The sequence below is a fragment of the Camellia sinensis genome, chromosome 8 (assembly GCF_055761805.1).
Source record: "Camellia sinensis isolate YWXY chromosome 8, ASM5576180v1, whole genome shotgun sequence".
Taxonomy (NCBI): domain Eukaryota; kingdom Viridiplantae; phylum Streptophyta; class Magnoliopsida; order Ericales; family Theaceae; genus Camellia; species Camellia sinensis.
Window position 1 is genome coordinate 7922220 of NC_138968.1, and position 70916 is coordinate 7993135.

General features: G+C 36.2%; 5 protein-coding genes and 2 pseudogenes across 10 annotated transcripts; 4 read left to right on the top strand and 3 right to left on the bottom strand.

Moving 5' to 3' along the window:
- Positions 1–14070: 14070 nt before the first annotated feature.
- Positions 14071–23259, top strand: LOC145797482 (uncharacterized). Its single transcript, XM_082884624.1, has 8 exons — positions 14071–14691; positions 14901–14996; positions 15944–16054; positions 16134–16443; positions 20971–21061; positions 21376–21709; positions 21799–21947; positions 22510–23259. The coding sequence occupies exons 1-8, from the start codon at positions 14359–14361 to the stop codon at positions 23015–23017; spliced, it is 1932 nt and encodes a 643-aa protein (XP_082740750.1). The 5' UTR covers positions 14071–14358; the 3' UTR covers positions 23018–23259.
- A 1486-nt stretch (positions 23260–24745) lies between these two features.
- Positions 24746–27203, bottom strand: LOC114300476 (NADH dehydrogenase [ubiquinone] iron-sulfur protein 6, mitochondrial). Its single transcript, XM_082884627.1, has 3 exons — positions 26843–27203; positions 25201–25285; positions 24746–25042 (listed from the first exon to the last, which is right to left on the bottom strand). The coding sequence occupies exons 1-3, from the start codon at positions 27023–27025 to the stop codon at positions 24924–24926; spliced, it is 387 nt and encodes a 128-aa protein (XP_082740753.1). The 5' UTR covers positions 27026–27203; the 3' UTR covers positions 24746–24923.
- Positions 27204–29085: 1882 nt separating this feature from the next.
- Positions 29086–38003, top strand: LOC145788598 (pentatricopeptide repeat-containing protein At5g27270-like). Of its 3 annotated transcripts, none has more exons than XM_082884623.1 (8): positions 29086–29717; positions 30738–32161; positions 32267–32578; positions 34416–34520; positions 34603–34690; positions 34859–34980; positions 35475–35539; positions 36756–38003. In XM_082884623.1, exons 2-8 carry the CDS (start codon positions 30742–30744, stop codon positions 37332–37334), a joined length of 2691 nt encoding a protein of 896 aa, XP_082740749.1. In that variant the 5' UTR covers positions 29086–29717; positions 30738–30741; the 3' UTR covers positions 37335–38003. The 3 variants fall into 3 exon arrangements, 2 of the variants coding, with proteins under 2 accessions (XP_082740749.1, XP_082740748.1); XR_014339016.1 differs by having other exon boundaries at positions 29092–29717; positions 30754–32161; positions 34859–35002; XM_082884622.1 differs by having other exon boundaries at positions 29092–29717; positions 30754–32161.
- Positions 38004–38632: 629 nt separating this feature from the next.
- On the bottom strand, positions 38633–40509 carry LOC114300557 (uncharacterized). 2 transcript variants are annotated; one of them, XM_028245449.2, is made up of 4 exons: positions 40272–40509; positions 40113–40179; positions 39098–39184; positions 38633–38929 (listed from the first exon to the last, which is right to left on the bottom strand). In XM_028245449.2, exons 1-4 carry the CDS (start codon positions 40431–40433, stop codon positions 38865–38867), a joined length of 381 nt encoding a protein of 126 aa, XP_028101250.1. In that variant the 5' UTR covers positions 40434–40509; the 3' UTR covers positions 38633–38864. The 2 variants fall into 2 exon arrangements, with proteins under 2 accessions (XP_028101250.1, XP_082740751.1); XM_082884625.1 differs by having other exon boundaries at positions 40113–40173; positions 40272–40489.
- A 2751-nt stretch (positions 40510–43260) lies between these two features.
- On the top strand, positions 43261–49153 carry LOC145797468 (ERAD-associated E3 ubiquitin-protein ligase HRD1B-like; annotated as a pseudogene). Its single transcript, XR_014339011.1, has 8 exons — positions 43261–43273; positions 43379–43433; positions 43521–43697; positions 44887–45036; positions 45132–45330; positions 46226–46382; positions 48047–48323; positions 49088–49153. The product of XR_014339011.1 is annotated as an ERAD-associated E3 ubiquitin-protein ligase HRD1B-like (transcript).
- A 409-nt stretch (positions 49154–49562) lies between these two features.
- On the top strand, positions 49563–55692 carry LOC114270495 (uncharacterized; annotated as a pseudogene). Its single transcript, XR_014339012.1, has 8 exons — positions 49563–49859; positions 50069–50164; positions 51112–51222; positions 51302–51611; positions 53330–53420; positions 53735–54068; positions 54142–54290; positions 54852–55692. The product of XR_014339012.1 is annotated as an uncharacterized LOC114270495 (transcript).
- A 519-nt stretch (positions 55693–56211) lies between these two features.
- Positions 56212–58804, bottom strand: LOC114300645 (NADH dehydrogenase [ubiquinone] iron-sulfur protein 6, mitochondrial). Its single transcript, XM_082884626.1, has 3 exons — positions 58382–58804; positions 56727–56811; positions 56212–56569 (listed from the first exon to the last, which is right to left on the bottom strand). The coding sequence occupies exons 1-3, from the start codon at positions 58568–58570 to the stop codon at positions 56451–56453; spliced, it is 393 nt and encodes a 130-aa protein (XP_082740752.1). The 5' UTR covers positions 58571–58804; the 3' UTR covers positions 56212–56450.
- Between the last annotated feature and the right edge of the window lie 12112 nt (positions 58805–70916).

The following is a 70916-nucleotide window of genomic DNA, read 5'->3' on the forward strand; positions in this document are numbered from 1 at the left end:
CCCCTCATTCTCTCTCGTAAGACGCGTTAGGATTGCAAATCAGTTAAAAACAGCAGGTGAGCCTATCTGTTTACACCACCCCTCCTCCTCTCGCATGAGATGCGTTAGGATTGCAAATCGGTTAAAAACAGCAGGTGAGCCTATATGTTTACACCACCCATCATCCTCTCGTGTGAGACACATTAGGATTGGAAACCAGTTAAAAACAGCAGGTGTGCCTGTCTATTTACAGCACCCCCTCTTTCATTTGTGTAGTATGCACATCTGTATGCGATGCAACCCTCTCTTTTATTTGTACGGTATGCGCATTTGTATATGATGCACCCTCTTCTTTCATTTGTGTTGTGGCACATTTGTATGCGATGCAACCCTCTTTTATTTGTGCGGTATGCACATTTGTATGCGATACACCCCTTCTTTCATTTGTGCGGTATGCACATTTGTATACTATGCACCCCCCTCTTTCATTTGTGCCGTATGAACATTTGTATGCGATACATCCCTCATCCTCTCATGTGCGACGCGTTAGGATTGTAAATTGGTTAAAAACAGCATGTGAGCCTGTTTGTTTACACCACCCCTCCTTCTCTCACGTGAGACGCGTTAGATTATTGATCTACTTGGTTGAAAACAACGGGTGCACCTGTTGTTTACACTATCTTTCCTCTTTTCACGTGAGATGCGTTAGGTTGTTGATTCACTCGGTTAAAAGCATCAGGTGCGCCTGCTGTTCACACCATCTTTCCTCCTTTTGTATGCGTTAGATTATTGATCTACTCGGTTAAAAACATCAAGTGCGCCTGTTGTTTACATCATCTCTCATCTTTTCACGTAAAACGTGTTAGGTTGTTGATTCACTCGGTTAAAAACATCAGGTGCGTCAGGTGTTCACACTATCTTTCCTCCTTTCGCGTGAGATACGTTAGATTATTGATCTACTCGGTTAAAAACATCAGGTGCGCTTGGTGTTCACACCATCTTTCCTCCTTTCGTGTGAGACACATCGTCGATTCACCCGGTTAAAAACATCGAGTGCACTTGTTGTTCACACCATCTTTCCTTCCTTCACGTGAGACGTGTTAGGTTGTTGATTTCTCTTGGTTGAGGTCTTCCCTTTCTTGCATGATCATAAGTTTTTCAAAAATAATCGGCTTAGCGTAGCGTATAAGTCCAGTTCTCAAAATTTTCCTGCATATCATTAGCATCTTGCCCCTGAACTACACTGGTTTGATTCCTTGCACTGGGATACGTAGGCAACCTTCTGGTTCAACCACTTGTATTTGCATGTTGTTTGTTTGCCCAAGTCTTACTGCCTTGTCAAAAGGGTCGTCTTCGGGCTTTGACATTCATTCACGTCATGAAATGATTTCAAGCTCTATCAAAGAAGGGCAACTGTAGACACCCCATTTTGACCAGCCTAAGACTTGGGCACTTTCTTTTGAACACTTCGTGATGAAAATTGGAATATGCTATTTTATGAATTTCTTAGCAGAAAAATCAGATTGAAGCTTTAATCCCAAACCTCACATATTTTGGCCAAATTATCAATTTGTAGTATTTTATAATTTTATGTGTGTGTACATATTTTTAGGTGGTGTTATATAAATTGGTACATTTTAGCTATTTTGATAAATAGAACATAATAAAAATAATAATAATAATAGAGTATGATCAAGGTATTTTTGGAGCGAAAATATCATTATAAGGATGGTTTTTGTGGGATATATTATGAAGATAGCATGTGATGATGTTTTGATGGTGTAGGATATACAATTGGAGCAAATGTTCAAAGTTAATGACTCTCTCCCTCTCTCGTGGGACATGAGAGAAGAGTTTTTATTTGGGCAAAAGAAAACACACACACATGGAGTGGGCTCTTTCTTTCTTTTCACAATGGGGGGTTAGTGGCAAAGTTGTATAGATTGATTATTGATGGTGGGGGGGGATAAAAAATGACACTAAAAGCACATGCATGGGGACATTATATCTATCTCTCTCTCTCTCTCTGAGTATTGAATTCGGTGGGAGTGGGGTTCAAAGGTGGGTGGAGAATTTGATTATCTGAGAAAGAGAGAGAGAGAGAGAGAGAGAGAGTGGTTGAGTAGAAGAAAAGAGTTTCAAAAAATATGTATCTCTCTCTCTTTGGTCTAGGGGAAAAGGGAGATACGGACTCTCTCTCTCTCGGGGTCTCTCTCTGAGATGGCTCACAAGTCTTTATCTCTCCCTCATTAATGAAAAAACCATTCAAAGCTTTTAATCTAACATGGAGTTGGGTTTGAGTTTAGGAGAGACACATACACACAGAACAGAGAGGACGCACATCTCCCTCTGGTTTTTGGAGCATTAGGCATTTTTCTTGTTAGTTTTGTTGGAGAAAAATGGTTGAATAAGAAATTACCTCATAAATGTGTATATAACTCACACATTTAAGGCTCATCAGTTTTACAAAATTGATTGGGCAGTTTTGCTAGCATTAGTTGCCAGCCTTGATGGCTAGAGGCTCCTCCCCTCTCCCCCATGGTATATAAAAGGAGGCCCTATTCCTTGAAAAGAGATATAGAATTTTTCCTTGACATCCATACACTGTCAGTCTACTTCTAATATAATTTTCTTCCTGAGAGAGAGTGTTGTCGTTGTCCGTTCGCTAAGCTAATCAGAAGTGCTTCTATTGTAGCTGGTAAAAACCGTCGTATCCTGGGAAGTAGACGCCGACGTACCTCCAGCACCCAACGGTGAGGCAGCGAATCTATTTTAAGGAGACTGTGGTATCACACAGGCTTCGGTTTGCTTCCTTTAACCATTTTATATTTTATCTGTATTTTATTCAGCATGTTATTTTTCCTGGGATTGAAGGTTTGTTTTGTTCATCTCATAATTTTGCGATATGCAATGTGAAATTATGTAATGTGAGTAGTTTTTCCCAACAAGCTTAAAATAGATTCGACGCCTATCATAGAATTAGATTAATAGATTCATAGGTGTGTGTAATAATTTTGCATGTAATTGGCCACTGGTAGTACTAGCGAGTTAATTGGTTTATTAGATGCATGTACACAGGGTTAAGCTTTTGATTTTGCCATTTTGTGTATGCTACTGTTTGGTCTTCCCATGGCATGGAATAGGCCACTGTTATCAATAGGGAAGAAGAGTTCCATTGGTGTAACGTTAATTCACTGTATTTTCTAATTAATTTATTAATTTATGGTGTACCGGTTCATGCCTTGTATTTCTAGATTTACATGCTTCTAGTTCACATGCTTCTAGTTTACAATATAAATTACATGTTCATTCCGGTTTAATTTTTAGTGTAATTTACATTTCTAGCATGTTTATTAGGTAGTAAATTTTCATGTAACTTGTACCTATTAATCTTTAATTTAGGTGTGGAGTTGTAAAGTTTATAACTTGCCTATATTTAAATTCATGTTAATTTCTCTAGAATTATTTGCATGTTAATCATGTCATTTGCAATTCTTGCCTGGTAATGTGATTTAAGTATTTAGGAGTTATAAAATGTTTGTAACTTGCCTCAGTTAATTACATGTTTATTATGTAATTAATTTTTTACAATTTTTTTTAGTTTAAATTCTAGATGTGTAACTTAAGGGTTGGTTTTAATCTTTACTTACAGTTATTTATTAGTTTGTTTGCTAGTACCCTCCCCTTCAATCACTACTTTGCCAAAAGCAAAGAAAAGCTGAGGGAGGTTTTGTTGTATTTTGCTGCTAACTCGTTATTGCAGGAATACCTTTGGAAATGGGAAAAAAGATTAATTTGGACTAAATATTTGAAGCAATTGTTTGCTTGAGTGTTCATTTGTGGTTATTTACCAATATGTAAAGCACGTTTTATTTGCTTGTAATTATTGTAGCAATTTTGTTATAATTGCTTGTACAGTTTGGAACTTGGTGTATTTAACCTAGTTCACCCCTTGGAAAATTTAATTCTTAAAGTTGTTTCCCATGGACTGGGAGTCAACATGCTCTTGAAAGTTTTGTCTAAGGTTAACTGGGTTTTAAGTGGAACCGGTGTTACCCCTCCAGTCTTCCAGGAAACTTTCCTGACCATGTTCGATTCTAGGTTGCGTGGTGAGACTAGTTTTGAATTAAATTTCCAATTGTGGGATTTTCTAGTGTTAAGTTTGATTTCTGGAAATACAGAATAGTAAAAATTTTGCTGTAATTTTTCAGAAATGGCAACTGTCTCTAATACTGCTACTGCTGCTGCTAATGTGGATGGGGATCCGAACCCCGGGGTGACTGGCTTGCCAACCCCTACTGTGACCTCTGTGGTCAATCCTCCTGTTGTTACTCCGGCTGTTCCGGGAGGACCGCTCAATCATCACGAGCGCCCGGAGAAGTTCACGGGAGTGAATTTCAAGAGATAGCAGCAGAAGATGCTGTTTTATTTTACTACTCTAAGCCTTGCGAGGTTTCTGAGTGAAGATGTACCAGCCGTAGAGGAGAATGAGCAAGATAAACAAAAGCTCATGGCTCTGGACGCTTGGAAACAAGCAGACTTCTTATGCCGGAATTACATTCTGAACGGCGCGGATCCGCTTTTCAACATGTTCTATGCCAAGAAATCGGCTAAGGAGTTGTGGAATGCCTTGGATAAAAAGTACAAGACCAAAGATGCTGGGGTAAAGAAATTTATCGTCGGCCGGTTCCTGGACTTCAAGATGGTGGACTCTAAAACTGTCCTGAGTCAAGTCCAAGAGTTCCAAGTGATTCTACACGAGATATATGCAGAAGGGATGGTCCTAAGTGAGTCATTCCAGGCAGCTACTTTGATTGAGAAGCTGCCTAACGGTTGGAAAGACTTCAAGAACTACTTGAAGCACAAACAAAAGGAGATGACAGTCGAAGAGCTCGTTGTCAGGCTCCGGATTGAAGAGGACAACAGGAAGAAATGAGGGAGTACCTCCACTATCAAAGCCAACATGGTTGAGCATGGCGAGTCCTCGGGGGTGAGGAAAAAACCACTGACAGGCAAAAGCTCAAAGTTGGGGGCTAGAGGAGGAATCTCCAAAAGGCCAGCCTACAAGCATCGGGCAGTTGATTGTCTGAAGAAGAAGCCCTACAGGAAAAACCCTCCCCAACACAAAAACCGGGCACATATAGCTGAAATGGAGGAATTGTCACACGATGTGGATGACATGCATCTGTCAGCCGTCGTGTCAGAAGTGAACATGGTGGGGTCAAACCCGAGGGAGTGGTGGGTGGACACTGGGGCCACTCGCCATATTTGTGCAGTGAAGAGAATGTTCACAACTTTCGAACCAGTTTCAAACGGGGAGAAGTTGTTTATAGGAAACTCTGCAACCTCAATTGTTGAGGGTAAAGGCAAGGTGATCCTGATGATGACTTCAGGAAAAGAACTAACTTTGAACGATGTCTTTTTTGTGCCGGACATTCGTAAGAACCTTGTCTCGGGGTCTCTCCTAAGCAAGCATGGCTTCCGCATGGTGTTTGAATCAGACAAGGTCGTGTTGACCAAGGGCGGGGTCTATGTGGGGAAGGGATATATGTCAGGTGGTATGTTTAAATTGAATGTAATGACACTTATCCCTAAGATTAATGAGAAAGCTTCTTCTTCTACTTATATGCTTGAGTCCCCTAATTTATGGCATGGTAGATTGGGTCATGTAAATTTTGACTCTTTACGTAGATTAATCAAGTTAGATCACATACCATCTTTCAAGATTAATCCACAACACAAGTGTGAAACTTGTGCAGAAGCAAAATTGACAAGGTCTTCTTTTCATTCTATTGAAAGAAGTGCCCAGCCTTTGGGTTTAGTGCATAGTGATGGGTGTAACTTGAAAATTGTACAATCACGTGGTGGCAACAAGTACTTCATCACTTTTGTCGATGGTTGCACTAAATACTGTTATGTGTATTTGCTTAAAAGCAAAGACGAGGCTATTGATAAATTTATTCTTTTTAAGAATGAAGTTGAGAATCAATTAAGCCGAAAAATCAAGGCATTGAGAAGTGATCGTGGTGGTGAGTATGAATCCCCGTTTGCCGAGACTTGTGCTCAATTTGGGATTATTCACCAAACCACGGCGCCTTATTCGCCTCAGTCAAATGGTGTTGCTGAGCGGAAGAACAGGACGCTGAAACAGATGATGAATGCAATGTTGATAAGTTCTAGGTTGCCACAGAACTTATGGGGGGAAGCAATTCTCTCCGCGAATTATATTCTTAATAGAATACCACGAAAGAAAGTGGACAAGACTCCATATGAGTTGTGGAAAGGTCACAAGCCTTCATATAAATACCTACGAATGTGGGGGTGTCTTGCAAAAGTTGCGGTACTTACACCCAAGCGGGTTAGGATAGGTCCAAAAACTGTGGACTGTATTTTTATTGGTTATGCACAAAATAGTAGTGCATATAGATTTCTTGTGCGCAAGTCTAATATTTCAGATATACACAAGAATACTATCATGGAATCTAGAAGTACATCTTTCTTTGAAGATGTATTTCCGTGTCGTCCCCAAGACAGGGTTCCAAGTTCCATGAAAGAAATAGATGATCACGAAGACGATCACATAGATGATCACATGGATGATCAAACAGTTGATCAAATAACTGATCAAGTAGATGATCAAGCTGATGAAGTAGATGAGCCAAGAAGGAGTAAAAGGGCTAGAACCACAAAGTCTTTTGGTCCAGACTTCTTGACTTATATGTTAGAGGGAGAACCTCGAACGTTCCATGAAGCTGTGACTTCACCTGAAAGTCCTTTATGGAAAGAAGCAATTAAGAGTGAGATTGACTCCATCTTACAGAACCATACTTGGGAGTTGGTTGATCTACCCCCAGGCAGTAAGGCCTTAGGGAGTAAGTGGATCTTTCAAAGAAAGATGAAAGCGGATGGGTCAATTGACAAATATAAAGCTCGGCTAGTTATCAAAGGATACAGACAGCAAGAAGGCCTAGATTACTTTGATACGTATTCACCTGTGACAAGGATTGCATCCATTCGCATGGTGATTGCAATAGCAGCTTTACGTGGTTTAGAAATACATCAGATGGATGTAAAGACAGCTTTCTTAAATGGAGATTTAGATGAAGAAATCTATATGCAGCAACTCGAGGGGTTTTCAGCTCCAGGAAAAAGTAAGAAAGTCTGTAAGCTTGTCAAGTCATTATATGGTTTGAAGCAAGCTCCCAAACAATGGCATGAGAAGTTTGACAATGCTATGTTGTCAAATGGGTTTCAAATCAATGAGTGTGATAAGTGCGTATATGTTAAAGACACTGACAAAAGTTATGTCATTTTGTGTCTATATGTTGATGACATACTCATTGTTGGTAGCAATGATGAAATGATTAAAGCTACCAAAAGATTGTTAAACTCTAAGTTTGACATGAAGGATATGGGCGTTGCAGATGTCATTCTGGGTGTTAAGATCACCAGAACATCTGGTGGTATTGTACTTTCTCAAGCTTATTATGTTAATAAGATACTTGAGAAATTTGAAAAGTTCGATACAAGTATGTTTAGGACACCGGTAGACTTAAGTCTATATTTGACCAAGAATAATGGTGAGAGTGTCTCTTAACTAGAATATTCTCGGGTCATTGGGAGTTTGATGTATCTGATGAGTTGTACAAGGTCGGATATCGTCTACGCTGTTAGTAGGCTGAGTAGATACACGAGTAATCCTAATGCTACTCATTGGAAGGGCATTATGCGGGTGTTGGGGTATATCCGTTACACCCTGGATTATGGGCTGCATTATACCAGATACCCAGCGGTACAAGAAGGGTATAGTGACGTAAATTGGATATCTGATATAAAAGATTCCAAATCCACTAGTGGTTATGCGTTTACCCTCGGAGGGGCAGCCGTGTCTTGGAAATCTGCCAAGCAAACGTGTATTTCGAGATCAACGATGGAATCTGAGTTTATTGCTTTAGATAAAGCAACTGAAGAAGCTGAATGGCTTCGCCAGTTTGTTGAGGATATTCCATGTTGGCTGAAACCTGTGCCAGTTATCAGTATTCATTACGATAGCCAATCAGCGATTGGTCGGGCACAGAGTAATATGTATACTGGAAAGTCTAGACATATCCATCGTAGACATAATTCCATATGACAACTATTCTCAAATGGAGTTGTCTCTCTAGACTATGTCAAGTCTAAGGACAACATTGCAGATCCGCTAACCAAAGGGTTAACTCGAGAGTTAGTAGAAAAGTCGTCAAGAGGAATGGGGTTAAAGCCTTTAGTAAAGGTTACCGGAACGGAAAACCCAACCTAGTTGACTGGAGATCCCAAGATCTAGGTTCAAAGGGACAACCTAACTTCGTGTAATGGGTGAGTCACTGAAGAGGTAAATCCTCTTGTCCATTCCTTTATACAGTGATGCCCTGTGGGGATGGAAGGTTAAGCTAATGCTTTTAATGACCTTAGTGATGTGGTATAATGAAATACCGTATCTAGGTCACCTATGTGAGTGCGAAGTGGGGCCGCTTCTTTAAGAATTGCGAAGGCCAAATCTTTAAAAACACTCACAGAACCAGGCTAGTGTTCTAGGGCCATACCGGACACACTAGTGAGAACAAGAACAATGGTTGGACTAACTCCTGTGTGAGGTCTATTGTCTCGGTTTACATAAACAGCAGAACAGTTCAAGACATCACATTCACTGGTCAGCCAATAAATCCGATAGGCTTTCACTACGAAAGGTTCAAGGCCAACAGCTACCATTTCTGATGCAGGGTTAGTCTATGTGCTCTCTCTCTTTCCGAGTCTTTGTTGATAAACGTTGAGCGTTTGCTGTATTCGGTCAATTTTTATTCATGTGGGAGATTGTTGGAGAAAAATGGTTGAATAAGAAATTGCCTCATAAATGTGTATATAACCCACACATTTAAGGCTCATCAGTTTTACAAAATTGATTAGGCAGTTTTGCTAGCATTAGTTGCCAACCTTGACGGCTAGAGGCTCCTCCCCTCTCCCCCATGGTGTATAAAAGGAGGCCCTATTCCTTGAAAAGAGATATAGAATTTTTCCTTGACATCCATACACTGTCAGTCTACTTCTCCTATAATTTTCTTCCTGAGAGAGAGTGTTGCCGTTGTCCGTTCGCTAAGCTAATCAGAAGGTGCTTCTGTTGTAGCTGGTAAAAACCGTCGTATCCTGGGAAGTAGACGTCGGCGTACCTCCAGCACCCAACGGTGAGGCGGCGAATCTATTTTAAGGAGACTGTGGTATCACACAGGTTTCGGTTTGCTTCCTTTAACCATTTTATATTTTATCTGTATTTTATTCAGTATGTTATTTTTCTTGGGATTGAAAGTTTGTTTTGTTCATCTCATAATTTTGCGATATGCAATGTGAAATTATGTAATGTGAGTAGTTTTTCCCAACAAGTTTTTGGTTAGTTGATCATCATCTGCAACAACACACACAGAACACACTCACAAAGATACACAGAGAGGGTCAGCCCCCTTGGTTGACCCCTCTCTCTCTCTCTCTCTCTCTCTCTCTCTCGCATGGGCTCTTGGCTCTCTCTCTGAGGGGCTACACATCTCTCTCTTCATGCATGACCAACCTCTCTCTCCCTCTCTGCCACGAGCGTGAGAAGAAGAACTAAGAACCATCACCGTTGAGGCTGCACAGCCATGCCACCGCAACCCATAGCTCTGACCACAACGATTGCCCACCAGAACACCTGCAACCTTGAGCCTCCTTGGCTGAGCTCTCTCTCTCTCTCTTCAGTTTGGTTTTGAAAATGTAAAGAAAACACACACATGCACAGTTGCTCTCTCTCAGCTCTCTCTATGGACACACATACACTGTTTTTTTTTCTCTCTGATTCTCTGGGGACAAATGCAAATGGATGATAGAGAGAGACGGAGGTTGTGATGTTCGTGTATTTCACCGGCTGAATCTGTATATCTTGACGTGATAAGGTAAATGGTTGTCACGGAGTTCTAGCTGCTGTTGCCGCTTTGATGTCGTTGTAAGCTGGGTGTGTTTATTTGATGGACTTTGTGTGCTGGGTTGGTGTTCCGGGAGTGGGTTGCGTCATTTCTGGTGCTGGTCTATTTAGGCAAGGCTCTTGTTGGCCTTTTGGGTTTGACCTGGTTTGGTTTCTAATTTAGTGATTTTGTAGTGCATAATTGATCTCTGCCGATCTGCTTCACCGTGGTGTTGTTGCCGGAGTCACGGTGTTCTGGTTCTGTATGCTGTCGTCGGTGCTACACCAGCGATAGTCATGCTAAAGAGTAGCGTGTAGTTCATGTGGTTCACATCCCATGTGCTTGTTCTTGATGCTGCGTGGACTCACGTTTCTTCACATGGGCTGTTGGTGATGTTGATGGCTGGATATGCTCCTATAGCAACAGTGCCGTTAGTGTTGCTTACGTTGTGTTTTCTTTGGTCATCAAGTGGAGAATTGGAGGGATTTTAAAATTGGTAATGGAGAAGTGGGTTTGACCCACGGCTTTGGTTGATAAGTGTGAGATAATGATGCTGTCCATACATTGGATAAGGGGATTACATGGGTATTCTTCTCCCATGTTAGCGCAAAAGCTTTGCTATGGTGTTGCTATGGTAATTACGTATTTTATTGTTTGCTTGTGTTGGGGGATCATGGTTTGGGTGAGCCCTAGCATATGGAACTGGTTGAGAGTTTTGGTTTGAAGTGGGGCTCGACAATATTTTACCTCACTTTATGTGATTCCATCGAATGAATAGTGATCGGCGGTGAATAGTGACCTCCGACTGTGAACAGTGTTTCGGGATGACTAGTGCTCCGCAAAATAAGTTTTCCTAGACAGAACAAAGCAGTCTTCCTGCGTCAAGGAGAATATTTTCCGATGATCCCCAAAATACATGAAGTTCTTTATTTTATTTTTATTTTGAGTGTTTTGAGGATTTTATTTTGTTCATCTCCCTCAGATCTGTAATATTTAAAGTGTTATAATAATCCCCCATCCCCGCTTCTTTCTATCCCATTCTTTAATCACTTTCCCTAACTGTACATATGTATATACCTGCATGTCATGCATATCCAAGCTTTACATCCATGTTTCATGCATTAAGATTCGGCTAAATTTGCATTTGTGGATTCAATCAATTCTTATGTAATTCTATGCGCTACCTCATATTCTTGAGATGATTCACATGCCATATTTTAGAAGCCAAATCTTTAGTTGCATCTCATGAGTGAATTGCATTAGGATTCTGTATATAGGATCATGCATATTTTACTAATTTTGTTTTGTAACTGTTTGCGAAACGTCGGTAAATATGTGAATTTTTATGCTTTAGCATCCCGCTTGTGCATAATTTTCTTATTATGTTTAGTATCCTACTATGAGGCTAATTGATAAACTGTTTGAATGCCTGTAGATGAAGGCTTGTTGCTTGAATTAGAATGATTTAATGAATGTACGTTTAAGCCCACTTTGTAGTGGCAAATTCACAATCTTTAAGTCCACTTGAGGTGGCAAATTCAAACCCTTTAAAAAACAAACATGAAATTGAATTGTTCCAATTTGAGCAAATTAGTCTATACATTGTGTGCTTCACATAGCAAATTTTATGATTTATTAAATAATCAGAACATGAACATATAAAGAAAATAAAAGTCATATCATGGTTTAGTAGAGGTCGATCTCTTGATCGGGTGAGCAAGGGTGCTCAATTAATGACCTTCTCCCTTCATACCTAAGGTTTCGAGCCAAGCATCCCTGGTTACGACGAACAGTGGTCTTGGCACGAGTCATAAGTTTCCTAATTTCCCAAAAACATTAGGTGGCGACTCTGAGATCTGATGACACAGCCCATTTCTAGCAAAAGGTTTTACAATAAAATGGATTTTCTAAAAGTTGCCAAATCTGGACTCTCATCTATGTTTCACATTGCACTAGTGAGACTAAATCAAAGAAATCTCGGGAGTCCGAACTGTTTAACGCGCACGAGTACGTCCCGGGCATGTTACAGTTTCATCATTTGCATTCTTCTTCTTCTTCTTCTTACTTTTGCCTTTCTTGAAAATATTTTTGGTTAGACCCAAGGTGGTAAGGTGAGCCATATTAGGCTTTTCAGCTTTAAGCCTCTCTTCTTCTTGAACACACATGGCAATTAACTCGCTCATTTTTCACTTATCTTTCTGCGTATTATAATTGATCTTGAAAGGACCAAATTGCACAGGAAGAGAAGTCATAATGAAATGAACAAGAAAACCTTCAAAAATTTCTATGTCCATTCCCTTTAATTGAGAGGTCATGTCATTCATCTTTAAGATATGTTCATGAACACCACTCAAACCATCATATTTCATTATCATCATTTTAATCGTAAGAGTACTAGCAAGAGATTTGAAAGTTCTAATAAATTGTTCTTCAATAGATTTCATATAGTCCACTGCTCCTTGAATTGCAGGCGTAATTGAACCTTTCATAATTATTAGACTTAAGCGATTAGAGCGTTCCCATTTTTTATATAAAACTATGTGTTCCTTAGAGCTTGTATCATTACACTTTGTAGGATACATAGTCTAAATCCATAATTTTCAAAACAATTCTAATTTGTTCTTTCCATTTCTTAATATGTCACTGAAATATTTCTTGATTCAATAAAGTTTACGTACAATCTAAAAAAATAAGATCAAGGTGACAATTTAATTATCAACAATGATATATAATTCTAATTTAAGAGTTTTAAATAGAACTCTAATAAATTAACAGGTCAAAAAAAGATTAAAAACACCAATAGAAAGCGACAATGCCTTTGTTTAGGATGTAGGTTGACTTTTTGACTTTTTGACTATTTAGTTTGGGATTAAAAAGTCTCATTTTGGATAAGCTTTTTGGCTTTTTTTTTATATATATTTTTGTTAAAGAAAGAATAAAATGATTATAGGTTATATGTGATATTTTGTCCATTTGACTAAAATAGTCTATTTTGTCTTATATAATTATTTCAGCCCTAATCAAATACGCCAAACGGAGCCTTAAAACGTTAAAAAAGTAAGGCCATGCTTGTCATAACCTAAAAAAGTCAAAAAGTTAAAAAGTCACTATTCTATTTAAGTCGCATCATCTCTCTATTACATCACTTCAAACTCAATCCATATTTTATAAAAAATCAAAAAGTGCACTTATGTAAATCATCCCAAACCACTCTTAAAAGAGTACAAATGAAGCAATTTTATAATTAATAAATCTAAATATATAATTTTAAGCTTGAAGATAATATGATACTCAGGCCAAGTTTGGCATGTCTAAAAAAAGACAAAAAGGCGAAAAGTTACTCAAAAAGTTAAAAAGCTATCACTATTTATCCAAAAAAATATTAAAAAATTAATTTTACACACAAAATTACAGCTCATCAATCTGACCGGTTCAGATCTGTGCTGCGTTTTTTAAGAAAAATTGCACAGTTGGAGTCTAATTTTAACACACTGATGTTCAGCCTGTGGGGCCCCATCACAGATCCCATTTTGATAATCTGAACAGTTCAATGTGTAGAACTCGTTGAGTACTATATAATTATAAAAAATCACATTGATCGGATATCGATAAGTACATGATCAAATCAGTTTTGTATAAAAAAATGAATGGTGTTATAGTTAACGGTTGAAAAAAAACAAATCTGATAATATAGCTATCGATATCCAATCAACATGATTTTTTACAAACATATAGTACTTGACGAGTTCTACACAATCAACGGTACAGATTATCAAAAAAGGAACTTATGATGGCCCCCACGAGCCAAAAAGCACCGTCTAATGCAATGCCCGAAAAGTAAACAATTACTTCTTAGCATCTAGCAGATAGGACAGCCGTACAACTCACACTCCTAATCTTCTCCTACACACTAATTTATATAATTTTTTAATACATATTTTTTCATAAAAAGTCAAAAAATTATCCCAAACAACTATATTTCTTTCCTTAACATACACTTATTTAAAACACCCAAACAAATTATAATTGAAAAATAAAATATGATTAACCCATTTAAATACATTTTATTTTAATCTTTTAATGTACCGGTTATAAAATTTCAGCGGCCGGTATATAAACGCAGCCACAAACCGCCATTTACAAAGAGAAACCCTACAAAAACCCTCTCTCCCTCTCTCTCTCTCTCTCTCTCTGTATGGACTCACCTAGGCTACCTACGACACGACCCCTTTCTTCTCCTTCAAGACATACCATACCATAACAAACCTTTCTGTATTTTATACCATCAATCTCAATATTGCATTTAGTCGGTGAAATTCTTACAGTTGGTACAGTCGAGATCCATAATCCCATTCATTCATTGTTGTTCTCTAGAGCTAGAACTGAGCTCCTCTGTTAGGGTTTTAGACAGAAAATGGCAAGACTTTGTGGCGCTGGGCTTATCTCAGCCCTAGCCTCTGCAGCATTAGGTTCTGACCATGCTTATGCCGAAGGACCTTTCAGCTTCTCTCCCTTCTCTTCTCCTTCTTCTTCTTCTTCTTCACCTCCTCAGCCTCAAGCAGCAGCAGCAGCAGCAGCAGCAGCTTCGGAATCTCCTCCCAAGTCTCAAGCACCGGCTGGGAATGCCGAACCTCCACGGGTTCGCAACGATAACCCACGAACTACGTCTGCTGGCTTTGATCCTGAGGCGCTAGAAAGGGGTGCAAAAGCGCTGCGTCAGATTACCAGCTCTACCCATGCCAAAAAGGTTTGCAATTTTCGGTTATTCCTCTTGTTTTTCGTTAGTAGTGTGTTTTGTGAAGAAAATCCATGGTGGGTTTTGGAAGTTCAGCTTCTGTTTTGTTAATGGTCTTTTTTTTTCCCCTTCTCTTCTCCTAGTGTCAATGTAGAACGAATTGATTGAGGTTGGATTGGATGAATGATTTTCATTACATTGTTGTGTTGATGCTGGTTTAGGTGTTCGAGGTAATGAAAAAGCAAGAGGAGACGAGGCTGACAGAATTGACCACAAAAGGAGCAGAATTTAAAGCTATGCAAGCCGAAGCTGAAACTGTATGATTGCCATTTCTCTATCAATTTTTTATTGAATTCTCTGCAGTTCGCTAATGCATAGTACCCGGTGAGAAATAAAATGAAAAGGGATGTAACTTGATCCGCCTTACTTTCATGTAATTGTGAAACTGATAAGCTGACTCCTTTACATTAGTTCTATTGGTTCTAAATTATCCACTCACCATACCAGCTTGGGTTACTAAGGGATATTCAAAGGAGAGGAGATTGATGAATCAATCCCATTTGGCAATCCTCAAAAGCATAGACATTACGCAGAGAGTGGTGGCAAGAATGGTTGGTTGGACCTCTGTAGCTCATCAAATTAGGCTTTCCAACAGCCCAAACATTACCCAATTGACTAAAAACTGGCTCAGAGGAAACAAACTTAGCTATCACTCTCAGGAGCTCCAGTGTCCACAAGGCAAAGACTGACATTATTGTTCTCAATTTGATCCCTTACTAGGTTTGAGAAAATATTCTTTGTTTTTTATTCAGGAAGGAAGAATTTTTTTTCAAAATGTTTGATAGATGATTGCTAGTTTAGTGCCTTTGTTTAATGGACTAAATGCATGCACAATAATGAGGTCTTAGCAAGTGATTGTATCTTGTACTATTAGTTGGCCATAGGGACAATGAGATTTAAGCCTGGTCCTATACCTTGTTGAATTCTTCTCTTGTAGTCAAAGCTTCGTTAACTTTTGCACTCAATGGCATGTTTCCTTATTGGCCTCTCTAGGACGCACTTGGACTTGCCCTGGTAAACTAGGACCTACAACCATGGTAGATTCAATAGCATTACTTAGAGATACATCTTGGTAGTTCTAACAGACAAAAAGCAAATCTCTATTGCAAGTGTTTACTTTACCTACTATTTGTGCAGCAGATGCCTCTTGTGTACACATGCATATGAATGTTTACTGTTTCATTGTGAACTGTCTGTTTGACAGGAGAGACAAAAGGTAATTTATGAAGAACAGAAAAAGTTGGTTCAGCAACAGGCACAAATAAAATCCCAAATGGCTCGCTATGAGGATGAATTGGCAAGGAAGAGAATGCAGGTTTGTATACTTACATTTGATTCAGTTTATGCCAGGGGTTATTACAATGAAGGATGTAACTGTTCCTTGTATTTATCAGGCAGAAAATGAGCATCACAGAGCAAGAAATCAAGAGCTTGTAAAAATGCAAGAAGAATCAGCCATTAGGCAAGAGCAGGCCAGACGAGCAACTGAAGAACAGATTCAGGCGCAGCGTCGGCAAACAGAGAGGGAGAAAGCTGAGATTGAACGTGAAACAATAAGGGTAAAGGCTATGGCAGAAGCAGAAGGAAGAGCCCACGAAGCAAAGCTTGGTGAAGAGGTCAACAGACGCATGCTAGTAGAGCGCGCAAATGCAGAGAGGGAGAAATGGGTTGCTGCCATAAATACAGCTTTTGATCATATTGGAGGTATTTCATTTTAACATACATGGCTGCCTACTGCCTAGAACCAACATGATATGCATCTCCGGGGTCATCAACACAAACAAAACTCTAATGCCCGTTTTGGATATTAACCTGTGCATGCTCCTAGGTAATCTTCTTGATTTATGAGCTAAGCACATTTACGATTGCTGAGTCATGATCAAACCGTGAAACTTGTGCCATAGCATATATCAGTTGGTTGTGGATTGGGGTCACTAAACAAAGGCTTGTGTACCATTTTAATTGGCATAGGCATTCCACTCTGTCAAGGGTTATATGTGCAGTTAAATTAAATAAATTTATTTATTGTTCTAGAGCACCCCTTGTCAATGTAGGTATTCTCCTCCCCCCAGCATTTCCATTAATAGTGACCATACTTCTCTTCTGTACGATTGCATCTACTGATTTTCTTACCAAATCTTAATTTGTGTTCAATCGGTGCTACTCCTAACATTTCACAAATGTATTCATTTCTAATTTTATTTTTCTACTCTTGCCACACATTCATTTTAGCATTTATTTTATTTTGTTTCTTAGTTGTGTAATATTTTGTCTCATAAAGCATTTTTTCTTACAACGGTTCTATCAAATCATCCTATTATTTTTGTTGTTATCCAACAATCGCATAATATGTGTTAAAACCTATCACCTACTTCACCCACTAAACCTAACCCACTACACCACTACCACCTCACCTACTCCACTAAACCCACTACACCACTACCACCTCCACTTCACCTACTCCACCTACCACCTCCACTTTACCTACTCCATCTACCACCTACTACCACCTACTCTTCTATATATAGGAATCATTGTAGCATTCAATAATTCAACAATTACAAACATCAATCAATAATACAATTCTCTTTTTCTCTTTATACATTAAATTTCTACATGGTATCAGAGTAAGGTTAAACACTTAGTATTTTTCGCTTCACCGGCGGGCGGCAACCTCGCCTTGGCCGTCCGCCGGACCTCAACCTAATCTGCTAAAATTTTTCTACACATACCTTGAAATTTCCTTTCTGAGTGCACTACTGTTCAGTCGCCGGAGACCACCACCGCTTGCACGTCGATGTCCCTTTGCCAAAGCTCCGTCGCGACACCGGCCTTCCTTGCGTCTGGTTTCAATCCCCTGCTATTCCAAGCCACAAGATAGGGCACGACTTTTGAGGGCTCGATATCTATATCCATGTATATCTTTTGGGCAGTCTATATACACACTCATACAGTGTCTTCTACACCAGTAACATGGTACAAGGGCCCAACCCTTCTTGATGCCCTCGACATGATTACAGAGCCCAAGAGGCCATCAGACAAGCCTCTTCGTCTCCCACTTCAGGATGTCTACAAGATTGGCGGTATTGGTAATTTGGCCCACTTTTTTGATCAACACCAGCATATAGTTTCAAAGAGATAACTATATTATATAATTTTTTCTATTTTAAAATATTTTTCCACCGTCCAAACCTTTTTTTTTATCTTATATATATAAAAAATTGGATGGAACTCACGTGGGTGCTACTTTTTCTTTTTCTTCTTTCCACAGCCCAACTTTTCCTTGAACCTCAATTTTTTATTATTAAAAATAAAAAAATAAAAATAAAAAATTCATTCCATCTAATTTTTCTGCTCAGTCTTGTACCTTCAAGCCATTCGGATTTGCACAATACACTCATTTTATTTCTATCGGGATTTCGCCCTGATCACAATTTTACACCAAAAAAAAAAAAACAACAACAACAAACCCAAACAACCACATCCACAGGCGGGATTTTTCTTCTCTACTCTGCCGCCGGTCTCTTCTTCTTGCCTCCGTCCTGGGCGGCCCTTGACGGTGTTGCCTCCGTGTTTCCCACTCCACTGGGCACGATCACTCCACCCTGCTCCTCCACTACAGCATATGGCGGACCTCCAAATCGGAACATCACGGTGGCCTTCCGCTTCAGCTCCTTATTTTCTGCTTTCAGCATACTTATCTCTGCTCGCGCATCCTTATACATGCGTTGGAGCAGAGCTAGTTGGGCGTTTAAATGCTGCACCTCATTTGTCCTACTCTGCAGCCGGTTCGACAAATTTGTGACCGCCGTCATGGTTTCCACACATGACTTCAGAGTATACTGATTGGCCTCAATATCAGTTTGCACCGCCATTTTTTGCTCCACCGACCGCATCGGAAAGTTCAATGGAGCAAAACCAGAGGTGTTTGGTTGAGGTTCACTGGCCACCGCACCAGTTATTTCTCTTGTGGACTCGTTCAGTTCTGGAAAGAGCGTAAGCAGACCACGGGAAGAGGATGCCATGTTCTGGGTAGCTGGACGGGAAGAAGAGGCCATGTTATGGTTGCTGAGTGTTTCAGAGATGGGTTGGTTACAGAGTGTTTACAGAGTGTTACCAGTGTATCTCTCTCAGCCCACGAAGCGTTTTTCAGAGGTTTCAGACTGGTTTGATTTCCACATGTTCTCTCAGCCTCCGCCTTCATTTATATAGCACATGACGAAGAGGCCGACACGCGCACTGTCGATCACGTGCATCGCCGCGTGTCTGGCGCGCCTTTTGATGGCACGTCTTTTTATGGATTGGGCACGCCTTTTGATGGCACGCCTTTTTATGGATTGGGCACGCCTTTTGATGGCACGCCTTTTGAAAGATTGGGCACACCTTTTGAGGGTGCGACTTTTTAAGGGTCCGACAAGACTCTGTAAACTGTCCCGACATTGATTCCGGTTAGCTCCTTCATGGGTCCGACAAGACTCTGTAAACTGTCCCGACATTGATTCCGGTTAGCTCCTTCATGGGTCCGACAAGACTCTGTAAACTGTCCCTACATTGATTCCGGTTAGCTCCTTTATGGGTCCGACAAGACTCTGTAAACTGTCCCGACATTGATTCCGGTTAGTTTCTACAAGGGTCCAGCAAGACTCCGTAAACTGTCTTCTACAACGGTCCGACATGACCCCATAAACTGTCTTCTACATCGGTCCGACACGAGCCAGTGTCTTCTACATCGGTCTTCTACAACGGTCTGACACAACCATACAGTGTCTCCTATCCTCTTTTATTTTTTATGTATTTTCTTGTTTTGTTACTCTCTCCAAACTCAAGTTGGTTAGTTCCTATCCCCCTTGAGTTTGCGGGGGGCTGTTAAAACCTATCACCTACTTCACCCACTAAACCTAACCCACTACACCACTACCACCTCACCTACTCCACTAAACCCACTACACCACTACCACCTCCACTTCACCTACTCCACCTACCACCTCCACTTCACCTACTCCATCTACCACCTCCACTTTACCTACTCCATCTACCACCTACTACCACCTACTCTTCTATATATAGGAATCATTGTAGCATTCAATAATTCAACAATTACAAACATCAATCAATAATACAATTCTCTTTTTCTCTTTATACATTAAATTTCTACAATATGCTTGAAGTACCCCTCCACATGAGCTAACCTAATATAATTTTATGGGTAATAAAACCACATTCTCCAACCTCTCCACACTAATCAAACCTAGATAATGAAATTGCTCACTCTTTGATATCTCTTGGTTTTCAATCTTTACATTGCCACTATAACAACATTGCTTGTAGAGTTGTGGAAGCTTGATGTAGCTAAACCTTTTGGCATGAGAATTGTTTCAGTTTTGATTAAATGAGAAATATATCAAATATTGGTATCTTTTTTCTTCTTCTTTTTCCCCCTTTTCTTTTGTTCCCTTTTTTCAGTCCATTGTTGATGACCCGCAACAGGGGGATGGCCCTCCCCCTGCCTATAGGTGGTCCTTGTCAGCTTCAATTTTCAGCGCTTGCATTTTCTTTTCTTGTTGTGGTTATACTTTAGCATATCTAATCTTAGTGACTTCCCTGAGGTTCATATCCTCTTGCTTTGTTTCCTTTTGTGTGTTTGCATGTGCATATTTGTATAAATAAATGCATAAGTTTATTGGACACTGTTATGTTCTACAATTGATTCTTCAAATACATGAGAATATCAACCGATGACAAGAAACTTGACATTATACGGTGATTTAAATGATACTTTTGCTTTTCTTCTTCCTTGAATAATTTTTTACATACAGATGGGAAATAAATTAAAGCCGTTTTTAAAATTAATTTTCATCATAATTATGAATGGGATGTAAATTATGATTTTTACTTCTTTAGTAGTATGTTTGCATTCTGTGCTTGGATATCTATTATTTTATTTTTTATCACGTTGTTACCATGCCAACTGTTGTTGTTCTTAGTAAAGCCAAGATGTCCAGATTCAAGCAAATCTAGGGTGTGAAACTGATGTAGTTGTTGACATATTCGGTTTAGTTACATGAAGCAGACTTGGGAAGATTCTTTTGGTTGATAATTTGATCAAAAGAAATAAATTCTCTATTGAAATGCCCAAAAATTCTGCTCTGTTGTGACTGCTTCATTTGGTTATTGCTGTAAATTTGTGTTTAAAAGAGCTTTGCTTGATGGGGATTTATTTGTGTTTTGCAGGTGGTTTGCATGCCATATTAACTGATCAAAATAAGCTGGTTGTGGCTGTCGGTGGAGTGACAGCTCTTGCAGCAGGGATCTACACAACAAGGTATTGGAGTCTATAAGCAAAAAGAATGTTTTACATTTTTTTTTCCTGGCTGAATCCACTTGAGGAAGTGAAGTATCTCATGTACATTCGGTATTAATTCCAGTTAATATTATTTAAATGTATTATTTTTCTTGAACTCAAATGCAATGTCCTGCTACTAGAAGTATACTTGTCTTTGTCCTGAACGTAACAATCTTTGTGTTATTATTAAAATGATATCAATGATAATGATGGTGGTGGTACTAAGATGATTTTTATTTCCCCGTGTCCATAGTCAATGATATACTCATTCAAATTTGCCCTTTACAATGCAGAGAAGGTGCAAGAGTGCTTTGGAGCTACGTGGACAGAATATTAGGACAACCGTCATTGATCAGAGAGTCCTCCAGAGGGAAATACCCTTGGTCAGGATTGTTTTCTCGTGGTATGAGCACTCTATCACATAAAACTGATAAAGTCTCTTCCCTCAAAAATGGGAATGGCTTTGGTGATGTTATCTTAAACCCTTCTCTTCAAAAACGAATTCAGCAGCTAGCTCGTGCAACTGCAAATACAAAATCCCATCAAGCACCATTTCGGAACATGCTCTTCCATGGTCCTCCTGGAACAGGGAAAACAATGGCTGCTAGAGAGATGGCACGCAAATCTGTATGTGCTCTTTCTCTCTCTCTCTCTCTCTCTTGCAAACTTTAATTGGTGTAAATGTTCTCTGTTAATTGCATGATATATGCTTTCAGGGGCTAGATTATGCATTAATGACTGGTGGAGACGTTGCGCCACTGGGTCCACAGGCTGTTACCAAGATACACCAATTGTTTGATTGGGCCAAGAAGTCAAATAAAGGTTTATTGCTTTTCATTGATGAAGCAGATGCATTTTTGTGCGAGTAAGTGATGTTTGCATTTCGAATAATGTTCCATGTAGAGGTGTGATAGAAATATAGGCCTTGTTTGGTTTGTGTTTTGAGATATTATTTCAAAAATTATTTTCTTGAGTGTTTAGAAAATTTAAAAATTTGTTTGGCTGTAGATTTTGAAAACAATTTTGGAGTTTTGGAGTTTGGGATTATTTGATATTTTTTTGTAGTTGAATAGATGGGTGTGAGATAAAAAGTGATTGAGAAAGAGAGAAGAGAGAGAAAAAGTGATTGATTGATGTATAGTAGAGAGAAAAGTGATTTTGGATTTTTTTTTTCTAAAAATTTTCAACCTAATGGAGTTTTACTGGGCATAATATGCTCAAAAGCAAAAGCTGTTTGATTATCCTTGGCATAATATAGTTTTCCTTGGAAATTTATTTGTTATCTATCCACTTTGTAAAATGATGCCTAATTTGGTTTTGGACTTGATCATACTTTTATGTGATATTCTGGACATCAGCATTTTCCAATTTGATTTTTATGACAAAACCTAACTATGAGCATACGGTTTCTTAACCAAAATTTTCAGGCGAAATAAAACCTACATGAGTGAAGCTCAAAGGAGTGCACTCAATGCCCTCCTTTTCCGTACTGGTGACCAGTCCAAGGATATAGTCCTTGCTCTAGCTACAAACCGCCCTGGCGATCTTGATTCAGCAGTGGCAGATCGTATTGATGAAGTCCTTGAGTTCCCTTTGCCTGGTGAGGGCGAACGATTCAAGCTGCTGAAACTCTATTTGAACAAGTACATAGGTCAGGCGGGGGTAAGAAAACCAGGCTTATTTTCCAATCTGTTCCGGAAACAACAGCAAAAGATAGAGATAAAGGGCTTGACCGATGATACTCTGAAGGAAGCTGCAGCTAAGACTGAAGGATTCTCAGGAAGAGAAATAGCAAAGCTGATGGCAAGTGTTCAAGCTGCTGTTTATGGGAGTGAGAACTGTGTGCTTGATCCAAACTTGTTCCGTGAAGTAGTAGATTACAAAGTTGCAGAGCATCAACAGAGAAAGAAACTGGCTGCTGCTGATGGGAAGTAGTTCCTGATTGGAGTGTTTTTAAACGCTAGCATACAAAATTGTCTCTGCTAATTGGGTAAGAATGAGTTGGTATCTGCTTATTTTGTCAGTCTTGGGCCATTTTTATTTTTTGGTTAACTTCTTGTCATCATTATTTGCCCCATCTACTGGGGAGTTTTGGTATGTTTACCATAGTTTACATTCAATCTTTCTGTTGACTATTCATAAGTTATATATTATACATTTGCGGTGCCACTTGCCCCTATTGTTCTTCACTCATTGGGGTTCTCCCTTTGAGCTAACTTTTTTTTATGAATGGAGACTTCACCACACAGAGATTTGGGATTCCCTATTGTTCTTCACTCGTTGGGGTTCTCCCATTGAGCTAACTTTTTTTTTATGAATGGAGTTTTCACCACACACAGATTTGGGATTCTATACATGTACGATGAGTGTTTGTGCACACATGTTGGCTTGTCTGGTGTATAACTTATGATAGTTCAAGTTCATTAGAATTTGGAACCTTGTAACCAAAGATGTTGACTTGATTTGGCTTTGTAAGGTTTCAGGTTTCTCTATTCCAAAAGTTCATGGTAATTTGACTTCTTTTTTTTTTTCTTTTTTTTGGTGATAATTTCATGGTAATTTGACTAATGATAAAAGCAGAATCTTGTGTGACAATGTGTGTTGATTCAGGTCGTCTTCTGGTAATGTTAATTCCATTCCCATGACACTTGTGTGGGGTCATTAGAAAACAAATTACAATAAATAAATAAACTGTTATGGAAGAATTTCTGACCTCATGACATTGCTCAAAATGCAAACGTGACAGCAAGCAAAGGTAATCAATCACACAATTCCTTGTAGATAAAGCATAAGACCATCTCCAACGGTGAACCAAATCCAGCATCAAATTCAAATTTTGATGAAAAACTTACTTTTTCAAGCTCCAACCGTTGCACCAAAGTCATATCAAAATGAGAATTCAGCAAACAAAACATCAAACTGAGACCAAGACACAGATTTTACCACATCACTGTTACTGACCGTTGAAAGTGGTACACCGGTCAACCAACCGGTTGCCCGGCCGGTTGACCAACTGGTCAACCGGTTCCCTTTGAAATAACTGTCGACCGGTTTGTCAACCGGCCGGTCGACCACTTCCCCAATTCTGCTTTGATGCTCACCGTTGGAGCGCCTCATATCAAATTAAAAAAATCGTCATTTTTTTCATTAGATTTGATGAAAAAAGAAGTTAAGCGTTGGAGATGCTCTAACAAAGGTAGTTTGATGTAAATTTAGATCCGGAAAACAATAAGAATCACCTTGCTTTGTTTCCAATTTTTCAAAACACCTTTCAAAAAATTTTACTTTTTTATTTTTCGTGTTTTTTTGTTTTTACTGAATTTTTTTAATATTTTAAGCAATTTTTTTACTTTTTAGACACACCTAACATAAATACATCTAAAAAGTAAAAAAATTGTAAAAAAAATCTTTTAAAAATTTACTAAATACCAAAAATACAAAAAAAAAATACAATAATTCAGTACATTTTTTGTATTTTTATGTATTTATTACTTTTTAAAAATATTTTTTTTACAAATTTTTTACTTTTTAGATACATCTAAGTAAGGTGCATCTAAAAAAGTAAAAAAAAATATTCACTAAAAACAAAAAAAAAAACACAAAAACAAAAAAAGTCAATTTTCAAAAAATTTAATCCAAAAAACTCAAACCACACACAGTGAATAGTCCTACCAAATTCTTATTCTGCTGATAACAAAAGCATGCAAGCATTATTGGTACAAAGATTTCTTGAAACTACAGTTTAAAACACAATGTGAAGAAATTTCAACATTATCCTGGTGATTATCCCCCACAAACCCGTCATGGTTGATTATCCTTGCAGAATTTATTTTCAGACTCATTAGTGGTGATGGTGGCCATGGTCTTGAACATAGCGTAAACCACAATACTTGCAGATAGCTAGCTCATCCTTATCAAGGCAAATAAACTCAATTGGATGCCCAAGTGCAGGATTGCTGTCTGCAACCAGAAATTAGTATGAACTGAGGAGACATTTTCATAAATACAAAAATAAAAACCCCAGACAAAAATGAGTCGGTTATTCATATAATCCACCCGGTTACTTTTTTACCAGAACTATTACAAAAGAGAGTTCACACTCAGAAAATAAACTTAACCTCCTTCGCAAGCAACAATTCTGGCCTCAACCTTGATGGGTGGAACTTCATTGATCAACTCCATGGGAGATTTCTTGCTTGTATCCTGTCAACAATTATAAAGAAAACATGTATATATTCTGGCAATAACGTATGATTGTCTCAAAAACAAAAATATCCAAAGTGAGAGAAAAAGAAAATAAAAATTAAAGGGAGAGAGAGAGAGAGAGAGTAGGTATTGATTCTATTGAAATGTATATTGATTCAACTCCATCTAAAGGCAAAGTTAATGGCAGTAATGATCGCTGACCTTCTTCATGGAATCAGAATCAAAGAAACTTCAATAGAAGATTCACAAACTCAAGCTTTCTATGGAGAACCAAAATTTTTGATTGTTGTTGTTAGCCTTGTTTTGGGTTGTTTCCCCTTGGCTTTGTATTTGGCTGTGCTTTTTTGTCCCCGTGGGGTTTGTTTTGAGCATCATTGTATATCCTTTTTCTTTTTGGCAATAAAATTTGCTTGCTTAGAGAGAGAGAGAGAAGGAAAGACAAGAAATTAACGTTCAAAATCATATGCAATGCACATCCGACAAGAAGAATTTCATCTATGGGTAGAACACAATGTTAAACATGTGGGATACAAAATGGTTAAGATTACAATTTCCAGCATGCCAAGAAGCTCTGGTTAGAAAGAGAGAAAAGAGAATCCATTAGAACATTATTTAAGCTCTAATTTGGTTTGGATGATAGAAGATGACTCAAAAGTTTAAAACAAAAATGGCTTAGGTCATACAAGCCTATGTAATGACCATCGGGGATGCTGGTAACTTGGATAATGTACCTGATTTCCACACGGAAGAGCAGGATTCACCACTTGGGGGTGTGCTCCTCAGAGCTGCACTGTACTCCTGTCGCTAGACTCTGCCTCCTACTATGAGGGTGTGGGTGAGGTTCATTGTTAGCTGGTGGTGGGTCCCTTCCTTCAGGTTAAATTTGGTCGTCAATCGGCTACTCTGGGGTCAGGGCCTACAGATGCTACTCTGGGGTCAGGGCCTACAGATGCTATAATGTCTCCACGGAGCGTCTTTTTTTTCCAATTAAAAAAAAATACAAGCCTATGTAATTGCCAACTACTTGTTTCCAAAAACAGAAAAATATATGTAGTAAATTTTCATAATAAAAGTAATTGTTACCAAAAAACAAAAGAAAAAAGAAGTAATGAATTCCTCCTAGAAGAGGTTAGTTATGAATATCCACCTTGTGAAATTTGAATTCATTCCATCCGTAAATATCAAATTGTCAAAAACAAAAGTTTTAATCAATGCAAAATAAAACAAAGGGTGTCGACCAGTGCAGGTCTTGTTTCACTGGAATAGACTTGTTAATTCTCTTCCAATTCCTCTTAAATTCTTCAGATGGCATAGTTGTTCTCAATTTATTATTATTATTTTAATTTTTTACCTCTAGTGAATTAGGGATACAAGGAAGAAAAGAGAAGATTAATCAAAACAACGAAAAACGAAAGAGAACAAGGCCACTTTGAATCTAAAACCTAATACCCAGAAATTCCCACAACAGTGAATAGCTAAAAAAGTGAAAATAGATCTGATAATAAAAGATTAGGGATGAAGAAAATCATTGGAGAATGAAATAGGAAGGAATACCTGCATCCATTTGGCAGTGTGGGTGGTGATGACTTCACTGCTAACGAAGCTGCTGGTGGCGGCGGCGGCGGCGGTGGTGAGAGTTCTCGAGTTTGAAGCGAAATTGGATGTTGATGGAGTTAGGAGGGTTCTCATCAGATTCGACGCCATTTTGTACCCCATTTTTCTTCCGTATGTTGCCATATTGCCCTAGGCCCCAAGGGAGAGACACACAAAGAAAGTGATGCGAGATATAAAAAAATGATGGTGGATGATTCGGATTAAAGACTTCAACTTGAAGGAGTCCAGGGCCTCTCCTTGCAAGTTTGTACTTGCGTCCGTCCTTGCAAGTCTTCGGGTCTACTTTTAGACCTAATTTTGATAATTCGAACCGTTTATATTTTATGATTTATTCAGTATATTATACCTGTAAAAAATCAAGTTGATCGGATATCAGAAAGTATGTGTTTGAAAAATTAAACTAAACACTATTTTTTAAAGAATTTAATAAACAGTTTTCCGAACATATGCTTTCTGATATCCGATCAACTTAATTTTTTACAGGTATGATATACTGAATAAATCATAAAATATGTACGGTTCGGATTATCAAAATTAGGCCTAAAAATAGACCCGAAGGCCTGCAAGGACGGGCGCAAACACGGAAACTGCAAGGAGAGGATCCTCACTCAACTTGAAGGGGGATGTTATGGGTCGGGTCATATGGATCCAAACCTGTGACCAATCAGACCTTGGTTGCTTCCCAAATCTTTAGACCAGAATTGATACACATCTAATGTTCTTTTGGTTGGACGGTAATGGGTGATCAGAATAATTTATCTCACCTTAATTATTTTTTTTTATTAATTAAAATAAATTTTGAACGTAATTAAAATTTATTAATTAATTTAATAATTTATTAATAAAAAGAATCATTTATTATAAAATTAAAATTTTCATAAAATGAGATGTAATTTTCATAATTATATATGAGATAAATTGTATTTTAAGTAAATTTTAATAATTATATTTATAATTTATCTTAAAAAATTATTGTCTTTCTCCCTTTCTTTCCATACGTTAAATACGTATCTATTTATTAATTTATCATGAAATGAACTATTTTAGTAGTCTACTAAACAAACAAATTTAAATATATATTTTTTAACCTATTTAAACTCAGATGACTAACTCAATTCGATCGGCGAACATCCCTAATTACATGCAAATATTAGAAATAAATTAAACCCGATTAACATTTTCATGCAAAGGTTGGGTCGGGTGTGGTTCAGAATCTGGGTAACTAAGAGAGACCCGCACTTTTACGAGTGACCCAAAAAAAAATCTTAAATTATTATTTCTCGACAGTTGTCTTCGTCCCTCCCTCTCTAATCCAATCGAATGGCTGCTTACTGATAAGTCTGAGCAGGGCCGGCCCTGGCCTAAGGCCAATAAGGCTTGTGCCTTAGCCCCACAATTTTGGCTCAAAAAAAAGGTCTCCAAATTTAATAAATTGTTATAGGCTTAACTTTTTTTTTTTTTGGGACCAATTTAAAGGATTCCAAAATATTTTATTGGGCCATGTTTGATTTAATCCATATTTATGTGGTTTAGCCCATATTTATTAAAATAAAAATATATAAAATAAATAAATAAAGTATTTGGGCCTAATCCAAATCATACATATAATATATAACATTGTTCACTTAATATATAAAAGTAAATTTTAATCTATAATTTTAATGATTAGATATGCAAATATACTTAAATAAAAAATTTATAAATACTTATCATTTTAATCATAAATTTTTTATTAAAAAAAAATATGTTAGAGAGTCCCATTTTCATAGTTGCCCCCACAAATATCAAGCGCGGCCCTGAGTATGAGGAGTCCAGATCCCCTCCTTGAGCCCCTCCTTCATTCCTTCCTTGCAGGGGCCTCCGGGTCCACTTTGAGGCCCAGTTTTGATAATTCGAACCGTTCATATTTTTAGATTTATTCAGTATATTATACCTGTAAAAAATCAAGTTGATCGGATATCAGAAAGTATGCGTTCAGAAAATTGGGACTACAAACTATTTTTTAATAAACAGTTTTTCGAACACATACTTTATGATATTCGATCAACTTGATTTTTTACAGGTATGATATACTGAATAAATCTAAAAATATGAACGGTTCGGATTATCAAAACTGTGCCTCAAAGTGGACCCGAAGGCCCCTGCAAGGAGAGAATGAAGGAGGGGCTCAAGGATCCCCATTCGAGTCTGAGACTCCTCCATTGCCATTAAACCCTTTCTTTCTTTCTTTCTTTCGTAACCCAAAAAAATCAACCCAATGGAAGCCCTCAAGTCCTCCTTTATCTCCACGACAACCCCTTTCCAAACCCCCCCATATTCAAAATCAAAATCCTCCTCAAAAACCAGAACCACCACAATCTTCTTCAGCTCAGTCACACCAGACCCATGGACTCTCAGCGACGGCAACAACAAAAACAAAAACATCATCAAACCAAAACCCAAATCCAAGAACCCCAAAAACCCACTCTCCGACGACAACGCTCGTCGCATAATCAAAGCCAAAGCTCAGTACCTGAGCGCTTTGAGGCGTAACCAAGGCTCGCACGCCCAGACACCCAAATGGATCAAGAGGACTCCTGAGCAGATGGTTCAGTACTTGGAAGACGACAGGAATGGTCACTTGTACGGCAAACATGTCGTCGCTGCGATTCAGCAGGTTCGTAGTCTCTCCGGGAGGCCCGAAGGCTCCTACAATATGAGGGTAGTGATGGGGTCTTTTGTTGCCAAGTTATCTTTTAAAGAGATGTGTATTGTGTTGAAGGAGCAAAAGGGTTGGAGGCAAGCTAGGGACTTCTTTCTTTGGATGAAATTGCAGGTGGGTGGGTTTTCCCAAAAAATTCTTTATTTTTTTGCGTTTCAAAAACAACCCATAATTGTGGTCGTGATTTTGATAAATCTTACTTAACTGTCACTTTGATGGACAATGAAGGTGGTTGATTTTGATAAATTTCATCTGGGTTTGCGAGAATTTCGTCTTCCTCTTGTTTGGTTAAGCGTAAAGCTTGAGGCAAAATATAGTGATTTCTTTCATATCTTGTTCGGATAGAGACTACCCAAAATGTTAGTTATCACCCATTTTTTCCTCTCCCAATCTCTTCGTTAAAATGGATTTTAAGAGAAACCAGTTTCTCTCCAAAAAAAAAAATTTCATTTCCCCCATTCCAAACAAGTGATTAGAACCAAGAAAATTGATTTTTTTTTTTTTTTCTTTCTTTCAAATCACTCAATCCAAATGGTCTGTTAGAACAAAGTTGATATTTATAATGGTTTAATTTAGCTTTGTGGAGTAGCTTGTTTGTGCCTTTATATATGAGTTTTTCAGGAAATCATTGGTCTGCTAAATTTATATTGTTATTCTGGTATTCTTTGTTATTCTTTGGTATCAATGCTGTGCTGCTGAAAATTTGAGTGAAATTAGATTAGGGAAGTAATCTCCTCTCTGCATACCAAAGGAGGAACAGTACTTTGGGCCCTTTCCAACGCATGTTTGCTCCAAGAAGGACGTAGAAGTTGTTGAATTTCTACCACATATCTATTTATATAGTTAAATGTTGAAAGCTCGACCTAGATTCCACCATAGTTCTTTCTAGTCACAGCCACCCTTTATGTGCTGTATGTAAACTGCTCTCAAAGTAGATGGGATTAGCGGGAAAAGAGGCCAAATCTTTCTTAATTCCTCGATTTTGATTGGGTGCTATGATTTTGAAGAGATTTAATGACGACTGTAATAATGGCATTTGGTTTTTCACTTCCTTGAAACAAAATCTTATACGTTCCACTTTGTAATGTAGTTTATGGAAAAGAACCTGCACATATTAATTTGGTGTAATTTTAGTTTTATGCTTGAACAGTTAAGCTACCGGCCCAGTGTTATTGTGTATACAATTCTTCTGCGTATATACGGCCAAGTTGGCAAAATCAAGCTTGCTGAACAGACCTTCTTGGAGATGCTTGAAGCTGGGTGTGAACCAGACGAGGTTGCTTGTGGTACCATGCTGTGTGCATATGCCCGATGGGGACGCCACAAGGCTATGTTATCATTTTATTCTGCTGTAAAAGAGAGGGGGGTCATGCTATCTATTGCAGTTTTCAATTTTATGCTCTCATCTTTACAAAAGAAATCACTCCATCGAAATGTTACAGAGTTGTGGAAGCAAATGGTTGATAAAGGGGTTGTTCCTAACCATTTTACTTATACTGTTGTCATCAGCTCGTTTGTGAAAGAAGGTCTCGCTGAAGAAGCTTTCAAGACGTTCAATGAGATGAAGAACTTGGGTTTTGTACCTGAGGAGGTAACATATAGCCTGCTTATCAGTTCAAGTTGTAAAAATGGTAACCAGGATGACGCACTCAGACTTTATGAAGACATGAGATCACGAGGAATAGTTGCGAGTAATTATACATGTGCTTCTCTTCTAACCCTACATTACAAAAGTGGGGATTATTCTAAAGCTCTTTCCTTGTTTTCGGAAATGGAAAGAAATAAAATTGCCGCTGATGAAGTCATATATGGCTTACTTATTAGGATATATGGCAAACTTGGTCTTTACGAAGATGCCCAGAGAACTTTTGAAGAGATTGAGAAGTTGGGCCTACTTAGTGATGAGAAAACATATATAACAATGGCTCAAGTACATCTCTACTCGGGGTATCTAGAGAAAGCTTTGAGTACCATGGAACAAATGAGCTCTAGAAACATTTGGTTTTCAAGATTTGGTTTTATTGTCTTGTTGCAATGTTATGTAATGAAGGAAGATTTGGCATCTGCTGAAGTTACATATGAGGCTCTATCAAAGACTGGACTTCCTGACACTGGTTCTTGCAATAACATGCTCAATTTATATTTGAGACTGCGCTTAACTGAAAAGGCCAAGGATTTTGTTATGCAGATGAGGAAAGATAAAGTAGAATTTGATGTGGAGCTTCTCAAGACTGTTTTGAAGGTATATTGCAAGGAAGGGATGGTAGGAGATGCAGAGCAATTGATAGAAGAGATGAGTACAGGTGGACACTTTGAGGACAGTAAGTTCATTCAAACATTTTCTATGCTAATGCATGGACAATCAAGGAGACCGAACAAAGCTGAAGACAGCTTAGAGCGCTTGGACCAACCTGTTGCTATAGCTTTCAAGCTGATTCTTACTCTGTATTCAGCTGCTGGGAATTCCAGTAAGACAGAAGAAATACTTAAATTGCTTATCAAGACTGCTAATGGCTTGTCTATAGCCAGTCAGCTTGTTAATAAATTGATCAAAGAAGGTAAGAATAACTCACATGCTTTGTTTTTTTGGTTGATGATGGCTTAAGTACCCATCTGTGCTCTCAATATTTTGAATTTCTAATTCAACATTAATTTTATTGTAGGCGAAATATCAAAAGCAGAATGTCTTTACAAGCTATTGATTGAGCTAGGCCGCATCCCAGAGCATGTCACAAGTGCTTCTATGATTAGTTTTTATGGAAAACAACAAAAGCTTAAACAAGCCCTAGAAGTTTTTCAAATGGCTGCCGGCTCCCCTACAAATGCAAAACCTTTGTATAATTCAATGATTGATGCATATGCTAAAAGTGGTAAACCAGAAGCTGCATACTTGTTTTACAGGGAGGCATCTGAGGAAGGGCAGGATTTGGGTGCTGTTGCTATCAGCATGCTTGTCAATGCTTTAATCAATGGCGGTAAGAGTGGTGAATTCAAAGAGTATATAATATTGCTCAGTGGATGATACAATTGGGGCTTAGACTATTCAAGATACCATTGCTTGGAAATAATTCTTAGAATTGAATAATAAGCCACTTCGAGTACAGAAGATTTTGTGACGTGATTTATTGGTATAAGAATGTAGATTTTTTATCTTTATCATTCTGAAGATTTTGTGCTATGGTGTATACGTTTTGCAGATGATATCGTGTTAGTAGATGAGACTAGAGAATGAGTTAACACTGAGTTGGAGATTTAGAGAAAAACACTTGAATCTAAAGGATTTAGGATAAATAGAACTAAGACAGAGTATATGGAGTGTAATTTTTGTAAAAGTCACAATGGAAGTAGAGGAGAAGTGAAGATTGAGAACGAATAACTACCTAAGAGTGAACATTTTCGTTATTTATGATCAATTATCACAATGATTGGAGAGATTGGAGCAGATGTGGTCCACAAAATTAAGGTGGGATGGTTTAAGTGGAGGAGTGCATCTAGAGTATTGTGCGATAAACGAATATTCGTTAGACTAAAAGAGAAGTTCTATAAAACAACTATTAGACCAGCGATGTTGTATGGGATGGAATGTTGGGAAACTAAGAAACAACATGTAGAGAAGATAAGTGTTGCTGAGATGAAGATATTAAGGTAGATGTGTGGCAAGACTAGAAAAGGCAAAGTTAGGAATGAGTATATTCGAGAATGGGTAGAAATAGTACCGATAGAAGATAAGTTGAGAGAGAATAGATTGAGATGGTTTAGTCGTTTACAGAGGTAGTAGTGAAGAGATGCGATACAGTGACGGTTGATGGTAGTGTTAGGAAAAGGGGTAGATCTAGATTGACGTGAACTAGTGTAGTAAATAGAGAGATGACTCTCTTTAATTTGACTAAAGAAATGGTCTTGAATAGAGTCAAGTGGAAGAGAAAGATTTATGTAGCTGACCTCATTTGATGAGACTTAAGGCTTGGTTTGGTTTGGTTTGGTTTGGTATCATTCTGAAGATCCTCCAGTTATTTCTAATTTATGACCTCCTATATATCTTATTCTGTATACAATTTTAGTACTATCTGCTTTCTAGGTGACTGTTGAGGATACTGTAAAATGTTCCTGTGGATACTAATTAGTTTAAAATAAAGTCTTTAGAGTTGTCCCCGATTAGACACTAAAGGATCACGGTGTTCAAGGTTTCTCTAGTTCACTGATAGTTGACTGACTTTGTGGATATCTTTCACTGCTGAGACAATACAATTACGATCTGAGGCATAGTTCACGTCAAGATGATTCTGAATGTATGTTCTCCAAATGCCTTTATGTTTATATTGTTTCTTTGGAGATACACTGCCATTCTAATACTGCATTCAGTTCTAATCATCATTCCTTTTAGCTTTGCTCACTCACATGTGCACTGGTATCAGAGGCATAGGAAGTCCCTAGCGTAATGGTTCTTAAAATCAGGATCCTACATAGGATCATTGAGAGGTCTCGTGGATCAGATCATAAAATCATATCGAGGATCATAAGATTCTTCTTTTTGTTAAAAATGAGGTAAAAATACAAGGATGATTCATATAAAAATAAAGTGAAATCACAAAAACCCAGTGATCGTAAATACGATCTCATATAATCCTAGAGGATCCTACTTGCAAGCCTGCTATAACACTGATTGTACAGTGATTTGGATCATTCTGACATTTTAGGATGGTAGGATCGTACAATCTTACAATTTGGATCGCGATTTTGATAACCATGCCTATTCGTTTAGTATGTAAATTTTTTTAGCTTCAACATTGATGAGTGATAATCAATTTGCAGGAAAATATCGAGAAGCAGAGAACGTCATTCATGGTAGCTTTCGCGACAACTTGGAGCTTGATACTGTAGCATACAACACCTTTATCAAGGCAATGCTGAAAGCAGGTTAGCATGGTCATTTTTCTCCATTTAGTGCAAAACTTATAGCCAAAAGAAAGATTAGGATGACACACATTAGCATTCACAGGTAAATTGCATTCCGCAGCCAGCTTGTATGAGCACATGCTTTCCTCGGGAGTTGTTCCATCAATTCAGACATATAGCATCATGATCAGGTAACTGCTTGACTCTCTGTCCTTCTAAAAAAATCTTTAAAAAAAGAAAAGAAACGATGCACCGCCTGAAAAAAGAAATAATATTAATAATAATAACAATGATGAAATAGAAGAAAAAAGAACTTGTTTATCTATTCATTTTGGTGAAGCAGTTAATAATGGTTGCAGTGTATATGGACGAGGCCGAAATCTGAATAAGGCTGTAGAGATGTTTAACACAGCTCGAAGCATGGGTGTGTCCTTGGATGAGAAGGCATACACCAATTTGATATGCTACTATGGGAAGGCTGGTATTGATTTCTTTCTGCCTTGGTAAAAATAGAAGAATTATTTTTTGCATTAGTCTCATGAAAATATGAGAACTTACTTTTAATTCCTGATTTTGTAAGGGCTTGCAAGAGATTCTGGAGACTTGTGAGATTTTATGTTAGATTGAAACGGGATAGACAGTTTTACTACTTAAAGCATAGTTACTTAAAAAGGACTTGCTGATCTTATAAAATAGTAGATTATTGTTCTCTTCATCTAGCATGCTTGGTTTCTATTGGGCTATGCTATGTTGGATCGTGTAGCTGGTACTATGGTTGTGAAAGCTTCTGGAGTTATCTGACTTGCCGTCATCAAGTTATATGCTAGATCTATAATTATCCAAAAAAATGAAGAAGTTATATGCTAGATCTACTTCATTTAGCCACAGTTGTTGGCTCTTATGATAACCATCATATTTCTTCAGTGCTTGAGATTATTGCTTAATGTCATTATATTTTTTCCGCCGACTTTGTAGGTAAAGTTCATGAAGCATCCTTTCTGTTTGGCAAAATGCAGGAAGAAGGAATAAAACCTGGAAAGGTATGGACATCTATTCTGCAAAATTTGAAATATTTATGATAAAAGAAGATGCAGCCGTGGTGTTGGTAATAATTTTACAGGCTAGGCACTGTGTGAAAATGTTTGATGATAATGCGGACCCATAATTCCCATGAACTCATTGGACCCCTAATTAAGTGTTTAGGAAGCCTTCTAATCAAGTTGAACCTTCTAATTCAATTCATTGTGGATCACCCATTAAGTACTTGAGGAAACATAATGTGGTATTAAACCCCAAGGGGTTGGTCCGATGGCAAGGCCTTGGGTCGTGGGGGTGTGCTCTCTCCAAGGTTTAGGGATCGAAATCTCATGGATGCTAACAGTTCCTTAGGGCCATCAGACTAGGAAAAAAACCCTTAAATTAATCGTGGTGCACTTAGAAAATTCCTTGCCGAGGGCCTGCACAATCCTGAGGATTATTTAGGCTTTAATCTGGGCACTCTGATGCCAATCAAAAAAACATAATGTGGTATTAAACAATTGGTCGTCACGCCTCATGACCAACAACATTTTTCAATAAAGAAGACCCAATTGCAATGCCCTCCCTCAATGGTGTATTATGTGTAGCAGGAAAGAGTAATCAATGGATCATTTATTTTCGCATTGGCCTTCAGCCTTGTCTTTGTGACATTGGTTATTCCAATTGATGGATGTGTTGGGTGGCTCTAGCTTCTTGCTCCCAATTACTTTGACTCTAGAGCTTTTGGTACCAACAAGAAAGCCAAGTCTTTGTGGAATGCGATCTTTTGTTCAATTCTATGGGTTATGTTAATTGGTTAGGGCGTAATGCTAGGATCTTTGAGGACAAAGTCGAGACACTAATTCTCTTTGGGATAGAGTGTTTTTAATCCTCTTTTCAGTTTCGGTTTCGGTTTCGGTTTCCTCTCCATTTAAGGGATTTCTTTATTTTTGATTTTTGAGGATAGGAGGGCAGTGCGTGACTTATAGTTTGTTACCTTGATTAGATTTTCCTTTTTGTCTCTTTTGTTTTCTTTGGTGGACTTTTTGTCTCCCACTTTTTTTGTATTTCTTTTTATTTTTGCTTATTAATATAATCACTTCTGTTGCCAATCCCAAAAAAAAAAAAAACATAAACAAACAAGCAAAACAAAAACAATTGGTTGTCACTGTCCAGTACAATTTGTTGACTGTCATACTATCGTTATGATGCTTACATGATTATCTTGGGAAAATGCAGGTCAGCTACAATATTATGATGAATGTGTATGCTACTGCAGGACTTCACTGTGAAACAAAGGAACTTTTCCTAGCCATGCAGAAAGATGGCTGCTTACCTGACTCCTTGACCTACCTAGCCCTTGTTCAAGCGTATACGTTGGGACTGAAATACTCAGAGGCAGAGGATGCCATTATTTCAATGCAGAAAGTAGGATTTCCTGCTTCCTGTGCTCATTTCAACCTCTTACTCTCAGCTTTCGTAAAAGCTGGTTTGATTCAGGAAGCTGAAAGGGTTTATGGTGAGCTCATTAGTACGGCCGGTTTAAGTCCTGACCTGGCGTGTTGTCGGACCATGCTGAGAGGTTACATGGACTATGGACATGTGAAAGAAGGCATTTCCCTATTTGAAAGCATAAGAGAATGTGTGGAACCAGACAGGTTTATTATGAGTGCAGCTGTGCACTTGTACAAGTCGGTTGGCATGGAACTCAGAGCTGATCAAATTTTGAATTCGATGGACAGTTTGGCGATCCCATTCCTGAAAAACCTCAAGATTGGGTCAAAGACGAAAGCTCCCCAAGTGTCAGAACTAATTTAGCAATGCTCCATATGGAAAAGGTGTCTAAAGATGAACAAGCACTGTATTGTGTACCAGTGGTGATATGATTGTATTTGAGACCGCTGTGTTGCCAATCATCCCTGACCTGTTGTGAAGACCAACGACTACTGAAATGTTTAGAGATTGGAAATTTATTCATCATAAAGATATTCAAGTTCGATGATCTCAGGACTTCAGAATCAAGCTGAGATAGTGATGGTATGACAACAGGCTCCCACTTTTGCTGTCATGTTAGCCAATGGATTTGGAAGTTTTGCATTCACTCTGATTCCCATTTGTTTTGCTGTCATGTTAGCTAGCTAATGGATTTGGAAGTTTTTGCATTCACTCTGATTCCCATTTGTTTTGAATGTTCACCTTATGTGATGTGGTGATGGGAGGGGGCTTTGACAAAGATGATGGCATTGTCGATACTTCCTGCATATAGTGTGCTGCGCATGCATTTACAAGCATGAGCAGCCAGCTTAATTGGTGGTTGATTTATGTGTTCGACCTGGCAGTTGTCATGGTGATTTTTGAGGTATACATCTAATTTTTTTCTGAGACATTTTTGTATCAGATGGACATGTACAGTTAACAATTATTCTTCTTTAATTACATCTGCATGTGATTAGCCACATCTAAAATTAGAAATTACTTTTCTATTAACGTATTTGTGCGCGCCATTGGTTTGCCTTTTGTTATTTGTTACTTGCTACCTTGGGCCATCCAAGATGTGTTTATGTGCTAATTTCCACAATGTGTTAACATAACAAATGATCATGAGGTAGTTGAAAAGCCTCTCCTCTTGTTCCATGAGTTCGGACTTCATTATTCCCGCTGTAAAAGTCGTGTTCGTTGTTCTCTCTGGAAAAGTTGGGTCTGGTGTTGTTTTCATATGCACGTCTCTTTCATTTTCTTTTATTTTTCCCTCATTTTCTTTTTGGGTGTAGGGAATAAGCTAACCTGCGATTAATCAAATATGTGGTTTACCATGTCTTTGCAAACATCTTGAATTTGTTCTTCAGCATCAAACCCATATCTCACATAATTTGGTTTGATTTTGAGTCCCAAGAAATAATGGAACCACATTTCTCAAATCCTCATCAATTTTTTTCCTTTGATAAAAGATGGGAAAGTTTATGAATTAGAAATATCCTACCATTTTTATATTTTCTTTTTTGTTTTTTTGACCTTGCAAAAAGATGCTAAGAAACTAAAATTAAAATGATGAAAGCTAAAAATGTTATTTTACCCCTTATTGTTAAATTCTAATATCTCCACGAAGAACACATCGCTGGACAAACTATTCGGCATTTAATAATTGTCAGATAATCCACTTTTAGAGAGAGATGCTCCCAACAATAAAACATATCTCATGTGATTAACAAACATCTAGCACCAAAAAAATTACAACCAATATAGAGTTCTACAATGATTTAGACCAATATGGGTCAGACTGCAAGACACCTTTGTCAATCTTAGGTAATCCTTCACAGTTTTGTTGGATGCCTGCAGTTTCCTCACCATTTATTCCATCATGGCATCGGCTGGAGTCTCTGAAGCTGCCTTATTTGATTTTCGTTCGTTCTTACCTGCACGTTAAGATGTATAACCTCAAATTGCAATGTTCCATAATAAAATCAAGACAACAGAAAAAATGTAGTCTACAATGAATAACCTCTTCCTTTTTTCTTTTTTTTTTTCCTTCTTCTTTTGCATAGGGAAGAAGGAAGCAAAACTGTGTACACAAATGAACTTGCCTTTTTTCTTTGATTGTTTGACTTTAAGCTTGAGACTCTTCTTTAAGTGAAATTGGGGGTGATGTTTATCGGAATCCAGGGATGTGCCTAATTCACAGAAGAAAAAAAATTAGCATCACGTAACACATATGGCAGCCACAAGCTCAGTGTGGTTAGAGTTCCTCTCTGATTCAAGAGATTGAACACAAATCATATCATAAGCAGTTTCTTAACATGCGCCTTAAGCATGACACAAAAAACTTATGCTATATCCCTCGCCATTAAACTGAACAAGCATCCAGCCCTGCACCTAAGCAAGTCCCCTCTCCAAGGTGGTTAGGTGCTCCTCACTGTATCAAGTGGAATACAAAGTGAAGACCATAGCAGGTGAACGAGAATGGTGTGATAGTATTTTCCAGTGCTTAACATCATCAAAAATGGACTTATCAGTACCAAAAATTCAAGGATACTAGAGAATTCAAACTAACAAGCTATACCACATCAAATATGAAAGTGAGCCAGAACTACTCCAAAAATGGCATCCAGTTTACCACAAGTGCATTTATCATGCATTGTTTAATGAATTCAAGGATGACAACTTGTACATTATGCAATCACTCATTTAGTTTAACACAATGTTCGTGTGCAGTTTATTTTCTACAATCACTCGTCCAGTTTACCACTTTTGCAAATATAATATCAGGCATGTAGTCTTCCCTTACCACAAGTGCAGGGTTAATGAATTGGATTATTACAGCTTTTTACATTATTATTACGACAATAACGAGAAGAATATGCATGGAATTTAGGACAAGTAACCAAAAATAATGAGATGGGTGTGTAGTAGTATTTTCCACTGCTTAACAATAGGTGTAATTATTGCACCTATCCAACCCACATGTGGATGCACCATACCATACATCTTTTCCATTCATCAGTTATTTGCAGCACCCATGTAGAACACCAAAATCCAATCACACAAGTTCATGATAGACACAAACACAGAGACAGAGACAGAGAGAGAGAGGAGCGGTACCTTCAGCAACAGCCATCTCAACATCTTGCATTGTGACAAGGCCCTTCCCCATAGCATCTTTCTGTTCCTGTTCCACAATCATCATCATCATCCTCATCAATTAAAAATATAATCAAACTCTGCTCTACGAAGAGAGAGAGAGAGAGAGAGAGAACTGACTCTGCGCCATTTCTTGAATAGCTTGCGCTTGCGCTTACCGGAGATGGAGAGAGGTTGGGGCTTACGCTTGAGCTTACCGGTGAAAGGTTCCCCACTTGTCGCTCTTTTCCTCTCTGCTATCGCTGCTCTCCTTCTCTTCTGTACTACGTTGAATTTCGCCATCTCTCTTGCTCTTTCCTCTCCTAAACCCTAATCTCATGGACTTATCTCTCCATATATATGATAGTTTTTTTTTTTATTAGTATTTATTTTGAGGGGTTTGACAAGTTAGATTTTAGTTTTTTTTTTTTTTTTTAGTTAAAATTTACCCAAAAAATAATAATAATAAAATAAATTAAAATAATTAATCAAATAAAATATCATATGAAATTTATAATTATTTTATTTTTTTTTCTTATAAATATCCCATCTAATTACAAAAAAAAAATCAATTATTTTATCAAATATAAAAATTTTATCCCACTAAAATAATAAAATAACTTTCCAAACATCAAAGTCGGTTGCTATTGGCATGTATGTTTCTGATTCACCGATTTCTATGTAGGACCAGACGGTTTTTATGGCAATTTTTATCAATTTTCTTTAGAATGGATATTGTTTATTATTGAGATCTGTATTAAAAAAATTCTTTAAAAATGGTGAAAATTTTAAAAATAATAATAAAAAAAAATTAATAAACATTAAAATGTGTTGTATCTTTATTTTATTTTTTAAATGTTTTTATGCTCCAACAACATTTGTCAATAATACTCCCAACATAATTTATTGGGACTTTTCCCATATTAAGTCAATTTACTATTTTAATTTTCAAACTAGGCCTAGTTTGGACGGAATTTTCAAATTAGGCTAAAGCACTATTACAAATCACATTTTTACTGTTTGGAGCCGAAAATGTGATGAATAATGAAAGCGCTATTAGAAACTACGCTTTTAATTAAGAAAGCGTGGTTACAAACCACGCTTTTAACATAATTTTTTTTTTAAAAAAACGTGATTAGAAAGCACGCTTTTAAGCAAAAAAAAATTTCTACAGAAAATGTGATTCTAAACCATGCTTTTACTGTGCTTATAATTAAATTTTGTTTTCTGAAAAAAACGTGGTTCTAAACCACACTTTTATTGTGTAGAATTATTTTCTTAAGAAAACTTTTAATATATATTAAAATATGATCAAAACAAGACTTGAGTTCTTTGTAGATCAAATGATAGTGCAATTGTTATGCCTTGGCAAAAGTGCGGGTTCAATCTACACCAACTCTTTTTTTTTTTTTTTTTCACTCTATACTTTATATATTTATTATATAATTTTTTTTATCAAAAAAAGTAAAACATTTGTTTGGTTAACTAAAAAATTTTTCTATAAAATACAATTTTTTTCAAAATGTCAACATAATTGTTTAAAAAGTATTCAGTGTATTTGTTTTGAGTTTTTTAGATTTAGTTATTTGAAAGCTGAATTTTTCGATTTTCGTATTTTTTTTTTGTTTTTAGTGAATATTTTTAAAATTTTAAACATTTTTTTTTACTTTTTTAGATACACCTTAGTTAGATGTATCTAAAAAGTAAAAAATTTGTGAAAAAATATTTTAAAAAATTAATAAATACATAAAAATACAAAAAATGTACTGAAAAAATATTTTTGTATTTTTACTATTTTTTCAGCAAAATGTACTCAAAAAATGTACAACTCTATAAGCTATTTGATACAAACGCGGCAGGCTTCGGTTTCTCTCTTCTTCTCATTCGAGTAAGTCTTTGTCGTCACTTTACTTTTTAGTTTACTTGTCAATTTGATCACCAAAATTGGATTTTTCCTGATTAGAGAGGACGTATTGTCAAATATGGTTATATTTTGCATATACAATGTGAAGCTAAAGTTAACACTAATATATACAATACAAGTAAACTAGGTGGGATTGAGTGAATGAAATATCACATATCAGGATTTCACCCCTTTTGTTGCTTTTTAATACAATTTCCTTTACTCGTCAAAACAAGAAAAAACAATCCATATTATGGTTGGAATGGCTATATAGACTATATTACTATTAATGTTTATATTGGCACATCACACAATGCTCTGAACATAAAAGACTTTATGTGAGTTTGTGTGCGCATGCATGTGTGTATATATATATATATGTGTATGTATCTGTTTTTAATCTCACTTGTATTGTATAATGCTAAATAATATCTACAACAAAAAGTGTTTTAACTAGCGCTGGGCATGTAATGGAACCATAATGATGCAATACCAGCTATGAGCTAACTTGTGGACAAGTTTATTGGTGTTGAAACAAAATAATTATTTTGGTTTTCATGATCTGAAGTAGTTGATGGGATCACAGTTTATGCCATTTCAGAAATAACAAAAACTATAGATGTGAAGCACATTATATTGGCTTTATAACATTCATTGAGAATCTTTATAATATTTACATAAAAAAAAAAGAAAGTGTGTTAACTACAGCTAGGCATGTCATGAAACCATAATGATACAATACTAGCTATGAGCTAACTTGTGCACTAGTTTATTTGTGTTGAAACAAAATAATTATTTTAGTTTTCATGATCCGAAGTAATTGATGGGATCACAGTTTTCCCATTTCAGAAATAATGAAAACTACAAATGTAAAGCAGATTATATCCCTATGATATTTGCTGTGTAACATTCATTGAACATATCTATTATGATATATATGCAACACAACTTACTCTTTTCAGTCCATCAAACATTTTGTATGTAGACATTCAGTTGACCATGGTTTTAACCACCTCATGGCTCTTGGTAATAGTTGACCTGGACCTAATATGGATTATTATTTAATAAAAATGCTTATAATGCTGAAAACAAAAAAGGCACATTGTTGATAATTTCACACTCAATGATGCATGCATATACATAATGCTATATCCCAGTTTTATTTTTTTTCTTTTTCCTCTTCGTTGTTTTTTTATGGCATGGCATTGTAATTTGTGCATGGTGCACATGGGTAGCACTGGTAAAAGGAAGCAATATATTTATATTTATGTAGTACAGGTATACATGCTTATAAGGATTTTGAAGTTCATATTTTATTGAAGTTTTTCATTTTTATTTTTGGTAGGTTCATTTACAGAACCTACTTGTTTAATTTTTACGTTTCAGTATTTGTTCCAAATGTACACCTGGGTAAATTCTTTGGAGTCATGTTTTTTATAGGTGGTTCTGATACCTATCTATTATTATTTTTTGTTAATGTATATCAGGTATAGGATACTGGCAACAACAACAGTGTCAACATTTGTAAAATATGTTTTCTACGTCAGCGACATGCTTATGGAAGGACAATGGGAAAAAAAGGCAGTCTACACCTTTTACTTGGAACTTGTCAGGGACTTGCTGCACTTGTCTATGTATCTGTGCTTCTTTCTTGTGATTTTCGTGTAAGTAATTTATCTGACTTTGGTTGTCTGCGTGGATGTGTTTGTATATGCATATGATGCTCAATGGATACCTACAACACGTACCCTTAACGTGGGTGTTGAGTGGTTGTTTGAATGTTTGTATCTATTTGCCTTGCTAGATACGTGTGCATGCGTATCTACATGCCATGTCTATGTATGATGTGATATCCACAATGATGCTATAGGACTTCTTATTTTCAATATGTAACATAGTTACCTTGTGATTTTGAACCTAAAAATCTTGCTTTGTAACCTTGGGCTGTTAAGGCCTTTGCTTATATGACTAATATCAAGGTTATAATTATCACTTCCTTAACGGAATATGGTGAGTTGTTAACTCGTATCTTGGTTTCTCTTTCTTGCTTCTTCTTCTTCTTCTTCTTCTTCTTCTTTTCTTTAAAAAAAAGTATGTTGCATTATTAAAAAATCTGATGAACAAGCTTCATTAATTCATATCTTTATTAAAAGTATGTTGCATTATTATCACTTCCTTAACTGAATATGGTGACTTATTAACTCGTATCTTGGTTTCTCTTTCTTGTTTTCATTCTTCTTCTTCTTCTTTTCTTCTCTCTTCTTTTCTTTTTCTTTTGAAAAAGTATGTTGCATTATTAAAAAATCTGATGAACAAGCTTCAGTGCTAACCTCGTTATGTTTGCCACACCTTTGGAGGTGGATCGGTTGTGAAGCAGATCTTTAATTTTGCATCTGCTAGCAAATTGGCATCTTGTTTATCCTAGAAGTGAGTGCCTTTGCTTCTAGTGAGCACACCAACAAGAATACTATTGTCATAAGGATTTCTAGATATCTAGTAAAGCTCCATATATGTATATATATTTTAAAAGTGCGTTTTTGAAAAACTCTTGACCATGTTTAAATACATTACTGACATGGTTATGTAGCCCCTTCCCCCCCTTCCCCCCTTCTCTGTTTCCTGATTAAAAATAACAATTTATCACAATGTTTGCTTTCCTTTCTCACCGCTGACAGTCCTGAGAAATTTCTGTCTGCGCTCTTTTACCATGAAATGACTATTTTTTAACAATGTTTCTTTTCCACTTCTTTTTTTTTCCTCCCTTCTATTGGGTCATGTCCCATTTAGGAGGTTTTTTATTAGTTTTTCTATTCCACCCATGGAATGATGTTTACTTGTGTTGTATTTCCCCAGGAACTATTGTGTGCCTCTGCACTTGATTCGGGAGCTCCATGAGACATTTCGTAACTTTAAGGTTCGGGTTAATGATTACATTCGTTATCGAAAGATCACTTCAAATATGAATGATCGTTTTCCAGATACAACGCCTGAAGAGCTCAATGCGTGAGTTGTCCCCTTGATTCAGTACATTGAACGTATGTCTTCTTATTAAATACTCTGATGTATAGTAACATGATTTGTTACTGATGCTCATGCAGAAGTGATGCAACCTGCATCATTTGTCGTGAGGAGATGACTACAGCCAAGAGACTAAAAGTTGTGGCCATCTGTTTCATGTGCACTGCCTCCGGTCATGGTTAGAGCGACAACACACATGTCCTACTTGCAGAGCCCTTGTTTCACCACCTGAAAATGGGACTAGTACTTCTGGATCACGGGCAGATGCTCACCAACAAGGTAATCATATCTTTTGTTTTTTGTTTATGTTGAACAGCCCTTGATACTTGTCCATAGTAATGAACTCAATTTTGTTGATTGAAAATTGTGAAACTTGATATTTGACCTTAGCTGAGAACTTCAATTTGAGGGGTTTGCAATAAATAAAATAAATAAATAAAACTAAATAAAAAACTGCGCAATATGGTCCCTCCAAATTACTTTTGTCATGTTCTCATTAAATAAAAGTTTCTACATCGCTTATCAGAGTCATGTAAAACATGTCCAAATATTCTATGGGATTCCTTTCCAACTGACCAAAGTATTCAGCATTATGTATGGCAGCTTCCTTAAAGAAAACAGAAAAAGAAAATAAGCTATATAGCAATCAGTAATGTGCAAATTGTACGGATGCAGTAAGATTTATGTTAATATACACTTTTTTCGTTTATTTATTTAAATGTTTTGCTCTTACATTTTTAAGCTTAGTATCATCCACAACAACAGACACAGGCAGCAGATAGTCGCATGGCTTTGCTTATTTCTTGCTAGCAGAAACATCAATGTGATTAGATGGTATTTTGTGATCTTAGATCCCTTAGTTTTTGTGGAAATGTAAAATTTTCTTCCATCTAAATGATATTGCATACTGAGGTGTTATTGGTCATTCTAAAATAATCCAGCTATATCTTTATTTTTTGGGCATAGTTTAATTCTTAAGCTTGATTATGGTATGTGCCATAGTTTGTTTGTTTTTTTTTTTTTTTTTTTTTTGAGCTAGGTATGTGCCATAGTTTGATCACACTTTCTGTACGTGCAACTTAAGAAGAGGCTCATATAATGGTTTTGAGATAAATTGATGAATCTAGCTTCATGTATGTTGAAAATGGTGGCTAACTCTTTTAGTTGGGTTCAGGAACAGGCACAGCAAGTACACCTTCTCAGAATCCAACTGGAGATGATGTAGCAAATAACACTATCAGCCAGCATCAGACCAGACTCCAAGCTGCTGCTGCCGCGGCCTCAATATATGAGAGATCTTTTGTTTATCCTTCAGCAAATACATTAGTGTGGTATACAATTCTTTTCGCTGTTATACTGATGTCTTTTACTTCCTGATGCATTTACATTGTTGCTACTCCCATTGCCATTATTGTTGGTCTTGTCCTGCAAATGAAAAAAAAAAAGAAAAAAGTGCATTACATGGGGCTTTTGCCTACTAAAGTTCAAAAAGTTGGTAGGCATCCTTTATTTGATATGATGCTTCAACTCATCAAAATACTTGATTATTCCTTCTTTTTTGACATTTTTTTTTCTTAATTAACTATACTCATCTGAGATTTTTTAATATAAGTTATCTCGGCCAGCAAGCCAGAGTTCTAATGGAGAGGAGAGGAGTCTTGGCATGTCCTGCAACTCAATGCAAGCCCTAGGGCAATCAAGCGCCCCAAGTTTAAGAGGCCGGGGACTCTGTTGTCCTCTATCCTGAACCTGAGTAGAATCAATCACTTGTCTTTCCCATTACCTTCCTTAGCATATATGCTTCAACAATTATTCATCAATAAGGTATCTATATCACATTAAAAAAACTCCCAATCATGGATCGAAATTTTGTTTCGGTTAGCTTGGAAACAAAATCATCTTGGAAACACAAGGGGAATGACAAGAATTTTGGAAATGTATGAAAATGTTTGGAATAAAAAACTAAAACCCATATAAATGTTAATACATTCTCAACTATTAAATAATTGAACATGTTGAGGTATATGAATATTTGATTAACAAAATGTTTAAAAACTTAATTAGGAAAGGGGATTTGCCATTGCAAGAAAATTGTGAATTTCTAGTTGTAGTAGTGATAGAAAAAGAAAAGAAAGAAAAAATACCAGTGTCAGTGACAGTCTTTATTAAAAAATGTACTTTGCAATTACAAATATAGAGAATAGGTGACTTAATCATGCTTGTTTTATCTCTCTCTCTCTCTCTCTCTCTCTCTCTCTCTCTCTCTCTCTCTCTCTCTCTTGTTTTTCTTTCAAATTTCACAGATTCTTTAATATTCTATTCTCATAGCTTGTTTTCTATAGGTTTGAGAGAGAGAAAGCAAGAGAACATTCTATCTAAGCTTCTTTCCTGTGCATTAGCTTTCCCCCATCGTTGATGGTTCAGTGACTAAGGGGTCAGACCAGTTTTCAATGGGTTACTCATTTTGGGAGTGAGAATTTTGTCTAGGATTGGTTTGCCTAATACACTTGCATTCTTGATACGTGGATGGAGTAGCACTTCTTTTCTTTTCTGGATTTTTGGATCTAGGTGGGTTGCAAGGAACTACTTCTGTTACATAAATTTTGGCCAGTTGTTCCACAGAGTGCTGCTTACTCTTGCTCCATGTCAGCATGGGTTAAAACAGATGAAAACTCATGATTCTGGTGGGGTACAAAATCTGTCACTTAAAGGAGTAATGTGACTAACAATGCAATAATTTGACATGATTTGCCAAGATCTTTGGTTTTTATGTTTTGGTTCCTTTTCTTCACTGTTATATATATGGATGAACCACTTATTGGTGCAAGTTGTGAACACTTCAATAAAGATTTTGAAAAATCCACAAATGCTACATTTCATAGCTATGGCCTGTGGTGAGACATGTGTCTGGTATTCGTAACTGTTTTACACTACAAAACAGTCATTATGTATAACACAAAAGCATGAGGTTAACAAAATTATTCTTTGAGTGCAGGTCCCCTGGATATGCTTTACTTCCCCAAGCACAGAGGCCACTGGCAGACACTATTAACACGGACTCTAGTGGAGAACAATCTTCGACTAGTCAATCGCAACAGCATCCAATTGAAATCCCTGGTGGGCCTGCCAACTTGCCCTTTCCTCACTCTGGTTTTGTCGATTTTCTTGCTCCTGGTACAGATGTGAACTATGGAGAGAGATTTGGCAGCAATCTAAATACACCAGACTCTCAATTAGAGGCCCAGGAAAAAATTCTTCAGAACCAGATTAAGGTATGGTACATTATGTGCTGATCTTGTATCATTTGCCCTCTATTACGAAATGATTCATCCTATATCTCTTTTATGTTTTTATCCTCTATTCGATTGCTTTGACATCATGATTTATTCCTAGAGTTTCCGTAATCACCGTTTGCTTAGCTCAGGATTTTATAACCTCCCTCTATATCACTAATCGATTACCTGTTACTCGTGAAAAAATGAATTGGTTACTTGTTCCCTGTATAATTTATTGGTGAGACATTTCCTATTTTTGTGCTGTGTTGGATAATAAATTCTGGGGTTTTCTGGTTTGTGAATGTATGTATAAAAGCATCTATGTTTCCATGCATTATACATATATATGGAGAGAGGGAGGGAGGGAGGTTTTCTATTTTTTATATGTGACATGTACCTATCACTTTCCTTTCTTCTTTTTATTTTTATTTTTAATTTAAATAATTGAAATGTACCTACCAACTTTTTCTTTGTTAGTGACAATGTGAAAACTGACAACTTGGAGTGGAAATATTTTGTGGCAACTGACCAGACTTGTTGAATATAAAATCTACAAATAAATTCAACTTGGTTTAAGATATGAATGAATTATTTTGCTGCCATAACAGTTGAACGAGGAAGTGGATATGTTTTCTCAAGAATATGAGTTGATGCATGGTCTTTTTTGTTTTTCCTCTAATTTTTCCCTTTACATGATTGTTTTACCTACTGAATTTTATTTAATTTATTATCTGATGAATTACTTCTTGGGAAAATGGTAGCCCAACTGCACCAGATCTGCCTTGCAAAACATTACTGTGTTATCTGCTTAAAGATGGACTCCATCATCGATGAGCCCTGCCCTGCACCACACTCTCCTGAAAGCCCACTGTAACAAGAAAGGATATAATGGTAACAAGAAAGGACATGATGGATTCTTGTCTCAGCTGTCAATTCACCTATAGCGTGCCGTCAAAATATAAATCCAAATCCACTATCTCCACCTGTAGCCAAAGGCCATCCTTTGCATCAAGCACAACAAGAATTCCCAATTCACATGATCATGTCTTTTCAATATCCAACTTACAGTGCCCTGTTTCGCCACTTCTCAATTTAGAGTCAAACACATTTATTGACCACAGTAACTGCATTCAAGATTTGTCTACCTCAACAAAAGTATTCTGAGAATCTGAAACCACCACATTCAACACCTGTTTTCAATCTAGAAATCGACACCTTTGCCCACGACTTATATGCATGCAACAACAGCAACACCATGCTTATGCCGAAGGACCTTTCAGCTTCTCTCCCTTCTCTTCTCCTTCTTCTTCTTCTTCTTCTTCTTCTTCTTCTTCTTCACCTCCTCAGCCTCAAGCAGCAGCAGCAGCAGCTTCGGAATCTCCTCCCAAGTCTCAAGCACCGGCTGGGAATGCCGAACCTCCACGGGTTCGCAACGATAACCCACAAACTACGTCTGCTGGCTTTGATCCTGAGGCGCTAGAAAGGGGTGCAAAAGCGCTGCGTCAGATTACCAGCTCTACCCATGCCAAAAAGGTTTGCAATTTTTGGTTATTCCTCTTGTTTTTCGTTATTAGTGTGTTTTGTGAAGAAAATCCATGGTGGGTTTTGGAAGTTCAGCTTCTGTTTTGTTAATGGTCTTTTTTTTTCCCATTCTCTTCTCCTAGTGTCAATGTAGAATGAATTGATTGAGGTTGGATTGGATGAATGATTTTCATTACATTGTTGTGTTGATGCTGGTTTAGGTGTTCGAGGTAATGAAAGAGCAAGAGGAGACGAGGCTGACAGAATTGACCACAAAAGGAGCAGAATTTAAAGCTATGCAAGCTGAAGCTGAAACTGTATGATTGCCATTTCTCTATCAATTTTTTATTGAATTCTCTGCAGTTCGCTAATGCATAGTACCCAGTGAGAAATAAAATGAAAAGGGAAGTAACTTGATCCGCCTTACTTTCATGTAATTGTGAAACTGATAAGCTGACTCCTTTACATTGGTTCTATTGGTACTAAATTATCTACTCCCCATACCAGCTTGGGTTACTAAGGGATATTCAGAGGAGAGGAGATTGATGAATCAATCCCATTTGGCAATCCTCAAAAGCATAGACATTACATAGAGAGTGGTGGCAAGAATGGTTGGTTGGACCTCTGTAGCTCATCAAATTAGTCTTTCCAACAGCCCAAACATTACCCAATTGACTAAAAACTGGCTCAGAGGAAACAAACTTAGCTATCACTCTCAGGAGCTCTAGTGTCCACAAGGCAAAGACTGACATTATCGTTCTCAATTTGATCCGTTACTAGGTTTGAGAAAATATTCTTTGTTTTTTATTCAGGAAGGAAGAATTTTTTTTCAAAATGTTTGATAGATGATTGCTAGTTTAGTGCCTTTGTTTAATGGACTAAATGCATGCACAATAATGAGGTCTTAGCAAGTGATTGTATCTTGTACTATTAGTTGGCCATAGGGACAATGAGATTTAAGCCTGGTCCTATACCTTGTTGAATTCTTCTCTTGTAGTCAAAGCTTCATTAACTTTTGCACTCAATGGCATGTTTCCTTATTGACCTCTCTAGGACGCACTTGGACTTGCCCTGGTAAACTAGGACCTACAACCATGGTAGATTCAATAGCATTACTTAGAGATACATCTTGGTAGTTCTAACAGACAAAAAGCAAATCTCTATGGCAAGTGTTTACTTGACCTACTATTTGTGCAGCAGATGCCTCTTGTGTACACATGCATATGAATGTTTACTGTTTCATTGTGAACTGGCTGTTTGACAGGAGAGACAAAAGGTAATTTATGAAGAACAGAAAAAGTAGGTTCAGCAACAGGCACAAATAAAATCCCAAATGGCTCGCTATGAGGATGAATTGGCAAGGAAGAGAATGCAGGTTTGTATACTTACATTTGATTCAGTTTATGCCAGAGGTTATTACAATGAAGGATGTAACTGTTCCTTGTATTTATCAGGCAGAAAATGAGCATCACAGAGCAAGAAATCAAGAGCTTGTAAAAATGCAAGAAGAATCAGCCATTAGGCAAGAGCAGGCCAGACGAGCAACTGAAGAACAGATTCAGGCGCAGCACCGGCAAACAGAGAGGGAGAAAGCTGAGATTGAACGTGAAACAGTAAGGGTAAAGGCTATGGCAGAAGCAGAAGGAAGAGCCCATGAAGCAAAGCTTGGTGAAGAGGTCAACAGACGCATGTTAGTAGAGCGCGGAAATGCAGAGAGGGAGAAATGGGTTGCTGCCATAAATACAGCTTTTGATCATATTGGAGGTATTTCATTTTAACATACATGGCTGCCTACTGCCTAGAACCAACATGATATGCATCTCCGGGGTCATCAACACAAACAAAACTCTAATGCCCGTTTTGGATATTAACCTGTGCATGCTCCTAGGTAATCTTCTTGATTTATGAGCTAAGCCCATTTAAGATTGCTGAGTCATAATCAAACTGTGAAACTTGTGCCATAGCATATATCAGTAGGTTGTGGATTGGGGTCACTAAACAAAGGCTTGTGTACCATTTTAATTGGCATAGGCATTCCACTCTATCAAGGGTTATATGTGCAGTTAAATTAAATAAATTTATTTATTGTTCTAGAGCACCCCTTGTCAATGTAGGTATTCTCCTCCCCCAAGCATTTCCATTAATAGTGATCATACTTCTCTTCTGTACGATTGCATCTACTGATTTTCTTATCAAATCTTAATTTGTGTTCAATCGGTGCTACTCCTAACATTTCACAAATGTATTCATTTCTAATTTTATTTTTCTAGTCTTGCCACACATTCATTTTAGCATTTATTTTATTTTGTTTCTTAGTTGTGTAATATTTTGTCTCATAAAGCATTTTTTCTTACAACGGTTCTATCAAATCATCCTATTATTTTTGTTGTTATCCAACAATCGCATAATATGCTTGAAGCATCCCTCCACATGAGCTAACCTAATATAATTTTATGGGTAATAAAACCACATTCTCCAACCTCTCCATACTAATCAAACCTAGATAATGAAATTGTTCACTCTTTGATATCTCTTGGTTTTCAATCTTTACATTGCCACTATAACAACATTGCTTGTAGAGTTGTGGAAGCTTGATGTAGCTAAACCTTTTGGCATGAGAATTGTTTCAGTTTTGATTAAATGAGAAATATATCAAATATTGGTATCTTTTTTCTTCTTCTTTTTCCCCCTTTTCTTTTGTTCCCTTTTTTCAGTCCATTGTTGATAACCCGCAACAGGGGGATGGCCCTCCCCCTGCCTATAGGTGGTCCTTGTCAGCTTCAATTTTTAGCGCTCACATTTTCTTTTCTTGTTGTGGTTATACTTTAGCATATCTAATCTTAGTGACTTCCCTGAGGTTCATACCCTCTTGCTTTGTTTCTTTTTGTGTGTTTGCATGTGCATATTTGTATAAATAAATGCATAAGTTTATTGGACACTGTTATGTTCTACAATTGATTCTTCAAATACATGAGAATATCAACCGATGACAAAAAACTTGACATTATACGGTGATTTAAATGATACTTTTGCTTTTCTTCTTCCTTGAATAACTTTTTACATACAGTTGGGAAATAAATTAAAGCCGTTTTTAAAATTAATTTTCATCATAATTATGAATGGGATGTAAATTATGATTTTTACTTCTTTAGTAGTATGTTTGCATTCTGTGCTTAGATATCTATTATTTTATTTTTTATCACGTTGTTACCATGCCAACTGTTGTTGTTCTTAGTAAAGCCAAGATGTCCAGATTCAAGCAAATCTAGGGTGTGAAATTGATGTAGTTGTTGACATATTCGGTTTAGTTACATGAAGCAGACTTGGGAAGATTCTTTTGGTTGATAATTTGATCAAAAGAAATAAATTCTCTATTGAAATGCCCAAAAATTCTACTCTGTTGTGACTTCTTCATTTGGTTATTGATGTAAATTTGTGTTTAAAAGAGCTTTGCTTGATGGGGATTTATTTGTGTTTTGCAGGTGGTTTGCATGCCATATTAACTGATCAAAATAAGCTGGTTGTGGCTGTCGGTGGAGTGACAGCTCTTGCAGCAGGGATCTACACAACAAGGTATTGGAGTCTATAATCAAAAAGAATGTTTTACATTTTTTTTTCCTGGCTGAATCCACTTGAGGAAGTGAAGTATCTCATGTACATTCGGTATTAATTCCAGTTAATATTATTTAAATGTATTATTTTTCATGAACTCAAATGCAATGTCCTGCTACTAGAAGTGTACTTGTCTTTGTCCTGAACGTAACAATCATTGTGTTATTATTAAAATGATATCAATGATAATGATGGTGGTGGTACTAAGATGATTTTTATTTCCCCGTGTCCATATTCAATGATATACTCATTCAAATTTGTCCTTTACAATGCAGAGAAGGTGCAAGAGTGCTTTGGAGCTATGTGGACAGAATATGAGGACAACCATCATTGATCAGAGAGTCCTCCAGAGGGAAATACCCTTGGTCAGGATTGTTTTCTCGTGGTATGAGCACTCTATCACATAAAACTGATAAAGTCTCTTCCTTCAAAACTGGGAATGGCTTTGGTGATGTTATCTTAAACCCTTCTCTTCAAAAACGAATTCAGCAGCTAGCTCGTGCAACTGCGAATACAAAATCCCATCAAGCACCATTTCGGAACATGCTCTTCTATGGTCCTACTGGAACAGGGAAAACAATGGCTGCTAGAGAGATGGCAGACAAATCTGTATCTGCTCTCTCTCTCGCAAACTTTAATTGGTGTAAATGTTCTCTGTTAATTGCATGATATATGCTTTCAGGGGCTAGATTATGCATTAATGACTAGTGGAGACGTTGCGCCACTGGGTCCACAGGCTGTTACCAAGATACACCGATTGTTTGATTGGGCCAAGAAGTCAAATAAAGGTTTATTGCTTTTCATTGATGAAGCGGATGCATTTTTGTGCGAGTAAGTGATGTTTGCATTTCGAATAATGTTCCATGTAGAGGTGTGATAGAAATATAGGCCTTGTTTGATTTGTGTTTTGAGATATTATTTCAAAAATAATTTTCTTGAGAGAGTTTAGAAAATTTAAAATTTTGTTTGGCTGTAGATTTTGAAAACAGTTTTTGAGTTTTGGAGTTCGGGATTATTTGATATTTTTTTGTAGTTGAATAGACGGGTGTGAGAAAAAGTGATTGAGAATGATAGAGGAGAAAGAAAAAGTGATTGATTGATGTATAGTAAAGAGAAAAGTGATTTTGGAATTTTTTTTCTACAAATTTTCAACCTAACGGAGTTTTACTGGGCATAATACGGTCAAAAGCAAAAGCTGTTTGATTATCCTTGGCATAATATAGTTTTCCTTGGAAATTTATTTGTTATCTATCCACTTCGTAAAATGATGCCTAATTTGGTTTTGGACTTGATCATACTTTTATGTGATATTCTGGACATCAGCATTTTCCAATTTGATTTTTATGACAAAACCTAACAATGAGCATACGGTTTCTTAACCAAAATTTTCAGGCGAAATAAAACCTACATGAGTGAAGCTCAAAGGAGTGCACTCAATGCCCTCCTTTTCCGTACTGGTGACCAGTCCAAGGATATAGTCCTTGCTCTAGCTACAAACCGCCCTGGCGATCTTGATTCAGCAGTGGCAGATCGTATTGATGAAGTCCTTGAGTTCCCTTTGCCTGGTGAGGGCGAACGATTCAAGCTGCTGAAGCTCTATTTGAACAAGTACATAGGTCAGGCGGGGGCAAGAAAACCAGGCTTATTTTCCAATCTGTTCCGGAAACAACAGCAGAAAATAGAGATAAAGGGCTTGACCGATGATATTCTGAAGGAAGCTGCAGCTAAGACTGAAGGATTCTCAGGAAGAGAAATAGCAAAGCTGATGGCAAGTGTTCAAGCTGCTGTTTATGGGAGCGAGAACTGTGTGCTCGATCCAAACTTGTTCCGTGAAGTAGTAGATTACAAAGTTGCAGAGCATCAACAAAGAAAGAAACTGGCTGCTGCTGACGAAAAGTAGTTCCTGATGGGAGTGTTTTTAAACGCTAGCATACAAAATTGTCTTTTGCTAATTGGGTAAGAATGAGTTGGTATCTGCTTATTTTGTCAGTCTTGGGTCATTTTTATTTTTTGGTTAACTTCTTGTCATCATTATTTGCCCCATCTACTGGGGAGTTTTGGTATGTCAACCATAGTTTACATTCAATCTTTCTGTTGACTATTCATAAGTTATATATTATACATTTGCGGTGCCACTTGCCCCTATTGGCACCCTATTGTTCTTCACTCGTTGGGGTTCTCCCATTGAGCTAACTTTTTTTATGAATGGAGACTTCACCACACAGATTTGGGATTCCCTGTTGTTCTTCACTTGTTGGGGTTCTCCCATTGAGCTAATTTTTTTTATGAATGGAGTTTTCACCACACACAGATTTGGGATTCTATACATGTACAATGAGTGCTTGTGCACACATGTTGGCTTGTCTGGTGATATAATTTATCATAGTTCAAGTTCATTACAATTTGGAACCTCGTAACCAAAGGTGTTGACTGATTTGGCTGTTTGTAAGGTTTCAGGTTTCTCTATTCCAAAAGTTCATGGTAATTTGACTTCTTTTTTTTTACTTTTTTTTTGGTGATAATTTTCATGGTAACTTGACTAATGATAAAAGCAGAATCTTGTGTGACAAAATGTGTGTTGATTCAGGTTGTCTTCTGGTAATGTTAATTCCATTCCCATGACACTTGTGTGGGGTCATTAGAAAACAAATTACAATATATAAATAAACTGTTATGGAAGAATTTCTGACCTCATGACATTGCTCAAAATGCAAACGTCACAGCAAGCAAAGGTAATCAATCACACAATTCCTTGTAGATAAAGCATAACAAAGGTAGTTTGATGTAAATTTAGATCCGGAAAACAATAAGAATAGTCATACCAAATTCTTATTCTGCTGACAACAAAAGCATGCAAGCATTATAGGTACAAAGATTTATTGAAACTACAGTGTAAAACACAATGTGAAGAAATTTCAACATTAACCTTGTGATTATCCCCCACAAGCCCGTCATGGCTGATTATCCTTGCAGAATTTATTTTCAGACTCATTAGTGGTGATGGTGGCCATGGTCTTGAACATAGCGTAAACCACAATACTTGCAGATAGCTGGCTCATCCTTATCAAGGCAAATAAACTCAATTGGATGCCCAAGCGCAGGATTGCTGTCTGCAACCAGAAATTAGCATGAACTGAGGAGACATTTTCATAAATACAAAAATAAAAACCCCAGACAAAAATGACTCGGTTATTCATATAATCCACCCGGTTACTTTTTTACCAGAACTATTACAAAAGAGAGTTCACACTCAGAAAATAAACTAACCTCCTTCGCAAGCAACAATTCTGGCCTCAACCTTGATGGGTGGAACTTCATTGATCAACTCCATGGGAGATTTCTTGCTTGTATCCTGTCAACAATTATAAAGAAAACATGTATATATTCTGGCAATAACGTATGATTGTCTCAAAAACGAAAATATCCAAAGTGAGAGAAAAAGAAAATAAAAATTAAAGAGAGAGAGAGAGAGAGAGAGAGTAGGTATTGATTCTATTGAAATGTATATTGATTCAACTCCATCTAAAGGCAAAGTTAATGGCAGTAACGATTGCTGACCTTCATCATGGAATCAGAATCAAAAGAAACTTCAATAGAAGATTCACAAACTCAAGCTTTCTATGGAGAACCAAAATTTTTGATTGTTGTTGTTAGCCTTGTTTTGGGTTGTTTCCCCTTGGCTTTGTATTTGGCTGTGCTTTTTTGTCCCCGTGGGGTTTGTTTTGAGCATCATTGTATATCCTTTTTCTTTTTGGCAATAAAATTTTGCTTGCTTAGAGAGAGAGAGCGAGAGAGAGACGGAAAGACAACAAATTAACGTTCAAAATCATATGCAATGCACATCCAACAAAAGGAATTTCATCTATGTGTAGAACAAAATGTTAAACATGTGGGATACAAAATGGTTAAGATTACAATTTCCAGCATGCCAAGAAGCTCTGGTTAGAAAGAGAGAAAAGAGAATCCATTAGAACATTATTTAAGCTCTAATTTGGTTTGGATGATAGAAGATGACTCAAAAGTTTCAAACAAAAATGGCTTAGGTCATACAAGCCTATGTAATGACCATCAGGGGTGCTGGTAACTTGGATAATGTACCTGATTTCCACACGGAAGAGCAGGGTTCACCACTTGGGGGGTGTGCTCTTCAGAGCTGCACTGTACTCCTGTCGCTAGACTCTGCCTCCTGCTATGAGGGTGTGGGTGAGGTTCATTGTTAGCTGGTGGTGGGTCCCTTCCTTCGGGTTGGGTTAAATTTGGTCGTCAATCGGCTACTCTGGGGCCAGGGCCTACAGATGCTATAATGTCTCCACGGAGCGTCTTTTTTTTCCAATTAAAAAAAAAAATACAAGCCTATGTAATTGCCAACTACTTGTTTCCAAAGGAGAAAAATATATGTACAAAAGTTTCATAATAAAAGTAATTGTTACCAAAAAACAAAAGAAAAAAGAAGTAATGAATTCCTCCTAGAAAAGGTTAGTTATGAATATCCACCTTGTGAAATTTGAATTCATTCCATCTGTAAATATCAAATTGTCAAAAACAAAAGTTTTAATCAATGCAAAATAAAACAAAGGGTGTCGACCAGTGCAGGTCTTGTTTCACTGGAATAGACTTGTTAATTCTCTTCCAATTCCTCTTAAATTCTTCAGATGGCATAGTTGTTCTTAATTTTTTATTATTATTTTAATTTTTTACCTCTAGTGAATTAGGGATACAAGGAAGAAAAGAGAAGATTAATCAAAACAACGAAAAACGAAAGAGAACAAGGCCAATTTGAATCTAAAACCTAACACCCAGAAATCCACACAACAGTGAATAGCTAAAAAAGTGAAAATAGATCTGATAATAAAAGATTAGGGATGAAGAAAATCTACAATTCGAGGAGATAAATGATTGGAGAATGAAATAGGAAGGAATACCTGCATCCATTTGGCAGTGTGGGAGGTGATAACTTCACTGCTAACGAAGCTGCTGGTGGCGGTGGCGGCGGCGGCGGTGGTGGTGAGAGTTCTCGAGTTTGAAGCGAAATTGGAGGTTGATGGAGTTAGGAGGGTTCTCATCAGATTCGACGCCATTTTGTACCCCACTTTTCTTCCGTATGTTGCCATATCGCCCTAGGCCCCAGGGAGAGACACAAAGAAAGTGATGCGCAGGGAGATATATAAAAAATGATGGTGGATGATTCGAATTAAAGACTTCAACTTGAAGGGGGGATATTATGGGTCGGGTCATATGGATCCAAACCTGTGACCAATCAGACCTTGGTTGCTTCCCAAATTTTTAGACCAGAATTGATACACATCCAATTTTCTTTTGGTTGGACGGTAATGGGTGTTCACAATAATTTATCTCACCTTAATTAATTTTTTAATTATTAATTAAAATAAATTTTGAACATAATTAAAAATTATTAATTAATTTATTAATAAAAAGAATCATTTGTTATAAAATAAAAATTTTCATAATTATATATGAGATGTAATTTTCATAATTATATATGAGATGTAATTTTCATTTCGATAAAGGAAAATGTCTCGTAGCTCAAATTTTGTGGCTCAAAAGTGGCTCAAATGGCCAAAACGACGTCGTTTTGGCCATTTTTATGTTGTTCTGTACTCAAAACGACGTCGTTTTGGCCATTTGAGCCACAAAATTTGAGTTACGTAGCATTGTCGTTCAATAAAATCAACATAATAATTCTTCATTTCTGAAAAACAAATAATGGGAAGAGATGAAGAAACTATACCTTCTCCTTACACAAAGACTCTCTCTTTCTCTCTCTCGAGACTCTGTTGAGACAGTCTCATTTTTTTCTTTCTTTCTTTCTTTTTTTTTTTTTTTAACCAGGCTCACTTTTCTCTCTCTCTCTCTCTCAAAGCGTTTCAAAGTCTCAAGTCACACTGAACTGCCTACCCATCTGTCTCTTATATAAAACTCACACACAATTCACACACACACTCTCTCTCCCTCACATATACATTTTCTCTCTCTAAAACAGAATCTGTCTGTATATGTGTTGTTAGATGTAGTGAGAGAAAAATGAATATACAATCAATAAATGCCTTAATCAACAACATCAAAAACTTACCTTTATTCACTGGCCCTTCCAAATCCGAGCCCACCCCATTACTCACCGTGCTTTGCTTCATCACCGTCAAATCCACCGAACCCATCCCAAATTTTCAAAAATTCAAAGTTTTTGGAAACAATCACAACAAAAATTCGTGGATACTAGAGAATTCAAACTAACAAGCTATACCACATCAAATATGAAAGTGTGAGCCAGAATTGCTCCAAAAATGGCATCCACTTTACTGCAATGCATTGTTTAATGAATTCAAAGATGACAACTTGTACATTATGCAATCACTCATTTAGTTTAACACAATGTTCGTGTGTAGTTTATTTTCTACAATCACTCATCCAGTTTACCACTTTTGCAAATATAAAATCAGGCATGTAGTCTTACCTTACCACAAGTGTAGAGTTAATGAATTGGAATATTACAGCTTTTTACATTATTATTACGACAATAACGAAAAGAATATGCATGGAATTTAGGACAAGTAACCAAAAATAATGAGATGGGTGTGTAGTAGTATTTTCCATTGCTTAACAATAGGTGTAATTATTGCACCTATCCAACCCACATGTGGATGCACCATACCATACATCTTTTACATTCATCAGTTATTTGCAGCACCCATGTAGAATACCAAAATCCAATCACACAAGTTCATGATAGACACGAACATAGCGAGAGAGAGAGAGAGAGAGAGGAGCGTTACCTTCAGCAACAGCCATCTCGACATCTTGCATTGTGACAAGACCCTTCCCCATAGCATCTTTTTGCTCCTGTTCCACAATAATTACATTTGGAAACATAAATAATAACTAATATACACTAACCATAAATAATAACTAATATAAACTAACTAAATAATATCCATTTGGAAAGTATTAGTTATAAACTGCTTATTACTAAACATAAATAATAACTAATAAACTGCTTTTTTAATTCTTCTTTCTTGAAGTTGAATATTAAGTAGTTGGTTAGGAAAATTAGCAAACGTGGATCTCAATAGAATTAATGAACAAAATAGAATTAATGAACAAAATTAACAAAAATGGGTTAAAGCTTCTAAATAGAATTAATGCTGGAGAGATGTTCATGGTTGAGGGAAAAATGGATTGTCCCATTCTTTTTTAGAAGGTTTCCATCCTGGTTGTTTGGCTTAGGGGAAGGCCTTTGTATTAATTATATTTAAAGTTCCTTTATAAATTTATCGTAGTTTCAAAAAATAAAATAAAATTATGGTAGATATGGAATCCATTCATAGTAAGAGATTTAACAAAGAAGAGGTACGTAGAAATCCCTTGACAAATGAAATTCATTTCTTTTCCTTCCCATGCATGTTATTTGCTATCAACTCAATGAAGATGCCCACTACAATCAATAAATGCCCTAATCAACAACATCAAAAACTTACCTTTATTCACTGGCCCAACAAAGGTTTCAAGACACTAACTTGAGCCTTTGCTTTATATACACATAATTTGATCTTTCAACCATCTATGGGATGATCAGCCATGTTTTCATTATATGCATCTCTGCATATATATATATATATATATATATGTGTGTGTGTGTGTGTGTGCTTCTTTAGTGTGATACGATCTTTCAAGCATTCTTTAAATTCAGAATCTGTGCTCATGAATTATGCATGAAAGAAACCTTTCTCTGATCAAACAAAAAAAGTTCATTTGAAAAACATGGTAGACACATAACAAAATTTTCATTTCAATAAAATCAACATACTAATTCTTCATTTCTGAAAAACAAATAATGGGTAAAGATGAAGAAACTATACATTCTCCTTACACAAAGACTCTCTCTTTCTCTCTCTCGAGACTCTGTTGAGACAGTCTCACTTTCTTCTTTCTCTCTTTTTTTTTTTTATTTTAACCAGGCTCACTTCTCTCTCTCTCTCTCTCTCTCTCTCTCTCTCTCTCTCTCTCAAAGCGTTTCAAAGTCTCAAGTAACATTGAACTGCCTACCCATCTGTCTCGTATATAAAACTCACACACAATTCACACACACTCTCTCTCTCTCTCACATACACATTTTCTCTCTCTAAAACAGAATCTGTCTGTATATGTGTTGTTAGATGTAGTGAGAGAAAAATGAATATACAATCAATAAATGCCCTAATCAACAACATCAAAAACTTACCTTTATTCACTGGCCCTTCCAAATCCGAGCCCACCCCATTACTCACCGTGCTTTGCTTCATCACCGTCAAATCCGCCGAACCCATCCCAAATTTTCAAAAATTCAAAGTTTTTTGAAACAATCAGAACAAAAATTCATGGATACTAGAGAATTCAAACTAACAAGCTATACCACATCAAATATGAAAGTGAGCCAGAACTACTCCAAAAATGGCATCCAGTTTACCACAATGCATTGTTTAATGAATTCAAGGATGACAACTTGTACATTATGCAATCACTCATTTAGTTTAACACAATGTTCGTGTGTAGTTTATTTTCTACAATCACTCGTCCAGTTTACCACTTTTGCAAATATAAAATCAGGCATGTAGTCTTACCTTACCACAAGTGCAGGGTTAATGAATTGGATTATTACAGCTTTTTACATTATTATTACGACAATAACGAGAAGAATATGCACTGAATTTAGGACAAGTAACCAAAAATAATGAGATGGGTGTATAGTAGTATTTTCCACTGCTTAACAATAAGTGTAATTATTGCACCTATCCAACCCACATGTGGATGCACCATACCATACATCTTTTACATTCATCAGTTATTTGCAGCACCCATGTAACAACTCAAATTTTTAATTATTCTGTAAAATTTATACTAATATTATTTAATCTCAGTTCAGAAAATATATAATTTATTATATATTATTATGCGTAATTTTGTAAAATAATATAATTATTAAAAATTTAGGGGTCAAAGTATAAATAATAATTAAGTTAAGTTTGGATAAGGTTGTATTAATGGAGATTAGTAGGAAGGGGCGTGGCAGTTTGGCTTGGGCCTCACGAATTCAACCTTTATTAATAGGGAGAAAGTTGACTCTGTGAGAGGAAAGAAACAAAAGAAAAAAGAAAGGAAGGAAAGAAAAGAAAGAAAGAAGAGAGGAAAAGAAAGGAAGAGAAAGGAAAGGAAAAGTAGTGGAAGCTAAGAAGATCTTTGATAGTGGAAACAAATAGTAAGGTATTAAAGTTAAGGTGAGTTATATTATACTTTGAGTTACCAAGGTGTATTTTACTTATATTTTGACTTACCAAAATCTATTTTATACAAGTTATGTTTTATTAGTATATTTATAAAAGTTATGTTTTATAAAGGTTTCAGTTCCGTGGATTATTTTATGAACCCTATTTGCTTAAAAGGAAACCTATGGATATGTTTGTTTTACTTTTAAAGAATATTTGGCTATGACCTTATATGAAAATATGTTTTGTGAGTACTACCACGGGAGTCCCATGCCTTGGGGGACTTAAATAACCATTGGCTAGTGTGTCCCATGCCTTGGGGACTTAAATAACCATTGGCTTAGTGATTGACCACTTTGTGGTCCAGTGTTTGTCGTGGATCCATTGACCAGTGTAGTGCTTGGCACTTAGTGATGTACCGTGGTTATGGTTGTATAGTGATTTTCGTATTATGTATGTTATGTATCAAGCTCTTTTTGGCCCAACTAATTATCCATGGTGAATTTTATACCTTATACTCTTAGTATAATATTTCTCACTCTGCCATGAGCTTATAGTTTTTTACCACTTTCAAGTGGCATGTCAAGACCAGCGTGTGGGGTAGGCACAAAGCACTTTTATTGATGTATTTTTTTATGTAAATATCGGTCTTTTTGGTCAATAAATTTTGTAATAAAAATAGAAACTCCAATGATTATTTTAGTACCCTTATTTAAATATTTCTTCGCTTACGTTTATTAATTTGTTTAAAGATTTGGCCGCAGGTAACCTCGGTTACTGGCCATCACGATGCTTAACCCTTAGGTACGGGGAGCGGGTCGTGACAAATGGTACCAGAGCAATGATTTATAAGAAAAAAATAAAAATTATTGGATCATAGGACACATGCACATTTAAGAAGTGAGATAGCGGGTAATTAGTACCTAAATATTATATTTAGTTCGTCGATTTAATTATATTATAATTTTCTATGATTTTCTATATATATATATATTATTTTTTTTGTGTGTGCATAATTTATGGAGGATATTAGATATAATTTATGAATGAAAAAGAAACAAAAGATGTCAAACACCCACAAAAAAATTTTCTAATTTTGAAAAATTCTAATTTAGTATAATTATATAATATAATTATATAAATTCTAATTATATAATATAATTAGAGCCAAGTTATGTTGTATCCTGTTTCTAACTGCTTAGTTTCTTCCAATTAATCCATTCTGTTGTTTATTTAATTAATCTTGTTTTTGGTTTGTCTTGATCACCCAAGAGATCGGTCTGTGTTTATCCATCTGGTTTCAGTCACCCACTTTCGTTCCCAGTCCAGAGTAAGTCCTTAGCGTTAGGCCGTGTAGGACATAGGGGTTCTCTCGAATAGGGTCTGTACTCAAACCATTTTGGTCTGCGATAACATGACAAGAATAGGGTATGTATTAAGATATCTATAAAACTGATTAATTAAACAGAACAATGAGTCGATTATTTAGAAGTAACTCATCAGTCAGTTCTAGGTCAACAACTTTGCCTTAACTACCAAATCAAGGATTAGTACTAAATGAAGAAGATGTTGAAATACAAAATGATAAATTTGATGCAGGATGGAATATACCGAAATTACCAATCAAAGAAATTTATAAAACTACTTTTTTACAGAATATTTTCAAAATAACTTTGCATGTTAAAACTATTGAACAAGTTTATGCCTTAGAAAAGCCTCGACAAACCTGTCAATTGTTTGATTCAAAATTAATCAAAAGACACTTAAATAATAGTTATAATTTCATGCATATTAGGTTAATCCAAGTTGGTCTTAATCCATTAACCATGGTAGGTAAAAATACCTCTGTTTTGTTATGTTTACGAGATGCTCGTTTTCTTGATTATAATGATAGTTTAATGGGTATGATGGAAACTGGTCTTCATAAAGGTCCAGTACATTTTAACTGTTTTCCTGATTTCACACTTAGTTTACGTGATCCACATATTTTAGATGCATTAACATTAAACATCCAATTACATGGTTCCTTTACTAACATGAAAGAAAAAGTTCATAATATTGCTTTAATATATCGTGTTCATTATAAATGTATGCAAACAAATTTAAATGTTCATGCTTTACACAAGAGTCCCAAAGATAAAACTTTATTAATCCAAAGCAGTAGTAACCCTGGAGAATCACATATTAATGTCCCTCAAATGATTGAATGGAAAAATATAGATCTTCCAGATCAATGGATTACTGTTAATGAGAATTACAAACACAATCAACACCAATCTTCAATACAAGATATCCAAGATATTCACCAATTCAATGATGGTTCTGTTCGAATAAAATTTAATCGCAATCAATCCTCTAGACATAGTACTTCTAGTGTTCCAACTGATAATGAAACAGAAGATGAAATATTTAATACGCCTTTATTCTGAAAAAATAGCAAAATCTATCTTGGTCAACCTTCCACTAATAAATTACAAGGAATAGATAATACTACTTCCTCTCAGATTAGTAAACATGTTTACTCTACACATACACATTTACCTGAAGAAGAGATTGCTTCTAATAATTCTCCCACTCAAACTGACTTCGAAGAATTTACACCACCTGTTAACCCTCAATTAATGACGATCAAGAAAGAATTTAAACCTAATATAGATAAACTACTTATTGAGTTTAAATCCTCAAAAAATAAACCACGAAGACATGCTTATTATACTAAATACAATTCTACTCAAATGTCCAAAATTACTCGACAATGGTATGATTTTATGGTTGAATATGGTTTTGAATTACCTTTATTAGACTATGTTGACAAATATTACAGAAAGATTAATACAATTACCAAACATAAATGGAAAACTTCTGATACAACTTCTGTTAGTTCTAGTCATCCTCCTTTAGAGAAAATAATCCTTAATCAACAAGGTTCTGAAATCCCTACTTCTCCTTTCAAATTACCTGGTAATGATAATGAAATAAAAAAGGTTATTGAACAAAATAATTATACTAATCAATGTTTAAACACAATTGGGAAACAATTAGACAAAATAGAAACCAATTTGGAATCCGTTCAAACCTTATCTACTAAACAACCTTTAGATCCACCTTTACTTAATTTACCCCGTAATCGTTCCAAACGAACTAGTTTAATCACTAATGATAAATCTACTGTCAAAGCTATCGAAAAATTATTTACTAAATTATCTACCTCTGATAATGCTTCACCCTCGAAAGATAAAGGTCTTACTGTTTTAAATCAACAACCCACTGTTGAACCTATTTCTACTCAATCAAATACTGAAACTACTGATAATGAACTAAACCAATTAACTCAACAATTCCAATCTTCTACTCTCAATAAAATTCATTATCCCAAAGTTAATCCACACACTACCAAAAATTGGTATTCTAGACCTACTCCTGTTGATCTTCAATTTGAAGAAAATAATCTTAATAATCAATTTTCTGTCTCTGCCAAAAAATTATACGAATGGAATATTGATGGTCTCAGTGAAGATCACATCCTCCAAAAATTAAATCATCTCTCTATGGTTGCTAATAGTTACCTTAGTAATTATTCCCATTATACTGAACCTGAAATTGTTACCTTAATAACCTCTGGTTTCACTGGTATGCTCAAATCTTGGTGGGAAAAATATTTAACTGAAGAACAAAGAGAATTCGTAATTTATGCTAATCAAACTGATGATAATGGTTTACCTATCTTTGATGAAAACATTGGATGTTGCCACCCTGATGGTATTAATGCATTAATATATACAATTGTTAGGCATTTTATTGGTACTCCAACTAATATTTATTCTCGCATACATGATCAACTCAGTAACCTTACCTGTCCAACCTTAAGTGATTTTAGATGGTATAAAGATGTATTTACCTCAAGAGTTATGTTAAGGGAAGACTGTACTAAATCATTTTGGAAAGAAAAATTTATTAATGGATTACCTAGTTTATTTGCTCACAAAATTAGAGATGTTCTCAGTCAACCTACTGGTGTTATTGAATATGATAATTTAACCTATGAAGATATAATAAGCGCTATTCAAAAAGAAGGGTTAAAAATGTGTATTGACCTCAAACTTAGTCAAAAAGCTACCAAAGATAAACACAAAGCTAAATATGAATTAGGAAATTTCTGTGAACAATATGGTTTACCTCCTGTAGCACCCTCTCGTAAGAAATCACATAACCACTCTAAGCATAAATATAAATCCAAATATTCTCATAAAAAGAATTATTTCCCTTCCAAATCCAATGATAAATTTTATACTAAACCCAAAAAGAAATATTATAAAAAATCACATTCCAAATCTAAATCTAATAAAGATATAACTTGTTATAACTGTGGTAAAAAAGGTCATTATTCTAATAAATGCAAAGAGAAACAAAAATTAAAAGATAAGATTAATCAGTTACAAATAAATGATGAATTTAAAAATCAAATATTTGAAAATTTTCAATTAGATCAAACTGTTAATACTTCTTCTGATAACCCTGACACTTCCACTACTAATTATTCCACCAACACTGATTCTGATGATAATAATATAACCTTAGGATGCAATGATGTCTACTGTAAACCAGTTAAACAAATTACTGTTCTGACAAAATCAATTCAAGAAGAATCAGCATTAATCGAATTAATTAGTAAATTGGATGATCCTAGTCTAAAACAAAAATATATGGAAAAATTAAAATCCTTATTAATTCATTCAGACAATAAACCTAAATTTAATAAGCCTATTATTAGTCTATCTAAAACATTAGAACGATTCAAAAATAAAACTAAAGAAGTCACCCTCCAAGATTTACAATCTGAAATCAACCAAATTAAACAAACTATCCGAGATTTACAGACTAAAGACAAAAAATTAGAAGATGAAATCATTTCTCTAAAACTCAATCAAAGTTTAGATAATTTCAAACCTCATGACTCTCCCTATGAATCTGAACACAATTCTGATTCTGACCATACCAATCCTGATAAACTCTTATTCGATAATCGATCTCAAACTAATAATCCTAAAGACAATCGATTGAATCTAATCAATAAAATCTATATGCAAAAATGGTATTCCCCGATTAAAATTATTGTCAATGATTTTGAATTAGAATTAGTCGCTTTAATTGATACTGGTGCTGATTTAAACTATTCAAGAAGGTTTACTTCCTACTAAATATTATGAAAAATGTCATGAAAATTTAACTTCAGCCAATGGTAGTCAAATGTATATTAGTATAAATTACCTAAATTCCATGTTTGTCAAGATAATATTTGTTTCAAAACCTCATTTGTTTTAGTTAAAAACATGACTGATAAAATTATTTTAGGAACTCCATTTATACATTTACTTTATCCATTTACTACACCTGCCACAGGAATTACTACTCATGTTTTAGGTCAACCTGTTACTTTTAAATTTTTATATCCACCCGAAATGCTAGAGTTAAAATTATTAAAAGACTGTTCCATTTCTCATACTATTAATCGTTTAACCAGACACATCAATTTTCTTAAAGAAGAAATTAATTACAAACGAATTGATCAACAGTTAACTGATCCAATTATTATTTCTCAAATTAATGATTTTAAATTAAAATTAGAATCAACTGTTTGTTCAAACTTACCTACTGCATTTTGGCATCGGAAAAAGCATGTAGTTACTTTACCATATATTAAAAATTTTGATGAACGAAAAATTCCTACTAAATATAGGCCTATTCAAATGAATCGTGAATTGCTTGAAATATGCAAGAAAGAAATTAATGAACTCTTAAAAAATCGGATTATTAGCCCTAGTAAATCTCCATGGTCTTGTCCTGTTTTTTATGTTAATAAAAATGCTGAATTAGAATGAGGTGTCCCTCGCCTAGTCATTAATTACAAACCATTAAATGCTGTTTTAGAATGGATCCGATATCCTATTCCCAATAAAAAAGATTTAATTAAACGACTTAGTCAAGCCGTCATTTTTAGTAAATTTGATTTAAAGAGTGGTTTTTGGCAAATTCAAATCCACCCCAAAGATCGATATAAAACTGCTTTTAATACAACCTTTGGTCAATATGAATGGAATGTCATGCCATTTGGATTAAAAAATGCTCCTAGTGAATTTCAAAATATCATGAATGATATATTCAACCCGTTCAGTCATTTTTCAATTGTTTACATTGATGACATATTAATTTTTTCCAAATCAATTCATGACCATTGGAAACATTTAACTGCTTTCTTCTACACAATTAAAAGTCATGGTTTAGCCATCTCTGCTCCTAAGATTAAGTTATTTCAAACTAAAGTTCGATTTTTAGGTTATGATATTCACCATAATACTATTCTTCCTATTAGTCGCTCCATCGAGTTTGCATCTAAATTTCCTGATGAAATTCTTGATAAAACCCAATTGCAACGGTTCTTAGGCTCCCTCAATTACATTGCTGAACTTTATAAAGACCTTAGGAAAGTCTGTCAACCTCTGTTTGATAGGTTAAAGGATAATCCTCCTCCTTGGTCTTCTGTTCATACTTCTATTGTTCAACAAGTCAAACAATATGTTAAGTCCCTTCCTTGTCTTGGTATTCCTACTGAAAATTCATTCAAAATTATTCAAACTGATGCTTCCGATATTGGTTATAGTGGCATTCTTCTTCAACAAGTTACTCCTCAATTATCTGAACAAATTGTTTGCTATCATTCTGGTGTCTGGAATAAAGCACAATTAAATTATAGTACTATTAAAAAAGAAATTTTATCTATTGTCTTATGTATTCAACAATTTCAAGATGATATTTTAAATCAAAAATTTTTACTTCGTGTTGATTGCAAATCTGCTAAATATATTTTGGAAAAAGATGTTCAAAATCTTGCTAGTAAACAAATTTTTGCCCGTTGGCAATCCATTTTAAGCATTTTTGATTTTGATATTACCTATATACCTGGTTGTCAAAATTCTCTGCCTGATTTTCTTACCCGGGAATTTTTACACGGGGGTAAGGGATGACTGCACCATTTACTTCTTACCATAAATCCTGAATTACCTATTTCACAACCCAAATTAAACAACTTACCCATCGTATTCACCGCCTCAAATTAGCCAGACCACCCACTAAAAGAGCCCAGTATATAAATTACCATCAAATTCAAGCCCGTCGCAATTTACTTGCTCACAACTACAATTGTTTACATCGTCATCAAGATTATTTAGATCTTCTTTCTGGTTGCTAACCACTGTTTCTTTCTCAACAGATGTCTCGTCCAAGGCCTCCCTCCAAGGCTTTGGTCTCATCTTCCAGTAAACCTAATCAACTTATTGTCCCTCCTCCTTTAGAGTCATTCACCCAATCTCATTCACTTGAAATGGTCAACCGTTACCACACTCTTGGTAACATCTATCGTCCTGATTACTTATCTGCATTGGCTTCTGATCCCTTTGCATCCAGCCAATCAGTTTCAGTTACTCCGTTCCCAGTCAACCCCATTAAACCATCCCGATCTGAGTACACCAATTCACATGTTACTAACCTGTTCTACAAAGAACCCAGTCACCCAAAAAATCAAACCATCAATGAAATTGCTAAATTCCATTTTGGCTCTGGATGCCATTTCATCCTTTCACATCCAGAGAAAACCCTTTTCCTATTACAAAGACATTCTACTCCATCACCATTCAATTTTGATCAAACCAATCCAGGATCGAACCTATGCTTACAAGATCCTATATTATTCAATTTATATTCACAACATTGTTTCCATGGCTAAATGGGGAAATCCTAATCAGCTTCGTGATTTACCTGGTCATTCCATTCAATATAATTACCATGATTACGTTGATGCTTGGTTCAAGATTTTCTTATACCAAAATGAAAATTTCAGTCATTCTTGGTTCATATCATTTGATCAAAAATTCAAATATGAAATTCCTACCTGGTTTTTGAGATGGTGGACTCACTATGGCGCCATTTCAGATATCCTCTCCATTGATCTCAGTAAAATAATTAATTATTTTGTCTCTGTTTACCCATTCACTACTCACCAACAACAATTTCCATTATTGCTAATTTTTATATCCAAATACAAAATTCCATGGATATTCAAATGGCACTATGGGATTGATGAGAACATCATCATTCGCCAACACAGAGTCAAATGGTGGGTTAAGTTCAATGTGCCCAGAATTCT

Excerpts from the sequence above, each read along its gene's own strand:
- LOC145797482 (XM_082884624.1), top strand. The coding sequence starts at position 14,359 with ATGGCAAGACTTTGTGGCGCTGGGCTTATCTCAGCCCTAGCCTCTGCA. Across the intron at positions 16,055-16,133 it reads TGGCAAGGAAGAGAATGCAG|GCAGAAAATGAGCATCACAG; the intron begins GTTTGTATACTT and ends TGTATTTATCAG. Across the intron at positions 21,948-22,509 it reads GCAGATGCATTTTTGTGCGA|GCGAAATAAAACCTACATGA; the intron begins GTAAGTGATGTT and ends CAAAATTTTCAG.
- LOC114300476 (XM_082884627.1), bottom strand. The coding sequence starts at position 27,025 with ATGGCAACATACGGAAGAAAAATGGGGTACAAAATGGCGTCGAATCTG. Across the intron at positions 25,286-26,842 it reads ACACTGCCAAATGGATGCAG|GATACAAGCAAGAAATCTCC; the intron begins GTATTCCTTCCT and ends AATTGTTGACAG. Across the intron at positions 25,043-25,200 it reads AATTGTTGCTTGCGAAGGAG|ACAGCAATCCTGCACTTGGG; the intron begins GTTAAGTTTATT and ends TTCTGGTTGCAG.
- LOC145788598 (XM_082884622.1), top strand. The coding sequence starts at position 29,160 with ATGGAAGCCCTCAAGTCCTCCTTTATCTCCACGACAACCCCTTTCCAA. Across the intron at positions 29,718-30,753 it reads TTCTTTGGATGAAATTGCAG|TTAAGCTACCGGCCCAGTGT; the intron begins GTGGGTGGGTTT and ends ATGCTTGAACAG. Across the intron at positions 32,579-34,415 it reads CAATGCTTTAATCAATGGCG|GAAAATATCGAGAAGCAGAG; the intron begins GTAAGAGTGGTG and ends ATCAATTTGCAG.
- LOC114300557 (XM_028245449.2), bottom strand. The coding sequence starts at position 40,433 with ATGGCGAAATTCAACGTAGTACAGAAGAGAAGGAGAGCAGCGATAGCA. Across the intron at positions 40,180-40,271 it reads TATTCAAGAAATGGCGCAGA|GAACAGAAAGATGCTATGGG; the intron begins GTCAGTTCTCTC and ends ATTGTGGAACAG. Across the intron at positions 38,930-39,097 it reads CAAACAATCAAAGAAAAAAG|GTAAGAACGAACGAAAATCA; the intron begins GCAAGTTCATTT and ends CTTAACGTGCAG.
- LOC114300645 (XM_082884626.1), bottom strand. The coding sequence starts at position 58,570 with ATGGCAACATACGGAAGAAAAGTGGGGTACAAAATGGCGTCGAATCTG. Across the intron at positions 56,812-58,381 it reads ACACTGCCAAATGGATGCAG|GATACAAGCAAGAAATCTCC; the intron begins GTATTCCTTCCT and ends AATTGTTGACAG. Across the intron at positions 56,570-56,726 it reads AATTGTTGCTTGCGAAGGAG|ACAGCAATCCTGCGCTTGGG; the intron begins GTTAGTTTATTT and ends TTCTGGTTGCAG.